This window comes from Coffea arabica, chromosome 8e (genome assembly GCF_036785885.1).
Source record: "Coffea arabica cultivar ET-39 chromosome 8e, Coffea Arabica ET-39 HiFi, whole genome shotgun sequence".
NCBI lineage: Eukaryota > Viridiplantae > Streptophyta > Magnoliopsida > Gentianales > Rubiaceae > Coffea > Coffea arabica.
In genome coordinates, this window is record NC_092324.1 from 40,769,492 (window position 1) to 40,841,580 (window position 72,089).

The following is a 72,089-nucleotide window of genomic DNA, read 5'->3' on the forward strand; positions in this document are numbered from 1 at the left end:
GGCGGCTTACTTCGTTTCTGTGGGCTTCTCACAGCCCTTTGCCCCGCATTCTTGATCTTCATGTTGAGGGACGTTCCCTCTACCTTTCTTTTGCTCTTATTATCTTATATTGGGGACAATGTCATGTATAGGTGTGGGGGAAGGGTATTTCTTATGGTAGCAAAAATTTATGGCCATTTCTAAATTTTTAATTTTGAGACAACTAAAATGCAGTTTAGGTTGGATGAAAATGCAGTTGAAATGCAAATATGAGTAGGGCAATGTTACTAGCATGAGTATGTTATTTTCTTGCAATTGATTTGAATGATGGATGTGCTAGATTTGACATAATTTCAACTATTTTGTGAGCTTTTGGGCTTTATGAGCAATTTAGTATGTTTTGCTCTATCTTCTTTTATTGAGTGATATCACACATAATTTGACATTTTAGAACTTGCTTTGTTATGCATGTTGAGACCACTCTTGAATTTGATGCATTAAAATGACGAGGGCAATTAGGTTTAACCCTTTTGACTTTCTAAATGTCTTCCCTAATTATGTTTACCCATAGTTAACCATGTTTGAGTCTCAATCCTTTTCTTTGTTTAATAGCCAAATTTGTTACCTTAAACCTTTTTCGTTTGGACCTTCTCATTTGAACCTTGTGTCAAAGGAATACATTAATATTCTTGCATGAAAATTTCAAGTGTGTTCCAAAAGTATGTTTATGGTTGGCAAGTGTGATAGTTATGTTGGTTCAAAAGAAAAAAAAATAGAAAGAAAAAAATACCAAAAAAAAGTGAGAGAAAAAAAAGGGAAAAAAATCTTGTTGTGAAGTGCACTTGTGTTGTTTTGTGGTAGTTGGGCTAATGCCTAAATTTCGTTTGCACTTGCCAAGTTTAGTGAAGTTATTGACACTCCTGGAAGCCAGCTATACATATGAATGAGAAAAGGAGTTTGACTTCATGCAGAGTATTATTGGTATTTCTTTTGATATATTTACACCTAAAATTTTTCCTTTAATCCAACCCATAACCCAAGCCCTGTTACAATCCTTATAAAGACCCTTTGATTTTTGCATTGAATTCATTTTAAGTGGTGGAAATATGATATATTAGCAAGCTTATGGTAATGTCATTTCGTAGAGTTGATTTGAGTGCTAAATGTCCTTTAAACATTTGAGTGCAGAGTGTATACACTATTATCCATGTGAGAGCTGTTGAATTTTGTGCATCCTGATTTTGATAAAATTGTTGAGAAAACATGATACTTGTGTTAGTATGCATTGTGCTATGCGTGTTTGTCATCTCGATTGTGATTCTTGGGTAGTGAATGCTTGAGGACAAGCATTGTTTAGGTGTAGAGGAATTTGTTAAGTGGCTAATTGTGCATATAATTGGTGAATATTTTTCCCTTTATTTTGTTAAAATATGGCGTTAATTGATATATTTCACTCATATTTGAATTTGGTGTTGTTTTAGGAATTGTTGGTGAGCATGAGGTAAAAGGCGCATTAAAAGTCGACTTTCCAGAAGACTTCTTGTTAAGCGTGCCCACGCTTTGTCAAATGCGAAGTGGTGCTTCTAAAGATCTATGTCCAGTAGACTCCAGTCTGTTAAGCGTGCCCACGCCTTATTTGACAAGGCAGTCAAGAGTTCATAGGACATGAGATCAATCTGTCAATTGATCAAGAAGCCGGTTGCATCCCATGGTTTTACACATTTGTCACGAGATTGGAGATCTTGAGGGGCTATGACTCAATGTAATTTATTTTGGAAACCAATTGATAGGTCTTGGTTGGTTAGTTTAGTTTAAATAGGAGTCCTAGTAGGAAAAAGGGATCCCATCCTTATTAATAGGGGAGAAAACGGACATGGGCTCTATCTCTGATTCTTTTTCCTTTTTCCCTCTTCGAAAACAAAAAAATAAGAAAACCATTACTTAGTCTAGATCGTGAATCCACCATGAGGAGCGGCTAATTTCTTTTCTAGTTGAAGGTTAATTGAAGCTTTGGTTCGACTATACTGTGAGATCTAATTTGATTTGTTTGCTTCATTTATTTATGAGTATTTATATATTCTCTGTTCATTCATGATTATGATTATTTTCTACAGTTAGATACCTAATCAATATTTAATTGTTGAAATAGTCTATTGCCATCTAAAATATCAAATCCGTAATTGTTTGATGGTTTTAGTTTTTGTGGTGAGTGATATAATTTGATTGTAAAAGAGACTTTCGAATTTATGTCACGGGAATATATAATCTAACTTAAATGAACCGAACTTGTGTGTTTGTTGGTTAGAATTGGTAGCTTCTCTATTTATTAATGCTGTCAATAGGTTATGTCGCGCCCCATTTTTTGAAAAAATGATAAAATTATGCGTTTTGATAAAAATGAATTTTTTATTAATGTTGATTGAAAATGAGTTCTTTATTTTTAGAAAATAAATAAAGAAAAATGGGTCTAAATGGGACTTAAAAGTGCAACGATTTTGATCCAAAAATAATAGTTTAAAAAATATTTTTAATAAAAAATAGGAGTTGCCACTTGGTATTGAGTTAAGGTGTACCAAGTCACCTAAAATGAATTTTTAAAGAAAAAGTAGAGAAAGAACCCTTTTTAAACGACTCCAAATCTACGAAAATCAAGAGAAAATGGGTCGGGAGTCACATTTAAAGAAAGGGAAGGTAAGGATAAAATCCAAGGCACCCTTTCAATCTAACCAAGGTTAGTTGCGTGATTTAGTCAAAAATTTTCTTGTTTTAACTTAAAAATTTATCACATTTGGATGTCACTATATGGATGCAAAATCTAAACCTAGAATGATATCGGGGGGTCGGAATATCTCTTCAAAACTTAATTTGTACAAATCACATTAATTGTGATGCCCAAGTTTACTTTTTGAAGAGGTCACGAATATGCAAAAATATGAGACTTGAAGGAAAGAAAAGAAAGTAATAATTATACAAATATACATGATCTAAAGGAATGCATCATAACGAGTACCGGGGGGGTTAAAATTCGTGACTCAATTTTCCCTTTAATAGAGGGAATACGAGCGTGCTAAGACTAGAGAGCCATACTCGTCCATATCTCATATTTGAAGGGGTATTTCCTATCTAGTCAAACAAATGATCTAACCTAATTCTAATTTTTTTAAAATGAAATGCAAGTCTAATGTCATGTCTCACATATAGGGATAAGGGATATATATAGGGAAAATATCATGCAAAAATGATGAGGATCCTAAAAAGTAGAAAATATGCATGGAATGTAGTGTTTTGTCATACAAATATGATCTAACGCGTGGATGGTCCCTAAGGGTCTAGTGTTGAACTAGCCCATATCTATAAGTTCTCACTAGCGTAGGACTAGTGAGAAATAGAAAAAGGGCCACAACTAGCGTTGGACTAGTGTGGTGACGTCATGCACTTATTATAATCAAGTAAATCATATAAAATATAATAAAACAAATAAACACATAAATCACATATAGCACATAGCACATAAACATGGTATCTAGATGCAAAGGCCCTAAGAAAGTGAATAGCACATAAACACACAAGCATGCAAAACACACAAAGCAAATAAAGCGAATGAAGACCTAACTATTACATTTGGGGCCCTAACTACAATCTAAAGGGGTAAAGAATGAAATAAAATAAAATAAAAACCTAACTATTACAATTTTGACATTTAATTGCCTTCCAAATAATTAAAAATTGAATTAAAATAAATATACAAAATCAAAACAATTAAAGTGGCTAAATAAATAAATGAAATAAAAACATTCAAAAGGCATGCAATTACGCACGTAAAGTCACATAGGGGCACATAGGATCAAATAAAATCAAAATAAAGAGTAGAATATACGTCCCTTGACGTAGTAGCTAATTGGGGTGTGGGTTTGCCCTATTTAACTCCAAAATTAATAAAAATCATCAAGGCACCAATTTAATTAACAAATAAATCATAAAAAAATGGAAATAAACATGCAATAAATCAATTGAAGCATTCAAATGGAATGTAATTCATAATTAAAGAGGAAAAGCAACTTCTATTTAAGAAATCAAATCTATCAGGGACCTAATTGCAAAAATTGATAAAGTTTTGGGGTTAAATTATAATTATCACAAAGATTTGGGGTCAAAATTTGATCATGGCCACCGCCATATACAAAATTCGTATTTTTCTCAAGTAGATATTTATTATTGCACAGGCTCGACACCTGTCAATTTTTGGCGCCGTTGCCGGAGACTGGTGTCTGATTAATTTGTTTCTTTTTGAGTTCATCTTGTTTTTTTTTATATATAGTTTATGACTACTAACATTCCGTATTTTGGTGATAAACTAGATTTTATTTCTAGAAGGGGTTATAAGACTCATGCTTTTTCTAATGATCAATTGGTTATTACAAATTGTGGAAGTTATTTTGCCCTAAATCATTCAACCGACATATACCCTGCATTTCAAAATGGGCTAAGTGTCCCAATCGATATTTTTGGAGATTTTTCGCCTCAATATCAAACGTGGTATGACCCTTATTCAAACGGGTATGATCAAGGATGGTAGGATAATTCCAATCTTAATTATGAACAAAGACCAATAAGTTTTCAATACCAAGAGTCTCAACAACCATCATCCATGTCAAGTATGTCTCTTGAAAAAATGATTGAATTACTAGCTACTAACACATATCATTTTCAACAGCACACACAAAGAATAATTAAAAGAATGGAAGATGGAATGCGTGAATTGGCATCTACAATGAACAAATTGATTTCTCCAATTTATAAAGAATTGCCGTCACAGACCAACGTCGATCTTAAAGAAGATGAGAGTGCAATTATCCGAACAAATGACATGAAATTGCAAGAGTTTCTAGAAGAAGAATCTAAAGATGCAGTTGAAAAGAGAATTGAAGTGCAAGAAATGGAACCCCAATATCAAATTATTCAAGTGAATTTGTTCAAATGAATGAATCCAGTGAACAATCTTCAAATACGGTGACATCTTCTCCATTCCTTAATCAACATTCTCCTGACTCTTATTCTTTAATTCCTGTTAGTGAGATTGATTTTATTATACCAGACGATTTTGAGTTTCATGACAGGAATAAGTTAAGAGTTGTGATGGCAAAATATCTCGAACCAGTAATACTCGTGATGGAGGAGTAAGTGAAGAATTAATATTTTTGTTTACTTGTTTGGTGCCATCTACTAGTCCATGGAAGACCGTACCTCGCGTGTTCAATGGTTACTTTATTTACGAGGGATATCAGGACTATATAGAAGATGAAACATTGAAACGAGTTACATGGTTTTATCCTCCGTGAATAAACATGGCAATGTCTAGCCAAAAACATTAAAGAAAGACACTTATTGGGAGGCAACCCAATCCATTTTTTTTAGTTATTTGTTAATTTGTTCTTTTATTATTGTTTATTATTTATTATGTGTTTCAATATGTTTCTCTTAGATTTTTCATATTTGGTGGCTAAAATTTTCGTTGTTGATGATTAGCAGGTATCCTACCAGTTAGGCGTGCCAACGCCAATTAGGCACACCTAAGGAAGGCAGTTTTCGTCTGCGGGCAGAAGACTTTTTAATAGTTAGACGTGCCTACGCCAAGTGGTCCTGCCTAAGGCATGAAATTTTTATCATTTTAGCAGAAAACTCAGCATTAGTTAGGCGTGCCCAAATCATGTGGTCACGCTTAAGAAACTTAATTTTCGAGGGTTGGTCAGAAGATTCGAGAGCAGTTAGACGTGCCCACGTCTAAGCAGCGGTTCAAAAAAAAAAATCCGACGGTGCCCTATTCTTTTTCTCTTTTTCTTTTTCTTTCTCTTCTCCCTCCCCTTTTCTTCCTTTCCTGTTGCTACTGCTATCTCTCCCTCTCTCCGCAGATGTAAGCGGCTACCAATCACCACTCGCATGCCATCGCCGTTGTTTGTGCAGTTTCTACTCGTCACCATCGCTACCATACCATGCCGCCGCCGCTAGCCACCACCCATGGCCATCTCCACTTCCGCTATCTGTTTGTATCTCCGATTTTGGTTTGGGGGCAATGAGGGTCTGCCATATTGGTTTCACACAACTATTTTCACCTATGTCATAGCTACTCGAGATCCTCCATTACGTGCTCAGGGAAGTTTCGTTGTTCCTTTTGTTTCGTATTCTATTTTTTATCTCTTACATTGGGGATAATATAAGATTTAAGTGTGGGGGGTAGCATATTGATAATATATTGAAAAAGTGCAAGTGTAGGTATTTTGTTGGAATTTTTTGTTTGACTTTATCAAATTTTGTCCAATTTTTGCCTATCTTTATGTATATTTGTGATTGTTCCTGATAAACGATGGTTTGATATCTCAAATTTTTCTATTGCTAAGATTTTACACTCTAAAGTGTTAAGTATGACATGGTTAAGTTTACGGGTATTTCTTTGGTGAATATTTGAGATTTTGTGACTTTTACACTTTTTGGTTAACTTTTCTAAATATTGTAAATATTTGTCTAGCATTTTTTGTGTAAATTGGTTTAACTATTAATCTTAGTTCTCCATATTTAAGAAATGAAGCGGACTTGTGTGATTTTTAATTTTAATTTTGTATTTATTTATGAATAGTATTCGATTATACTCTGCTAGTATCGTTACCTAGTAACCGGAGGTCTTCACCACAAGTGTTGATTTTTGCGTCAAAAAGTGATGATAGCTATAAGTATGTGGTTTTTAAGCGATGAGGGCTGAGTAATTGGGCTCTTTCATTTGACAAATGTCGGAGTTCGCATCAAAACGCTTAAATGGCTAAAGATTAAGCATTCCCCCTGAAAAAAACAATCAAGTGTAGGGATATTTTAGAAAACAAAAAAGTATATGCTAATGGTGAAAAATGTGGAAGTGTTTGAATGAATTGTTAGCCCGCTGATCCATGAATTTTAATGTTGAGATTTTGCTTAATAGTCGAGCTATTTGCTTATGGATGCTAGTTGAATATTGTATATTCTTAGATTAGTTAGTCATAAATTGAAAGATTTTTTGATCTTGAAAGCTAACTGGAGAGCTTTTTTTTTTTGAAAATTGCCACTAATATTTGACATATGTTTTAATTGTATCTTGGTAATAAAAGATTTAAATAATAGCCATTGTTTAAACTTGATTGTTTGATTTGTTGTTTCTCATGCTTGAGTACAAGCATGGTTTAGGTGTGGGGGAAATTGATAGATTACATTTTTATCATTAATTTTATGATTGTTTTCCTCCTTTATACTACCAAATATTGTATTAATTGATTGATTCAACTTATATTTGGTATTTTATGCCAATTGCTAGAAGGTGGCGCAAAAAAATAATAAAAGAGGTGATTTTTCAAGAGTTTTCCAATTCAAGATGAAATCTACATGGAGTATTGGATGAAAATTAGGAAACTACCACTTTTTATTAGATATTTTATTAGGGAACAATTAGCATTAGTTGGAGAAGTTTCCTTTTTCAATTTGAATTATATTTTTGGTTGGCCAATGGACGGCCGAAGTAGTAGACTTCAATTAGAAAACAAAGAGGAAGAAAAGGCTAGAATCCCACGCGATTACTACTTTGGAGGGAATAAGAAAAAGGAGACGGCCACTGGTCTCTTCTTTAGTTAGTCTTTAGAGAAAAACCAAAAGTTAGTGATAGGTTGCAATTTTGTCATTTATTTTATTATTAATTTCCCCTATTACCTGACTTGATATGGATTAATCATTAGATTCTACTCACTTTTCGTAATTTGCATTTATTTCAGGAAGTAGAACGAAAATACCATAACCAATGCCAATTTGACAGTCATCAGAAAAGAGTTCAAGTAGCAGGCATCTAGGGGTATTTTTGGAATATCAAGACATGACCCTCTCTAGTAATTTGCGGAAGACAGCATAAAAGAGGAAGAAGGAACGCAGGGCTGGGCGTTCTTTCCCTTGGGGGCTAGAGCCGCCGCACAGAGTCAGGCATTAGAATAGGCATTAGATAGGAATTAGGGGAGTAGAGGATTTGTCCTCCTGGAGCTTTTGTTCTTTGACTTTTCTTGTTAGCTTAGGAGTAGCTTTAATTCTTACGCATGTCAGGGTCAAAAGGGAAGAATTTTGACTCTTCCTTTCTTGCTTTCGTAGTAGCTTTCCTCCCTTGGTCAAGGACGATGGCCACGGCTTTCTCTTCAATTTTGCGTGGGATTTGTTCACCAAGAATGAACTAATTTTCTTTTTCTAGTCAAGAAACAATGGATGCTTTGGATCGTCTAAAATTGTGAGATCGATTTAATTTTACATTTCCTTTTATTTATTGGCATTCGCATATTCCTTGATTGCAGTACTTAGGATTATTTAATTAATTGATTGTCTTAGATCTGGATAATTAGTTAATTTGATAATCTATTGTCAATTGGGACGTTAAATCCGTAATTGTTTAATTGTCTCAAAATAGTGATAACTGGCATGATTGGATTTGTGTCAGGGGAATACGCGGGCTAACCTAAAATAACCCTGGTAGTGTGTTATTTGGTTAGATTAGGCCTCCTCTAATACGTAAGGCAATTGGGGAATTAAATCTTACGGGCGTACCTAAGATTATTTCTCAATTAGAGTAGTGATTAATGGGCGTACCTTAATCACCGATACAGTAAGGAGGGGTTGACGGTCATCGCTTGTTTGGCAGTTATAACCTATTTATTAGTAAATAATTGGAATCGCCTTTGTTTCAATGATCAATTAGGTGAACTATGGCTGAAGTTATTTCTTGGCTAGATCCTTAGTTATCACCCATTTGATTTTAGTAAATTGTTATTTAATTTCTAGTTGGCTATTTTATTTTTATTATTTTACTTTTAGTTGAATTGCTTAAATTGTCGCCCCTGATATAAAAACTGTGACGCCCCCACTTCTCCCAAGGGCGAACCCAAGGGTATCCGCGGAACGCCTGCCTAGCTCTCGCCAGGACTCGAGACAAATCAATTCAAACTTAACAATATATAACAATTTATACCAGTCTAATAAGGAAAAATCGCTTCCATAAACGAATATCCAAGTCTTGTACCACGTGTTCAAAATACATCCGTTATCCAATTCTTACGTCAGGATCCAAAAGATACATCAATTCCCAAATATATACAATAGCCAAAATGTCTAGTCAATTACAATTGAAACCCTAATACAAAAGTACATCCAAAGGGTTCCAACGAGTTTCACTCCATCCATTCCTGTTAAGGAAAACAAATCTATGGGGTGAGCGAAACGCTCGTGAGGCCAAGAAAACACACATGCAAGCACGTTGTCCAAATAACAATCCCAATATTCAAGTAATTTACAATTCGAGCGAGAAAAATAAACAGAAACAATTCAAGGATATAGGAGCTCTCAGGAGCTATTTTCCTCTTGCTTCGCCACGGCTCGATCCGATACCCCCTCGTGATGACACTCCGTTATCCTGGTGGGTATTTTATCCGTAGAAACTTCACTTATTACTTCCTCCGACCAACATTCCACCCTCTCGGATCCGAAACCAAACACGCACGAAAAAGGCGATACTCGTCGAGTATGCCACACGAGATCTCAAGAGATCAAGTTTTGATTTTTGAACACGCACGGAAAGGGCGATACTCCACGAGTATGCCGAACAAGATCTCAAAAGATCAAGTTGTGTTTTGTTACTCTCTTGGTTTATCAAACTTCTCGACCAAGCCCATGCCGGCTCGAGTTGTAAGATTGGTTAAGAGAATTGGGCGTCCCCATAAGTCGAGGAGGTTCACTCCACCCGACAACAAGACACGCACGACATACACGACATGCATGGCAACACGACACGCACACGAAAACGGGTATATTTTAGTCGACGAGATTCACTCAATCGACTTTGAAAACCAAGTTAATACAAGTAAAGTTCAAGTAAAGGAGAGCGAGTGCGATAAAGTACACACTCGTCTCATCAAGTGATATTCACGTATATAAGCAGGTAAATCAAGTAAACACGACAAGTCAGGCACTTGACACTCACCAATTCAAAAGTAATTGAGCGAGAAAATCTTTAGTTGTCCCCTCCGGGATTCTTTTCAAGACTCGCTTGAGCACCTGAAGCAATTAACAAGTATTTTTCACTCACAATCACGTATTAATCAAGAAAGGAGTTACGCTTATTTGGACTAGTCAATACCTCAAACCAAGAACCTTAGCCACTCAAAATAAAGGTTCAAAAGTGAGGTTTTATTAACACAAGAAAAACTGATTTCCTTCATGAAATCAAGATTAAAGCGATCAATTATCATCAAGAAGGAGTAACAAGTTTTCAAATTTTCATTTTCTAAGAAATCAGCAAATTTCAGCTTTGCGCGTCAAATTTAGAAATATCAGATCTTGCACTCAGTAGGTCCAAAATTATAAAACTTGGTACCGTTGGAAACCTCTTAGAAAGTACTAAAAGTTCTTAAAAGACACTTTTCCATGAATCTAAGTGGAAGGTATTCAAAAATGAGCTTGAAGGTACAGGTTCGGCGTACAAGGCAGAATTAAGTTGGATTTTGGCCAACTTTGGAAATTCGGCACGATTCACATGTTGCAAACCGGCCTCTGAAATTTACAGCTCAATTAGTGTTACAAGTGAGGTTTATAACAAAACAAGCGGATCAAGAATCGGAGTTTCGAGTACCGAGATACGGTAGCTCAAAGTTGAGGAAGATTCAAGACTGAAGAAGAATTTCCAGTTTTGAACCTCCAACACTAGCAATTTAATTCGGTATCGAAACGAACTTGAATTCATGCCAAAATTGGCAGTATTTTACTCCTATATGCAAGGTATTCCTCTATCAAATTTCAGGGAAAAATACCCTCGGGAAGGTAGTTAATTAGTCAACCAAAGTTCAGGAAAAATTCTAAGGCAATCTGCCTTGTGACTTTCATTTCACAATTTCAAATCGTTTAACCAAGAAAACTATCCGAACATGGTTCATTTGTGAAACAAAGGTCTAAGACACATCCATGATACCTTTGGTAAGTGATGAGCATCAAGAACTTCAATTAATAAAATCATTCCCAAGTTTTGCCCCAAATCAGTCCAAATACTACGTTTTTCCAAAACAGGGCAGTCCTCTTGTTTTAGTCACAACTCAATCAATTTAACTCGGAATGAGGCATGGTTTATGGCGTTAGAAAATACATTCACGGGACTAAAAGTTCACAGAAGGAAATGTTCTGAAATTCGGCAAGCAACCAGCTCAAAATTGAGCCTCAAGTTGCTGCCTCAACAAGCCATTCCAGCAAATCCGAGAGACAGGACAGCTAACTTAAAACGTTTGGTTCGGATTACTCACAAAGAATCAGAACGTGTATTTTATCTCAAATTAAAGCTAGGAATGTCTAGTTTCAAACGCCACTGACGGCACTTGATTTCGACACCCGAGGACAGAGTTATGGCCAAAATACGACCACTGGACAGTTTTACCCGAAAATAATTTTCCAGCATGCCTAGTTCATGAATAAATTCATTTGCCCATCCAATCGTTAATGTTTTCCAACGAAAATTTCTACACACATAATATAACATATACACATCAGGATCATGCCAATAAATCACCAAAAATGGGCCTTATCATGGTCGAACAAAACAGGGGCAGATTCGGCAATTTCTGGTCATGACCTCTACTTGAGTTCCCAACAATAACACTCCATAATTTCATCATTATAACCATTAAACTACCATTAAATCCAACATTGATCCTCAAATCAGCAACAACAACCCAAGTGTGGGAATACAAAGAGCCCACTATCACATTTTACATCCATATCAAGCTAACCAAATGCATGCATGAACTTAACAAGGTAAGATAGCTTCCAAACTTCAAGTTTCCAAGAGTGGATCATCACTTACTTTGGGTTGATGTTCAGCAGAATTTTCGGCCCTCTATTACCCCAGAAAAACCGTGATTTCCAGCCCTTGTTTGCAGCTCAAAATGCTCCTCAAGTGTCAAGCTAGGTGTGGTGCAAGTTTGGTTGAATTTGGAGATGATTTGGGGTGGTTTTGAGTGAGATTAGTGAGCATAAATTTTGAAGCAATGGAGTTAGAGAGAGGAGGGTGTTTGGTCGGCTATGAGGAGAGAGAAGATGGAGAGAAATCTGATTTCCTTTAGCTTCCAAGAGAAGGTGAAATAAGTGGTGGAAATTCACCCAAAAGTCAACTCTCGTTAGGGGCCGTTTGGTGCGATTGCGGCGCGATTTTCTCGCGCGTTTGGTTCACTAATGCACTAAACCTCCAATGCATATATATTCATGTAAATATTATTCACTCTTAATTGTCCCGAAATAAGGGTCTAAAGTCCCTCAAATAAAGTCGCGCGTGTGAAAACGCGTACCGTCAATTTTAACGATATAACGCGAAACTTCCGAGAAATTCTTATAACGATTGTACTACTAACTATCACTTGAGTATTTATTCATAAGATTACCTATTTTAGGACCATAGTACAAGGCTTCAATATTCCAAGCTTATTGTGCTACTACGCGGATAAAATCTCCAAGTACTATTCACTATTTTTACTAAACGTACTCCAGGAAATTAATTTTCAGAACGAGTCACTTTAAAAATATAACGAAGTTATATTTCCATGTATTTAGGTCTAATAAGGCTAGAAAATATTCCTCGTGGCAAAAATCCAATTAAATAGTTTATTAAGCCATTAATTAGGCATAAAATAATAGTTTTTACGAGTCCTCACAAAAACACCCCTTTGTCACTGTGAATTTGAAAAAAAATAATTACTCCCAGTCCCTGTGGATTTGACCTTACTCACCACTATCTACAAAAATTAACTTTAGTTGAGCAGGTATTTATTATTGCACAGGCTGATAACCTGTCAGTTAGCTATCGATTCCCGCGGATCTCCCTTGAGAATTTGTAGCTAAATCTCCGTTTTCTAGTTGGAGGTCAATTTGAGGACTCGGTTCCACACATCAGTGAGATCGAATTATTTTACTTATTTCTTTTATTCATTAGTATTTGTACGTTTTCTAGTTTTACTTCTTATGATTGTTATGTTATTTGAATGTCAAGGGCCCGATATTGGAATTAATCTAATAATCTACAGTCAGATTAGTTGATTGAATCCGTAATTGTTCAATTGATTAATACCAGTGGCGACTAGCGTGATTGGTTTCATGTTAGGTAACAGGTGCCGAGCCTGTGCAATAATAATAATAAAACCTAACTACCACCTAAAACAGTTAATAATCAATTCTAGTACTGGAGTAGGGACCCTAGGTGTACAATGGGTTACTTGATTCACCCTATTCCCGAAGAGTTTGCTTAATCCGATATACCAGAATTAATTATCTGACTAAATTTACTAACTAGTAGACAATGGCAAGCAGGGTCGTCTCCTCAGGGATTGGGGAGAAATTTGTTTCCTTTCGAATCAAGATAAATGGGGGGGGGGTTCTAGGATTAAATGCTAATGAACTAAATAAATCGAATGCGAAAAATAATTAATTGACAGAAATACTTGAGAGAACTCTAGCCAAGGGTATATTTCAGAAATAGTTCATGCAGTGATCATTGATTCACATAAAATTTCAGCATTTATTAATAGATTGGTTATAGTTGTCATATACGCGATAAATAACCAGTTTTTCCTTATTTTTTCGATAGTCAAGGTACGACCATTAACTATTTCTCTAACCCGAAAATAATTCTAAGTATGACTGTAGAATTTAATTTCTAGATTGCATTAAGGTTTATAAAAGCCTAATCCTAATTAACAAACACGCTACGAGGGTCTGTTTAAGTTAGATCGTACGTTCTCCTGACATAAATCTAATTATGCCAGTTGCTATCGGGACAGAGGTAATCGATCAATTACGGATCCAACTACCCCTAATTAGCAAAATAACCTATGTGAATAATTAAATATTGTGCACTATTCAATCATACACAAAAGGTATAACAATTGAAAGCAGAAAACATATAAATACCAATAAATGGAGGAAGCAATTAAAATAATTTAGATTTCACAGTATTTGCCGAACCAAATCTTCAGTTGTCCCCTTGACTAGAATTAGAGAGTTAGTTCTCCATTAATGGAGAACAAGCCATCCGTAGAGAATTGGAAAAAATTGCCAAAATAGCTCTGTCAATTTCGGCCAACCGCGGAAGAAAAGAACGAGGAATTTTTGTTGCTTTCAATTGTTTCCAACCCAAGGCACACGAGAGAGTCTAATGCTCTCTTCAATTTGGTCAAACAAAAGTAAAACGCAAAAACCCACAAGTCCACAATTGCGACTCCTCCCGTTGGTTTCTTCCTAATTGTTTACAAAGCACCACCAAAGTCAAAGACAAGCATTAGGAAAAGTACCCTCTCCTTTTCACGTTGGTAGCCATACAAAAAGGCAAAAAGGAATTCCTCCCTTTTTTCGGGCAGGCCCCACCAAAGAGAGGAACGTAAATCTCATCCTAGTTTTTCTCCTACAAAGTTGGCAACTGACTACCAAAAATTTCATAATTAACAAATCCTATTACAGATAACTCTCTTCAGCTTGGGAATGACCCCACTGCTTTCCAAAGTTGTAGTTCGCTGCCTCGCTCAATATTCTGGAGCTTCCCACGTGCGACCTAGTACAGCTTTTTGGGTTGGGGTTAGGCGTGGGCATGCCTAAATGTCAAGAAGTCCTCTGGAATTTGATTTTCAGTACTTTTCAGCATTACTTCCAGCAATTAACACAAACCACCAAACCTGAGTAGAATCCATCCAATAGAGCGACATTTAGTTCCAACAACTATGAAATAGTAGTGAAATAACCCACTAAAATGCACCCTATCAATCTCCCCCACACCTAAACTATGCTTGCCCTCAAGCATAATTAACTCAGAAGTGCAATTAAGATACCAAGTAATTCACAGCAGTTCATACCAATAATGGTATTCCAAATTCCACAATAACTGCATCGAAATCAGAATATACCAAATTGACACTTCTTACATTGATTATGCACTCATTCACTCCAAAGTGTGTAGGATATGGACATAGGATGGCTCTCAAATCAATACAATGAAATGACATCACTATAGGCTTGCTCATATATTATATCTCCACTACTTAACTATGAATCAAATGCACCAATCAAAGGGACTTTGCAAGGTTGAAATGGGGCTCAGGTGAATGGGTGGAATAAAAAGGATTTTAAGGGTGTAAAAATATTAAAGAAAATGCCCAGAAATTCATTGCACATGTTCTTGCACATTTGAACCTTCAAGACATCTCAACAACCCAACAAGTGAAGTAATAGTCGGGACTCGTCACAAATACTTTGATTTCAGCTTCTTTTCTTTCTTTTTTCTTTTTTTTTCATATATTTTCCTTCTCTTTTTGTCTTTTTTCTTTTTTTTTATTTTTTTTCTTGAATACCGACACCCTAGAAATCAACTTCAATTGTCATATTTGCATTTCTGATTCACCGCCTTTCAAATAACACCCCCAAACTCTCATGCAATAAGATCAAAGCATTTCTTCAACACACGATTCAAAGAGAAAGTCTAAAAAGAGAATTGTCGGCTAACAATTAGGGTATTAAACAAAGAAAAAGGGTTAAAGGCTCAATTTGACTCACTAAAAGTAAATAAAACGAAGGTGAATTTTTAAGCAAGTCAAACTAGTTCCTTCCTAGGTGCCCTTATCATTTTAATGCATCAAATTCAATTAAATGTGGTCTTGACATGCATAACCGAGCAAATTCTAGAATGACAAACCATGTGCAATAACCACTCAACAAACGAAAATTTAAGCCCAAAAATCACACAAGTGGTCAAAATTATGTCAAGTTCAGCATATTCATCAATCAATTCATCATCAAGAAAAGTAGAACACCTCGTGGCACGAACTTACTACTACTACTCATATCTCAATTGCATTTATCACTATTTAAAGAAAAGAACTACTAGGGTAAAGAAAATGCAAATCAAACAACTAAAAACACAACTAAAAGCATAGTTAACCCTCCCTCACACCTAAACCTTACATTGCCTCCAATGTAAGAAAATAAAGAGCTAAAACAGAGGTACAGGGGCAACGACACTTCCCTAAACACGGAGGAGGGTAGAAAGAGACGAAGACTCGGGAGGAAAGGGTGGGCGGAAACCCGCGTGGTGGAAGTACTGAGCCAAATTCTGCGTCATTCCGGCCACTTGGCGCTCTATCCGCTTCAATCTAGAATCCATGTGATGCAGTTGGAAACGAAAGACTGAAGACTGGCTGTCAGTAGAAGACGTCAGCGGAGACGCAGAAGGGGAAGGTCCGGAGGCATCCGTAGAAAGACCGCCAACCTCCGAGGTGGCATGTTTGGAAGCTGTACGCCTAGAAGGAACATGGATCGATCCTGGGGGAGCGAATTGGAAGGTACCATTTACTTGTTACACTAGACCCATCTTTTCCAAACAAACTAAATCAAGAGGTTCCATAGTACATGCCAAAATGCTGATTATGATTAGTCAAATCCAGAACCCCAAGATTTATAGTCAATTGAGTGATAAAAGACCCCAGGATTAACGGCTTATTTTTCTTATTCAAGATAGTTTGGAGGTGAGAAGTAAACCAACAACCCAAATTGATCTTAATCTGAGCAACCATATACCAAATAAAAAAGAACTCAGGTTTGGTCAAAATACCCGAACTATCTTTTCTACCAGAGAAACTAACCGGTGCAAATAGCGATAGGCGGGGTTCTTAAGAAAAGATGCCTTAGACTGGATAGGATCATTTTGTCGGTCAATTGACAATTCTTTCCAATAGCAAGTGTTATGGGAGAAAAATGGCTCTGTGTATTCACAAGAACTTGCCATATATTCCTCACTTTGGGAATACGGAATGTCAATGAAACCGAGGGCCAAATTAAATTCAGTGATAGATTGTGTGAACTCCCTACCCATCAATCTAAAACGCACCACCCCAAGAGTAGTAACGGAGAATTCATCAAGGATATTAAATTCAAAAATAGCATAGAACTCCCACATTAGCTCAGTAAAGGCAGATAAAATAATAGCAACATAACGGGTCCAACCTATAACGGCTAACTACCTAGCGACCACATCCCTAATATTCAGGAGATCAAGTGTAGGGTCGTGGATATATTTATAAGGAATTATTTTCCTTGTGCAAGCAGCGGCATACCATTCCCTATCGGCAGCCTTGGTAAAGGTCAAATGGCCACTAAAATAGGTCGGAGAGAAGATGTGAACCTCCCTATTCCGCCCAAGGCGGGTCCGAGAGCCTCCTGAAACAGTCGCTTGGAAGACCCACTCAAAGGCCTAGTAGGCTGTGGGGTGCAGGTGGAAGGTCTATTCTTACTTTTATTTTTTGGTTTGGCCATTTGATATCAGTGAACAGGGCAAGGTCAGGGTACAAGTTCTCAAAGTGAGTCAACTGGCAGCCAACTAAGCAAAGGGTCCCCCAATCTCAGCTCCAAACACTAACAATTAAGGAAATAGACAATAAACTCACCCAAAAACCAATTAAATAGGCAAATGCAGCAAAACTTTCCCCAACACCACGGGTTTAACCCAAAATTCAGCAAATAGTCAATAGCAGCCACAGACAAAATCTCAGCACCCAAATTAAGTACAAATTGTCTGTTATCAGTTAGAAAATCAAAATATTTGGCCGTAGCTACAAATTTAAAATCTGTCCTTAGCTAATTAAAACTAGAAATCTGGCCTCAGCTAATTAAAAACTAGAAATCTGGCCTCAACTAATTAAAAACTAGAAATTTGGCCTCAACTAAAAGTGACAGAAAATCAAAGAAAGAAAGCACCTGAGGGGGGAGCAGGCAGTGGGTACGGTGGAAGAAGCAGAGGCGACAACGGAGGAGGCCGTGCGCGTGGCGGCCACGCGTAGAGGGCTGGGTAGACACGCGCTGGCCGAGCTTGCTGGTGGTCAAGCGCGGTGGGAAGAGTTGGCGAGCGTGGAGGTCGCGCGTTGGCTGGAGTTGGACTCGGGCGCTGGTTGCGCACACTGGGCTAAAACGTGTTGAGGCTCGCACGCTATGCTGAAGCGCGCTCGTGCACGCTGGGGTCTGGGGCTGCGGGCTTGGTTGGCAGCTGGCTGACGCGGCGGCGTGCAGAGAAAACGAGTGAGCGGCGGCGACGGGCTGACGTGCGGTGGCGGCCAAGGAGAAAAGAAAGAAGAAGAAGGGAAAGAAAGAAAAGGAAGAAGAAGCAAGAAAAAGAAAAGAAAGAAGAAGAAGAAAAGTAGGGCAACCGTGGCGCTTTTCCCCCCCCCTTTTTTTTTAAGTGAGGGCAATTTCGTTTTTTCACGCCTTTTTTCTTTTTCTTTTTTTTTTGTTTTAAACAAAGAACCCCTGTATTAGGCGTGGGCAAGCCTAACTGCCTACTAGTCTTCTGACCATCTGTCAAAATTTTGATCCTTAAGCGTGACCACCTGACGTGGGCACGTCTAACTGCTATAAAGTCTTCTAACAGTCAATTCAGAACTTCATTCCTTAGACGTGATCACCTAGCGTGAGCACATCTAACTACCGGAATCCTGCCACAAAGCAACACACCACTAAATGACACTAACACTTAACAAAAACTCAAAAAATACAAGAAAACTAAAACAAATAGTCTTGGGTTGCCTCCCAAGTAACGACTTTCTTTAACGTCTTTGGCTAGACTCGGCCGGAACTCTCAAAATGGATAAATTGGATTCTCCAGTTGTATGAATTCGACTTCCTCAACGGAGAATTCCTTATAGTAAGGTTTGAGATGATGGTCATTTATCACGAACTTCTTCTCCATCTTTAAACTTTGGATCTCCACTACACCATAATAAAAAACATTAGAAACGACAAATGGACCAATCCAACGAGAACGTAACTTATCGGAGAAAAGTTTAAGTTTCGAGTGATAAAAGAGCACTTTTTGCCCCATTACAAAGGACTTTCTTAAGACTTGTTGATTATGAAAAATTTTGCTCTTCTCCTTATAAATCATGGCATTCTTGTAGGCCTCATTTCTAATCTCTTCCAGCTCCTATAGCTACAATTTTCTATGGAGTCTCGCTTCTTCCAGATCCATATTGCACTACTTCATTGCTCAGAATGCCCTATGCTCGAACTCCACTGGAAGATGACAAGCCTTACCGAAAACTGGTCTATACAGGGACATCCCAATCAGCGTCTTGTATGCGGTGCGGTATGCCCATAGTGCATCTTCCACTTTCAAGTTTCAATAGTGCATAGTGCATATCTCTACCACATGCATGTCTCTACCATAGTGCGGTATGCCGAGCCTGTGCAATAATAATAAAACCTAACTACCACCTAAAGCAGTTAATAATCAATTCTAGTACTGGAGCAGGGACCCTAGGTGTGCAATGGGTTACTTAATTCACCCTGTTCCTGAAGAGTTTGTTTAATCCAATATATCAGAATTAATTATCTGACTAAATTCACTAACTAGTAGACAGTGGCAAGCAGGGTCGTCTCCTCAGGGACTGGGGAGAAATTTGTTTCCTTTCGAGTCAAGATAAATGGGGGGTTCTAGGATTAAATGCTAATGAACTAAATAAATCGAATGCGAAAAATAATTAATTGACAGAAATACTTGAGAGAACTCTAGCCAAGGGTACACTTCAGAAATGGTTCATGCACTGATCATCAATTCACATAAAATTTTAGCATTTATTAATAGATTGGTTATAGCTGTCATACACGCGATAAACAACCAGTTTTTCCTTACTTTTTCGATAGTCAAGGTACGACCGTTAACTATTTCTCTAATCCGAAAATAATCCTAGGTACGATCGTAGGATTTAATTTCTAGATTGCATGAAGGTTTAGAAAAGCCCAATTCTAATTAATAAACACGCTACGAGAGTTTGTTTAAACTAGATCGTACGTTCTCCTGACATAAACCCAATTATGTCAGTTGCTACCGGGACAGAGGTAATCGACCAATTACGGATCCAACTACCCCTAATTAGCAAAATAGGCTATGTGAATAATTAAATATTGCACACTATTCAATCATTCACAAAAGTTATAATAATTGAAAGTAGAAAACATATATATAACCAATATATGGAGGAAGCAATTAAAATAATTTAGATCTCACAATATTTGCCGAACCAAATCTTCAGTTGTCCTCTTGACTAGAATTGGAGAGTTAGTTTTCCATTAACGGAGAACAAGCCATGCGTAGAGAATTGAGAAAAATTGCCAAATTGGCTCTCTCAATTTTGGTCAACCGCGGAAGAAAAGAACGAGGAATTTTTGTTGCTTTCAATTGTTTCCAACCCAAGGCATACGAGAGAGTCTAATGCTCTCTTCAATTTGGTCAAACAAAAGTAAAAAGCAAAAACCCATAAGTCCACAATTGCGGCTCCTCTCATTGGTTTCTTCCTAATTGTTTACAAAGCACCACCAAAGTCAAAGACAAGCCTTAGGAAAAGTACCCCTCTTCTTTTCACGTTGGTAGCCACACAAAAAGGCAAAAAGGAATTCCTCCCTTTTTTCAGCCAGGCCCTACCAGAGAGAGGAACGTAAATCTCATCCTAGTTTTTCTCCTACAAAGTTGGTAACCGATTACCAAAAATTTCCTAATTAACAAATCCTATTACAGATAACTCTCTTCAGCTTGGGAGTGACCCCACTGCTTTCCAAAGTTGTAGTTCGCTGCCTCGCTCAATATTCTGGAGCTTCCCACGTGCGACCAAGTACGGGTTTTTGGGGTGGGGTTAGGCGTGGGCACGCCTAAATGTCAAGAAGTCCTTTGGAATTTGATTTTCAGCACTTTTCAGCATTACTTCCTGCAATTAACACAAACCACCAAACCTTAGTAGAATCCATCTAATAGAGCGACATTTAGTCCCAAGAACTATGAAATAGCAATGAAATAACCTACTAAAATGCACCCTATCATTAGAGAAAATTATGATCTAATTTAAATGAACTCTCGTAACGTGTTTGTTGGTTAGGATTGGATTTTTCTAATTCTTATTGCAATCGAGAAATTAGATCCTATGGTCCTACCTAAGGTTATTTTTTGGTTAGGGAAGTAGTTAATGGTCGTACCTTGACTATCGAAAAAGTAAGGAAAGACTAGTTGTTTATCGCGTGTATGACAACTATAACCAATCTATTAATGAGTAATTGAATTATCTTTGCATCGATGATTAGTTGAATGGACCGTGTCTGAAAGTTGCACCTTTGACTAGAGTCGTATTGGTTATTGATTAATTCCTATTTATTTCTATTAGTTGTTTCATTAGTTAGTTAATTAGTTATTTTATATTCTCCAAAAAATCCCCATACTTCGGATTCTGGAAGAAACAAATTATTCCCAATCCCTATGGATTCGACTTTGCTCACCGCTATATACAAAATTTGTATTTTTCTAGAGTAGATATTTATTATTGCACAGGTTTGACACCTGTCACGTGGACCCACTCTTCTTTAACATCCAAACTAGATTTTTAGACCTCTGCTAACCCTTGGCTCCATCTCATACCAACCGGTCTTCCTGCCAAACCTATGGTGCACTTGGTCCAATACTAGCCAAAATTCTTAGCACCTTGGTCCACCACCAATGAGAGAATTTTTACCGATCCAACTTTGAGAAGAATCCACTTGCCCCTGAGTAGCCCAGTCTCGAGACCTGAAACTCTGATACCAATTGTTAGGATCCAAGCGCAGAACACACAACTATTAAGATATCAAGTACACAACAATTTAATGATTAACAAATCATAAGTATGAAAGATAAACGACACACAAAATTTAACATGGTTCGGCTCCACCATTGAGCCTACGTTCACGAAGAGAGAACTCGCTCTTTATTATGAGAGGAAAACCCTATACAAGAATATAACTTGACCCCAAACCCAACTCTTGTATACCATCTCTCATCTCCCAAAAATCCTCTCTCACTACCTATGTATAAGATTACATGTCATCTCTTGTGTGTCTCTTGTATAGTATGTCAATCCACCTATTTGTAGATAACATTATTTGGCCAAAATTCAAATAACAATAGGAAATCAATTCTAATTCCTAGACCTGTATAGAATATGAAATAACTTCTAATTCTATACTAAATAGGATATTTCTTGACTATTATTTCAAGTAACTAAAATCAATTAGAAAACTAGTTACTTCTACACAGAAGAAGAAATCTACCTAAAAGAAATTAAGCCAATTTCCTAACAAAATCTTTGAAGAAAACTACTGTAAAAATTCCGGCTATAGAAGTCTTTTTATATTTTTTGGGCTTTCTCTTATCAATTGTGTTACATACAATTTGTAAAGTTTTAGAAAATTTGTTTTGGATTTGATAGTGCAAAAGTGAGAGCTAGATTTTCCCTCTTCTTTTTAATCTTTATTAATCTACATGAGACTTTTCGATGGTATTGTTTTGTCTGCAGCATATCCTTTTGTTTCCTTTCGTTTTTAGAAAACCATACAATGTCCTCTAGATCAGTTAGTCGGCTTGATAATTTGTTTGACTTGACTTTCCAAAGAATTTGCTGGTACTGTTTCAGTTGTCAAATTATCTTTGACATCACACTGGCAGATCATAGTGCAGACTTTTGTCGTTCGTCCAAGTTGATGGCTTGCATTGCTGACAACTGAGTGCTCCAAATCAATCGGATAGGGTTTACTAAAACTAAGTACAACGAACAGCTAAAGCAGCCCCTAATGAGTAACTACTAGGGTGATGGATCTATATATATGTAATTGAATTCCTCTGGCTGATCATCCATATGATTATAGTAAAAACACTTAGTTGAGCTCAATCATCCCCTATTTACCCCACCAACATGGCCTCCCTCAAACTGCTGAAGTTGTCCGGCAATTGGCAGACTTTCTTGAAAACATTTGGGCTGATCGTATGACAACGTTTACTCTTGATAAGCAGGTTATGCTTCCTTCATATTTCTATAAGTTCATAATTGACCTCATATTTTTTTTCCAACAATGTTATTTCTTCTATACCATTCATTTTTCTAGATTGTAAATAACTTGTCTCACATCTGTTTGCTGAATATTTTCTTTTTTTTAGCCTCCCACTCCTCTTCACACCCTTTTCGCCCCTAACTATCAATCATAGAATTCAAACTCTGAATCTGACAAGAAAAAATACTCTAATAATTCTCCATCGACCATTGATCTGACCCCAATGATCACATATCTATTTGCTGGGGAGGATCATCCTCCATCCTCTATATTTCCCGTTGTTAATGCAAACATGGTTGTGCCTTAATAAATTCTTTATTTTCCATTGAGAACAAAAAGAAGATTTTATTGTTTTTGGAGAGTATGAGACAAAATTAGCAACACTTTTAGATCCAGACTAGTGGGTTATTTAGATGAGCTTCTAATTCTCAATTTAAGTGGTTCAACTTTTTTTTTTGTTGATTTTAAAATTAATCATCTAAATAACATAGAGTTTCAGAAAAGAAAACAGAATATCTAAGTGGACAACCGATTCAACTGTATGGGTTTTACCCATTTTGACCTTTAAGTCCTTTTCATTTTTCCGTATGTTAATGTAAAACTTTTACCTGGAGTCATGCGACATTTCCTTTCCTATTAGGCTTTTATGACGACCTTACATATCATTCATCCCCTATTATTTTCCCTATGACATCAATGCGTATCGTTACAGATACTCGATTAATTTGCAGGCAGAAGGATTTTTTATTAGTGTTTTAGGGTACGAGGTATGTCTTTGCCTGTTTAATGTCTAAGAATTCTTGTTTTTCAAGGAAAATTAACAAGATTAATTTGACAATATCATTGAAGAAATATTTTTGAGATGCATTTAGGGATATGAAATGTACACCAAAGAGATTGAAGTTTTGAAGGTAGAAGTGATGAGCATGCTTCTGGCAACAGGAACAACCATGATGCAAAAATTGGATTTCATTGACAAAATAGAACGACTCGGTATCTCGTATCACTTTGAGGATGAGATTCAAAATCAACTAGAACAGCTTTTCAATCTATCTACCAACTTGGGAAGGCATCTAGAATATGATTTATCTACTGCAGCACTTCAGTTTCGACTTTTCAGGCAATATGGTTTTAATATCTCTTGTGGTATACAATTTGCTTACTAAATTCACTGATTCAAAAGTGCGTACAAACACTAGCATGTGATTTCTCTGACATACTGATAAGTGACTAATTTACGTAATAATTGTATGATATTTTATATTATTTTTAGTCACTTTAGTTATATTATTGGTAGAATATGAATCATTTTGGCTATAATTGGTGAAAAATGCTTTTAAGTGATTAAATGAGGTTTTTATCATTTTTTACTTGGATTTTGTGTATTTTGACAGTTTTGACACATTTTCGTATTTCGGCTATAACTTGAGCTACAATGATCGGATTAAGATGATTCTTGAACCAATTTGAAGATAAGAGATAGATCTACAACTTTGGTGAAGACATCTAAATCCAGTTTGAAGGTTTTCCAGGTCAAAATGCCGAATTACAATAGCAAATTTCTACTGGTCGAAACTGGAACAGGGCAATGAGCAGGTAAGGGTATTTCGGTCATTTCGCAGCCTACACAGATCCAAATGAGATGATTCTTGATGCATTGGAAAGCTAACTCAAAGGGCTACAAGTTTTATGTTTTGGTCAAGAGCTAAATCAGCTTTTATCATCAAGCAAAGTTCAGTGGAAGTTGATGCAAAATCGGAGCAGAGCTGGAAATTGAACCAGAAGTGACCAAATGGTCACTGTAGCAATCCGGCAGGAATTTGGCCGGATTTGTGGCCGGATTTCTGGCTTGATTGTGGTCAGAAAAGGCTGCTTTGTACGCGTAAAACTCAATTTCACCTCCACCAACTCACATAGGATGCTATACATGTGAGAAACATTCCCAGCTGTAAAAGGGAGATGTAATCCTCATTTCTTGACCACCTTTCATCATTAAATAGCCAAATGCATTGAAAGAAGAGATTGGAGTCCATAGCAGAAAAATGGAGAGTGAGCTACGGGAGAAAGCTTGAAGCTGCAGAAATGTACCTCTTTCATCTCCCTAGTGTTAGTTTAGCTTAGTATAGAGTAGTGTAGCTTTTCCATTCTTGTTTATTATCTAGATTAGGATGAAGAAGGCAAGGAAGAAAGCTCATGTGACAAGGGTTGTATTCCTTCCAAACTCTTTATCTTTTGTATTTGATTCCAAGTTTAGTTAATATACAAGTTCTGGATTTTGTGTTCATTATGTGTTTCTAAAGTTTATACCTTGGGTTTGGTTGAACTTTCTATGATTGATAGTGTTAATTGTTTGGTTATTTGATTGCTACGATTTGAGCAAGTTATTTAGCACTTTGGCTCTTTAAATCATGATTAATCTGGTACCATTAATTGTGATTATCTAAGGTGTTGTTTCTGCAATGGAAATTGAGATTTAACACTAGTTCAAGAAGTGCTAAACATAGGAAGTACACTCACGAAAGTAGAGGTGCATCTATGTGGTTTTTAGTGATTTATTTCATGTAATTTCATTGAAGAAATGAACTTGTAGCTAATTTCATAACCATGAGAATAGGTATGGATTAGTTATAAGTATAATTGATTCACTACGAAAGTAGGATTCAAATGCATAACGAAATTACACCATAATTAGCCTAGATGTAGTACTCAATGATGCAAATATAGCATTTACATGAGTAGTTAGGGATACCACAACCTAAGGAGCTTTCATTTGTTATTTTGTATAATTTCAGTAGGTTAAATTTGTTATAATTCATTGATAGTCTAAATAATAGAGAAGCTTTAGTAATACCGGTAATTGTTCACTCTTCCCTGTGGGATCGACCCGATATATACCCTAAACTACTAGTTGATCTGTATACTTGCAGTGAACGGGTGTAATTCGATATTTTTTAGCTTGCACGTATGTAAAATACCCGTCACATACCATTGCCTAAATAATTTCCAAGTAGGAATTTTCAACCAATTCGTTGATCCTAATGGTAAGTTCAAGGACTCCTTATACAGCGACTTAAGAGGTCTCCTAAATCTATATGAAGCTGCTCAGGTCAAAGCACAGCAAGACAAAATTTTAGAAGAAGTTCTTGCTTTCACAACCACCTACTTGACACCTGAAATTCCCCATATGGGTTCTAATATTCTTGCAAAATGACAGGTGTCGGGCCTGTGCAATAATAAAAACCTGCTCAACTAAAGTTAATTTCTGTAGGTAGTGGTAAGCAGGGTCAAATTCACAGGGATTGGGTGTAACTGTTTCTTTTCAAATTCACAGTAACAAAGGGGGTGTTTTTGTGCAGAAGGTGACAATCAAAGAAATTCAAATAAAATCTAAGAAGCTACTAAAAATTAAATAACAAATTACTAAAATCAAATGGGTGATAATTAAGGATCTAGTCAAGAAATAAATTCAGTAATGGTTCACCTCACTGATCATAGATGCACAAGTAATTTCAATTATTTATTAATAAATAGGTTATAACTGCCAAACAAACGATGACAGTCAACCCCTCCTTACTGTGTCAGTGATTTAGGTACGCCCGTAAGATTTAATTCCCCAATTGCCTTACGTATTAGAGGAGCCCTATTCTAACCAAATAACACAATACCAGGGTTATTTTAGGTTAGCCAGTGTATTCCCCTGACACAAACCCAATCATGCCAGTTATCATTATTTTGAGATAATTAAACAATTACGGATTTAACGTCCCAATTGACAATAGATTATCAAATTAACTAATTATCCGGATTCAAGACAATCAATTAATTGAACAACCATAAGCACTATAACCATGAAATATGCGAATACCAATAAATAAAAGGAAAAAATAAAATTAATTCGATCTCATAATTCTTAGACGAACCAAAGCATCCATTGTTCCTTAACTAGAGCGAAAAAATTAGTTCATATTTGGTGCGAAAAACCCACGCAAAATTGAAATAACAGCTGCGGCCATTGTTCTTGCTCGCGCGAATTCTATTCGGCCGAAGGAATAAAGAAAAATGAGGGACTACGGAAAGTGATTCAATCTCCTAATTGCGCCTGACTTGCCAAAAGAAAAAGCTACTATAAAGCTAACAAGGAAAAGTCAACCAAAAACCACCCAAAGGTGGTACTAATTCTAATTCCTATCTCATTCTCCAGATGTGCGGCGGCCCCCAAGAAAAGAAAACCTCTGCCGTGCTCTCTTCTTTTGAAATTATCAAAATGGACAAAAATCTTTCTTTGCCAATAATGTCCCTGGGATAAGCTCTATTATTTGGACTCTTTTCTTGTTAAATTGACACTTATTATCATATTTTCGGTCTACTCTCTAAAATAAATACAAATTACGAAAAGTGAGTAGAATCTAATAATTAATTCACATCGAATTAGGTAATAGAGGAAATTAATAATAAAATAAATGATAAAATTACAACCTATCACAAAACAAGTGAAACATGCCCTTGAGCAGCCATTCCATAAGGGCATACCAAGATATGAGGCTTATTGTTACATCTCCATGTACGAGGAAGATGAATGTAATAACAAACTACTATTACGGCTCGCCAAATTGGATTATCACTTGTCGCAGATGCTGAATAAACAAGACCTTTGTGAGATATTAAGGTGCTTCCTTGGACGCACCATCTTCCTAACGAACAGAGTTTGTTATGAATATTACCTGCAAAAGTTTATTTAATTAAGTGCTTGGTGCAATTTTAGGTTCATTTAACAGAAATTTTTTTTTTCTAAAGCAACAAAAAAAATTTTCTAAAGTAATTTTTCTCTTTATTGCTAAAAATGGCTGGTAATATGAGATTTTTATATTAGTATTGTCCTTCTAAATTGTGTGGAGCCCTAATTCATATCTAATTAACTACACCCTTAGAATTACCGAATTATTGTCAACACAAACTACCAAAAGAAATACGAATTTTCAATTTCTGTCATAAGTATCATTCAAAATGTCTCTTTATATTCCCATATTTTTATAGAAAGCTTCAATAATGGATATATAATGTTTCTTCTTCTTCTTTTTTTCTTCATTCATGACGATGTAGGTGGGGAAAGGAACTGGACATCCTATCAAAAGTTCCATATGCAAGGGACAGATTTGTGGAATGCTACTTTTGGGATGTTGGAACCATTTATGAACCTCGGCACTCTTTTGCTCGAATGACTTTGGCAAAAGCAATAGCCATTGCTGGAATAATTGACAATACCTATGATGCTTATGGCACTCTTGATGAACTCAAAATATTAACGGAAGCTGTGGAAAGGTATGCATATAGCCATGCCTCCTAAGTTGCATATTGTCTTAAGGTTTTGCCCAAACTTGCATGCCTGATAAATGTTGTAATCACACTTAGAAAAGGAAAAGAAAAAAGAGAAAAAGGACTACGAACTCAAAAAGGAAAAGTAGAATCACTTAATTGTAAATTTTCTCTAGCACGATAATGCATGTTAATGTGCATTAACAAAGGAATTTTGCTTTGCTTGCAGATGGGATGGAAATGGAATTGAGCAGCTCTCAGACTACTTGAAGACTTCTTATATGATACTTTTGAATTTTAATAAGGAGCTTGAGGAAGATTTATCAAAAAAACAAAGTACCTGTGTGTTTGACAAGTATATGGAAGAAGTATGGCACCACGTTGCTAATGAACTATATTTCTTGTAGTTTTAGATGAAATTTTTGTAAGTTGAATCCTTGATGCAGTACTGACCAATATTTCCATGCATTCATTGGTTTAACTCAGTGGAAACAATACGTGAGGACTAATTTTCCTCAGTCAAAGTGATTTCTTGCAAGTGAATTGCCATCTTTTGCTGATTATTTGAGCAATGGTCTGATCACAACGGCATATTATCCTCTAGCATCTGCAGCTTTCATGGGCATGGATAGTGCCACAAAGGATGTTATGGACTGGATGCCAACTCATCCTAAACTCTTTGTTGCTTTAGGAAAACATACCCGATTGCTTAATGATGTCGGCAGTTACAAGGTTTGAATATGTTTTGGCATTTAGTTTGCATGCAAGAATTGGCAAAACCCTCAATTAGAGGTCTTAGATTTTAATCCCCTATTCCTTCTTTGCTTCTTAAATTCCACTCCTCTCTTATTAGAAAAAATTTAAAAAAAATCCTAAATTCGCTCCTGTACTATTAAGTCGTGATTACACCTGTTTTAATTCTATGTCTTGTTAGTTTTGTGCAAAACTACATGTAAGATTTTAGAAATGTACATGTTATGCGCAATTTAACCTAGTATCAAAGGTCATGATTCCACTTGTTTAATGCATTAGGACTTGTCAATTTTGTGAACTACATCTTAGTACCTTGTTGTACACTTAGTGGGGTTCTAGATTTCTCACATCGTTTTGGGTATATGTTCTAGAAATTCACATTTTCAGTATGGTTCAAAAGTTTAATCTATTTAAACTCTTCACGTTTGAAGTTTGAGAGAGAAACGGGCAGTGGCATGGCGATTGAATGCTACATGAAGGACTATAATGTATTCGAGGAAGAGGCAATGAAGAAGTTTGAAGACATGGCTGTGGATGCTTGGAAGGATATAAATGAGCAATGCTTGAGACTTACTACCTTTCCAAGAAAAATTCTCAAAGTGATTCTCAATCTAGCAAGATTATGCGAAGTTGTTTACAAGCAGCGTGGAGATGGATTCACTAATCAACGAAGAATTGAAGCCCATATAAAGGCAATACTTGTGGATTCCATATCTCTTTGAGGAGGATGACAATGGTTGTGTTTTATGTTATCACTGAATTGGCCCCTGTCAATGCAGCATGAGTTGTCATTAAGCATAATGATCATGCACATAATTGTATTAATTGTGGTGTTAAATACAAGTTACTGAGTCAATGGTGAGTAGTAAACTAGCAAGTTTAATTAAGCTATGAGAAAAGGGTATCGAATCCCCTTGCTTGTTTCTCACCTACTTTTACCCACCTACAAGTCCCAAAAAACACGTATAAATTGAATAACGTGTGCAAGACTGGAGTTTCCAACATAAGTGTACACTTGTTACAAGTTCCAACTTTTCAACATTTACTAACGCTTCAAAGTTTGGATTAGATGAAAGAGTATGAATCATGTCCATTCTTGTATGTATTTAAGTTTGCAATTGCTTGGAAGGATTATATCTAAGTTGTACATTAATTCCTCTCAGCCATTCTTTTTTGTCCCCCTTCTCTCAGCACTTCTATTTCATAAGTTGTTTAGTTTTCTTTAAAAAAAAAACTTACATTAACATTGCTTTATTCCAAAATTGAACATTTTCTTCAGTCCATGAATGGAATTATCAGCTGCCATTGGTACTCACAGCATCATGCGACTATCTTTAAGTTTCTTTGAAATCCTTGGCCCAACTTGTTTGGTGACATGTGCCTTTCCAATGAAAGGTTTTCGAGGACAGCAGCTATTAATATATATTGCATCTTTTACTAGTCTACAATTCTCTCTTCAATCCATGTCTGGAATTTATTGTGAAATCTTCTTGTGATTATCAGATCAATCCTACAATTACTTACACTTAATTCATGTGATTTTTTTTTTTGGATTTTGGACGTACTCAAATGTCAGCAATATACTGAATAATCCAGCACATAAAAAGGACACAGAAAATTGTCACGTTACACTACCATAAAGTTATTGTGACTTATTACAGCAAAGTCTTTTGTTCTTTTAATAGCTTATTGGGGGTATAGATTTTATCAAGTGATGGTATTCAGTATTTTGCTGCAATTGTCATATTACTTCCGATTGTGACTATTTCCTGTTTTTGGTTGTTACTAAAAGTTGTTTTTGCTCAAAAATAAGTTACTACTAGCTGTAGAGTTTTTTAAAAAGAATTGGAGAGTAGTTGGGGAGGATGTTGTTAGAACGTTAAAATTTTGCTTTCAGAAGTCTAACATGTACTACCCTATGAACTCTACTACTATTTCATTGATCCCAAAATCGAGTAATGCTATACAAATGAAGGGTTTCAGGCCCATCTCAGCTGTAATGTTCTCTCTATAAGGCTTTCTCTGCCATATTGACCAGCAGATTGAAGAAAGTAATGATTAGCCTTGTGGCAAACCAGCAAAGTGCTTTTGTACAAGGTAGACGACTGGCAGATAATGTCTTATTGATGCATAGGGAAGGTGGAAGGTGGAAAACCTAGAGCATAGTTAGAGGATACCATAAGGAAGGTGGAAAGCCTAGAGCTGTGCTCAAACTAGATATAATGAAGGCATATGATTCTTTGAATTGGAAATTTTTATTTGGCACATTGGAGGTTCTGGAATTTCCAGATCAGTTCATCAATTGGATAAAAGTATGTGTAACAACAGCACTATCCTCAGTGAATCCAAATGGCTCTCTGGCGGGGTATTTCAAGAGTGGAAGGGGATTGAGACAAGGCGATCCCGTGTCTCCTTATCTTGTTTTACTTTGTATGGAAATGTTTTCAGCAACTTTTGCATGGAACATAGAAACTCTGGGGTTTGACTTTCATCCTAGATGTCAAGAGCTGCAGCTTTCTCATTTTGTTTTTGCTGATGATTTATTTTTTATATCTGCAGCTACAGCCGAATCATTTGATACAATGAAGAAAACAGTGGATGAGTTTGGTGCTATGTCCGGGTTGCTACATAACCTGCAAAAATGTCGGGTTTATACAGCTGGTTTGAATGGGTAGGAAGCTGCAACTATGTGTAATATAATGGGTATGCTGAGAGGAATATTGCCTCTATAGTACTTGGGCCTTCCATTAATCAGCTCTAGACTATCCTATAATGACTATTAGCCAATCTTTATTAAGCTGGAGCAGAAAATCAATAGTTGAGCTATGGTGGCCGTTAACAGTTGATAAAAGCAGTGCTATTTGGAATATATTTGCATTGGAGCAGTGTTTTCATCTTGCGAAAAGCAGTGACCAAAAAGATAAACAGACTATCGGCTTCATTTCGTTGGGCACGAGAGCTAAAACAGATGTATGTAGCAAAAGTAAATTGGAGTGCAGTGTGTACACCCAAACAGAAAGGTGGTTTGGGCCTGTATAATACTGAGCTATGGAATAGATGCCTGATTATGAAGTTAATATGGAACATCAGCAGTAAAAGGGACACTTATGGTAGAGTGGGTGCATAGCATCCTTTTAAAGAACCAGTCTTTATGGGCTGCAAAGATTCCAAATGTTACCTCTTGGGTTTGGAGGAAGATCTTACAAACTAGAGGCTTGGCTCAACCTTTCATCAGGCACATTGTGGGGAATGGAAATAATATCAGTTTCTGGTTCGATACATGGCATCCCCTTGGGCCATTGTATAAAAGATTTACGGGCAACTTACTATACAGCTTTGGATGCAAACCACATGCTCTTGTATCAGAAATTATAGTGGATGGGAGGTGGAGATGGCCTGTAGGCAGGAAAGCAACAGCAGAAGTTAAGAGGTTCAAGGAAGCTACACCAGAGTGCCTTGTTCCTTTGACAATGTTTGAGGATCAAGTTGTGTGGAATGGGAGTTCTTCTAGAGTTTTCAATGCAAAAAATGCCGTGAAGAAGTCTCGTGGATCAAGAGAGGAAGTAACTTGGGCAAAACTAGTTTAGAGAAAGGATTTATCCCAAGATATGCATTTATTTTATGGCTGCTATGTAAGAAAAAGCTCTCTATGTTGGATAGATTACAAAAATAAAATGTCTCTTTATCATCAAATCTGTGTGTGCTTTGTAAAAGGGAGGAAAAAAACATAAACCATCTATTTTTAATTGTTGTATGACGAGACCAATATGGACAAAAGTGCAGAACATGTGTCTGGTGTTCAGAGGAACTTACTCTTGGGATGAGGAAATTACCTGGTTAGCATCTCATTGGAGATCCAATTCCTTTACAGACCACCTGAGAAGACTAGTTTTGGCTGCAACTGTCTACCACATCTGGAGATTTAGAAATGAAGTGATATTTCAGTCAAAGCCGTTTGTATGTTCACAACTACTAAAGTCTATTTTTGCATTTCATGATTTTGGCTACTGCAAATTCAAAATTTTCGCATTGATTCCATGACTATTATAAGATTGCATATGTGCTAGAGATAAAAATTGAACTGCTTCGATTGTTTTATAGGCCAATACTAACCAATAGATGTTGGTGCAAGTGGAAGGAATTCACATCTCTTAATCATGAGATTTCGAATTCAAACATATGAGAATGGAAAAAACAATATTGGAAGATTTTCCTCCACAAGGGGCCGCACTAGACTCAAATATGATTACTCACAAGCCTTAAAATGGATGCGATACCTGTGGTTTATTAAAATATGGTTTATTAAAAAAAAAAAGGCCAATACTCATTAGTATTGAAATTGTTTAAATTAGAATATTTTGAATTCCTTGAGAGTTCAGTAATTATCGCTCTCCTCACCGTTTCGTCAACGGTTTTGGATGCTGAAATTTTTCAAAAATAATTTTAGTATAAAAAATCAATTTGAGCATGTTTTATTTTGGTAATCTACTGATATTTTATGTGAGAGGTGATCTCATGCCTAAAAGATTGTGTGTGGTGCTTTTATGAGAAACTTTGCTATAATTAACTGTCTTGATGACCCTTGGTTAAGGTTTTATGAGTTGATGGGATGTTTGTTCCTCACTCAGAGTTAAGGTTGAAACTTATTGAACGTCTTGACCCTCTTAGTGATGATGACCAAGAACAAGGAGAGAGGAATTGGGGCTTTCTGGGGGAGAGAGACAGACCTCTTGACCCAACGCCTCATCAAGAAAGCTAAAAAATAATAATAATGAATAAAAAACAAATAAGCCACAGTGCATACTGAGGGAGAAGAATCTGTCTCTGTCTATTTCGTTGCAAAGTTCAACACGTTTGGTTGATTATGCCAAATTCAGCACATGAGCTCCTCGTGACCACCCTCCACCCAATCACACATTGCCACATCAGCAAAACAACCACTCATTTTAACACTTACGTTCGCTCGTTTACTAGATATGCAGATAACATTTAGAATGGATATCCAGAATTACAAACAAAATTTAGAGGTCCTTAAACCCATTGGGCTATTGTATTAACATTAAGGGTCTGTTTAGTTGGAAGTAAAATGTTTTCCTTGGGAAAATATTTTCCGTGGAAGTAATTTTCCATGAAAATCATTTTCCTTTCATCATTTTCAGGTGTTTGGTTAGGTTATTGAAAATATTTTCTTACTTCATTTTTCTGGTGTTTGTTTAACTTTTGAAATATTTTCACTTTTATCTCTATCTTTACTTTCTACACATTATAACTACATACTTCTTCCCATACAAAATAAGAAAATTTATCTCATTGTTTAACTTTAAAAAATCTTGGAGAAATGTATATATGAATAAAAAATATCTCCTTAAACAATAAACAAATTGCTGGCCATTTAGTGTCAAATATCAATCACATGCAATGCTTATTGTGACATATATCTTGCACTCTCACTGCTGAAAGTTTTTCTAGAAAAGAATGTCTCTATTATACATAATTAATTACTAGCATAGGATGAGCAGGATGAGGTTTTTTTTTTTATTTTGAATATACTAGGGGGAGGGTTGGGTGGTACGGGGGAGGGAGTGTAAGGAAGAAGTCTTGGGTTCGAGTCCTCCTGTTTACACTAAAAAAAAAAAAGAACATACTACAAGATGTTTTCAGTAAGTTTGGAACATACTACAGGCGGGATGCATGCATTTCGGAAAACAACTTCAGTAAGTTTGGAAGGGAAGTTGTTTTCCATAAGATGAGTGAAAATATTTTACATAGGAAAATGTTTTCAGTAACTTTTGTGCAACCAAACACGGGAAATTAGGAAAATATTTTCCTGGAAAACATTTTCACCCGAAACAAACGGACCCTAAACTATATTCAATCGATCTGTTGTGAAAATTGAATGAAGCTCCAGTCATTGATACATGTGTGTGCATGCTTCAATTATGAAAATGAAAAATTTTTATTCTACTATATCTAACATGCTTGAATTGGAGGCTGAGAACTGGGATACTTGCAGATTTGTATCGGTTATTCTTCCCATATCACCATATTGTTTTTGCAGAGGAAACCTGTAATTTTGTGTGCGACCAAAACTTTGAATCTTAGGGTTGGTAGGTGGATATATATTGAAACATAGTCCTTGTACTTTCAGTTATTGATGTTGCTTGCCAGCCATAGTTAAATAAATTTCTTTTCAATTTAAATTATGCATTATGCATTATGGAATGGGGTAAGTTATTCCTTTACTAGATATGTTTAGAATTTGCTTTTGATGGTTTACACTGTGGATCGTTGACAGACTGTAGTTGGCCGTGTATAATGCCTTACATATTTGAGGTAAAACGTATCACTTGACATTTTACTTCTGCAAATTTAGGTTGTAATATTTAGTGCTATCAAATATTTAGGTCATCATCTGCTGTGGTTAGTTATGAAGTTGGGTTTGTGCAGATACGCATACTCGTTCTTGATTAATCTGATAAACAGAAATTTGTGACTCGTCGTGTTTTGTTTCTTATAGGAGATGATTTTCTGCTAATGACCATTTCAAAATTATTAATGCATCTTGGTTATTGGTGAATTTTTTCGTAAGGATGATAGAATAGAGTATTGGCTCTAAAAGTTTAATTGCAATTTAGTACTTGACCTTTTAGTAGGAGTTATTATGTATATAATTAAATTTGAAGGCACAAAAATAGAATCAAATAAACTTGTGAGACAAATTTAGGGTTTATTTAAATCGATCATCAACCCTATCGACTCAACTTATTCTTTACCCGATTAAGAGAGAATTAAGAGTGAAATTGCCAATAAAAATCTTGGGCACATGTTAGTATGCATAAATTATGCGTGCCTTATCATGTGGTCGCATAATATCACATTCATTACGTCCTTGATCATGAAGTTTCTTTCCCAACGAATTAGGAATATGAGAATAAATGGTCCAGCCAAACACTCTGAAATGGCCAATAAATGGTCGTTTACTACTCTAAATTTCTTCAGGGTTGTTCTAAGAACACTTCTTGTATAGCACCTACTCGACTAAGAGAGAAATTTCTAATGAATATCTTGGGTACATGTTAGCATGCATAAATTATATGTACCTTATCATGTGGATGTATAATACTCCCTCCGTCCCAATTATTTATTTATGTTTGGAGAATTCAACTTTTTAAGAATAGTAGTTTAATTGTGATGTTTGTGCTTCTTTTTTTAATTTTACCCCCAAAATTTAAAATTTAAATTTGAATGGTAATATACATATGATTAGAAAGAAAAATTATATTGAAAAGAATGACTAAAAAGTATTTTGACTTTTCCAACATGACAAATATTTTAAAATATATCAAAATCGAAAGTATGACACTTTCAATGGGACGGAAGGAGTATCAAATTCATGACATCCTTGATCATGAAGTTTCTTTTTCAACGAGTTAGGAATATGAGAATTAGTGGTCCAGCCAAATATGATGTAATTTTATAAGATTTAGGGTGGGCAAGTACGATGTATTTCAAATACTTCTCAAATTTTCTAGGATTGTTTTGTGATTTTACCATAGTTGAGAGTGAGTCTGCCACATGGCGTGATTTTGGTTCTAAGCAGTAGACTCGGGTGTCGTATTTCTTTCTGATGTAGCCGCAGCCCATGGTTTTTGAGAGTAACAGTAGAAGACTCCAAAAGTTGCCCATGTTTTTAACTCCAAAAGTTGTCGCTTCTGAGCTACTGTGAGAATTAGATTTATTTATATTAAATTTTTATTTCTGTAAGAAAATGTCAGAAAAAAAACAGTAGAAGACTATTGTAGACTTTTGAGCTAATGTGAGGATTAGATTTATTTACGTTAAATTCTTACTCCTGTAAAAAAGTGTCAGAAAAAAAACAGTTGAAGACTAATTGATTGATTGAGCTTTGCAACTTTATATCAATTTCTCTTGAGCTTTCCTGTGGATATTGATTGATTTGATCCAACTGAATGTAGCAGTCTTCTGTAGAAATCAGAAGGCACACCTCAGCTAAGAAACCGAGAGATCCATAAAGGGTATGCAACACAAAGAAACGTTTTAAATGAAAAGTTCACGTCACAAATTCAGTTTTCTGGGCAGTCCGCATTTTGAGGCATTTGACAGTAATCCTTCGGTTGTCAAATCACTTTGACTTTAAACTAACTAGCACACACTGAATCACAGAGAACCAAGGTTGGCACAGACTTTGACACGTTATTGTGATACACATGTGTCACTGTCCATTTTGTCGTAAATTTGATAAGGTGCTTCTCAAATTCTACATAACTGCTGTTGAGAGAAAAGATCAGGCACGTAGCCATAAGAGTCATCAAAATGGAGGTGACATAATTAAGATACTGCACTAGTAGTACCAAATACATGCACTAGATACAAATAAATGTAACGAATATCATCTCTGTTTTGTATCCTTGAATCACCAAATCCTCATCTTTAGGCGTGTCTAATATATAATTTGACCTGCAGATGGAAGCCAGCCAAAATACACGTTTAAAAAGAAGGAAACAGATAATAATGATTAAAAGAACGCAAGGAAACATGTTTAAGAAGAAAATGAACTCGGACTAGTAACTATAGCATAGCTAATAAAATATGGGATGGGTATAGATATCATACGCAGATATATTATACGATTTTTTTTTCACAAGTACAGTTAAAAGTTCAGTGTGAAAATATGTACTTCGCAAAATTATACGTATAAATCCGTATGTGAATAGTATGAACATATTTAAAAGTTGCAAAACTAAATTATGAATAAATTTACTATACTTTCAACTACATTTCTACCAATTTTAAACTTATTTTTGTCTATCAAACCCAAAGAAGCAATAATCAATAGAAATTAATTTGTACAGACAAAGAAGATTTCGTCGGGAGATATCTTATCCTTGCAGTTGTTTGGTCCCATCGTCAATTTGGAAATTTTAGTTTCTTACTTTTTTTTATGTATAAATGAATCCACATATATTTTAGTTTGTTCAAATCTTTTCTTCGGAAATTTTAATTTTTTGGTAAGTAGGCATATTTGGTCCTTAATATTTGGGGTTGAATTAAATTTGTCAGCGACACTTTGATCAAAGTATATGTACCCTAAGACATTGATTTTGATTTAATTAATCCTGAATATTTGGATCTTAACATATGTAAAGTATGTAGTTCTGGCCAAATTAGCCTCTAATATTGCATAATATATTAATAAAATTTATTAATATGGCATACAAAAAAATCATGAGATTATAAAAACTATAGAAAAAATTGTAAACAACATAAAAATATAAAACAAATTTAAAGTATTCAGTTGTAACTACAAAAAGACTAGATGACTAATCATACCAAGTAATAACAAAATAAATCACATGTTGCACATGTGCTCCATCTATTTATTTTGCATTTCTTTCATAAAATAATTTTAAAAGCAATTTAATTTTACATGTTTGTTCAAAATTTTTTGTACTATTTTTAGGGAGGAGATGATCTAGTTATGAAGCACTCATTTCACGTGTTGTAAAATTTATTGCGCTTTATTTGTAAAGTTGAAAAATATATTATTTAATGATCTACAAACATTTACACGAGAGGGCCGCATTTCGGGAAATTCATAAAAGAATTAGAGAAAGTTACAAATGATGTGGAGAGTCGTACAAATATATTATAAAAGGATTTGTTTTCTTATTCATGTGGTATCTTTTTTTTTTTTTTTTATGTTGACCATTAATTTTAACAGAAAAATTAATAGTGGCATTTTAACCTCAATTCTGAAAGGGTTATCTATAAGTTTACAAATCATAGGAGACGTATGTAGTAAAGTACCAAATCACAGAAGGATTAAAGTTATTTATCCTTTTTTTGTTATTGATTTTTGGTTCTCACTATTACTTTTATCGTCATGCATTCCTTTTTAGAAGAAGAAGAAAATATATGATGTGAGCAAAATTTTCTACTTGGCTCCTAGTGACTACTTGGGCGGTTGGAGGATCTATAAATACGTACTCTGGCTAATCATCAAAGTGGTCACAGCATACAACACTTAATTGATCATAGGCCTACCCTATTTTCCCCCAAGAATATGGCGTCGACTCAGGCTTCTTTCCACTCAAACAGCCTGCAAGAGACTGTCCGCCCGTTAGCAGCCTTTCCGGAAAACATTTGGTCTGATCGTATCGCTCCATTTACTCCCGATAAAGAGGTTATACTTACCTTCAGCTCCTATAACCTCATGTTTTTGTTCATATAATATTTATTCCTTTTATAAGTTGGAACCATATTCTTATCCGCTCCCACAAGTTCACGATCCTTTGTAATATCCGCTATCAATTCTGGCATGATTGCTATCCCTTGATTAATTCCATAGCCTCCTATCAAGAGGGGGGAAAATACAAAAAGATTAGTTACTATTTTTCGTAGAACTAGACGTTTGATTTATCATATTTGTTTTGCTGTTTCTTAGTCATACTTGGTTTGTTCTTACCCCGACTTCATATAGGATTCATCCCCTAATTTTTTTTTTTGCCCGTAACACTGTTGCATTTCCTTAGATTTCAGGGTCTGGTTTCTCCTGTTTAGTTTCTAATTGTTCCATTTCCCTGCAATATCAAAGCGATCAATTTGACAATATGACTAAAGAAATATTTTTCTGATGCTTTTAGGAACATGAAATGTATGAAAGAGAGATTGAAATGTTGAAGGCAGAAGTGGCGAGCATGCTTTTGGCAACCGGAAAGACTATGATGGAGAGATTCGACTTTATAGACAAAATAGAACGACTTGGTGTCTCGCATCACTTTGATATCGAGATTGAAAACCAACTACAAGAATTCTTTAATGTGTATACCAACTTTGGGGAGTATTCAGCTAATGATTTATCTAGTGCAGCGCTTCAATTCCGACTTTTTAGGCAGCATGATTTCAATATCTCTTGTGGTACGCAGCTTACATACTAGATTTGCTAAGTTTTAGTGTGGACTCACCTATTAGTAAACCTTAACACCTAATTTTTCTAACATATTATTTCCAAATAATTTCCAAACAGGCATCTTTGACCAATTCATTGATGCTAAGGGTAAGTTCAAGGAATCCTTATGCAATGACACAAGGGGTTTGTTGAGTCTATACGAAGCTAGTCATGTTAGAACACATGGAGACGAAATTTTAGAAGAAGCTCTTGCTTTCACAACCACTCATCTGACATCTGGAGGACCCCATTTGGATTCTACTCTTGCAAAACAAGTGAAATATGCCCTTGAGCAGCCGTTGCATAAGGGCATCCCTAGATATGAGGCTTGGCATTACATCTCCATCTATGGGGAAGATGAATCTAACAACAAATTATTGCTGAGGCTTGCCAAGTTCGATTACCACTTGCTGCAGATGTCATATAAACAAGAGCTTTGTGAGATAATAAGGTACACCGAGACACTAGTTCCCCAAAGGTAGATCTAAGATTTCATTATCAATATTAACTGCGGAAGTTTATATTTTACAGTACAGTTTTACGTGCAGCTTTAGGTTCACTTGGAGCTTAGTAGGATCTATAATATCCACAGTATTTTAAATCACCAAAAAAATTTCTTTCATAGGTTGGGTTAGTAACATAAAAATATTATATTACTACTCTCTTTCTAAATTGAGTAGAGCCCTACAAGTTTTTAGAATCTTATGAAACATAACCTATACTAAAAGTTAGCCAATGTAACTGTTACTCGTTTGCAATTTTATCTAAAGTATTATAGCAAATACCTTCGTATATGACTATATTTTTCTAGCAGAAAGTTTCATGAATGATTGTTTAATTTTTTTATTTTTTATTTTTTTGACAAATGGCAACGATGTATAGTTGGGGAAAGGGATTGGAGAGTGTATCAAAATTTCCATATGCAAGGGACAGATTTGTGGAATGCTACTTCTGGGCTGTTGGAACCTTGTATGAGCCTCAGCACTCTCTTGCTCGAATGACTTTTGCGAAAGTAGCAGCCCTTATTACAATGATTGATGACATCTATGATGCTTATGGCACTCTTGATGAACTTCAAATTCTCACAGACTCTGCAGAAAGGTAGTGTTCTATGTTAGTCATCTTACACAAGTGAAGCAATCATCTTCGAAAAAATAATTGAGTAATATACTAAAAAGCTTTGTCTTACTGTGAGCCAGTAGATGATAAAGGGACCATTATCCAAAAAGTTTCTCTAGCTTGATGTTGCCTGTTAACAGTGAGGTGCAGTGATATAGGAAATTTTGCTTTGCTTGCAGGTGGGATAGCAGTGGAGCAGATCAACTCTCAGACTACATCAGAGCTTCCTACACCGCACTTCTGAAATTTAATAAGGAGGTTGGGGAAAAATTAGCTAAAAAGCAAAGAACCTATGCATTCGATAAGTATATAGAAGAAGTACGGTACCATGTTGTAACTAATTTTAAGGACCGCGTTAATATTCCAATTGTTCTGGCTACCAACACGTGGAGTACTAATCCATATTTCCTGCTTTCATTTGTCCTAATCAGTGGAAACAATACATGACGACCAACTTGTGTCAGTCAAGGTGGTTTCTCAGGAAAGAATTGCCATCTTTTGCTGATTACATTAGCAATGGTGCGATCACAATCGGAGTCTATCTTACAGCATCGGCAGCTTTCTTGGACATGGATAATGCTTCAGAGGATGTTATCAACTGGATGTCAACCATGCCAAAACTTATGTTTGCTTGCTCCACACATGCCCGATTGATTAATGATTTTGGCGGTCACAAGGTCAGACTTTGTTATGGCATTTAATTGGTTATAAACATTAGATTAAGACAACTCACAGAATTCCCAAATAAGATTAAGTTATAGTCGTTCACGTGCTTCGTTAGTTTTGTTCAAAAATTCTAACAGAATATGCAGATTTTTTTTTGGAGCAAAATAAATCCTTTTTTCATTGATAGATCAGCCAAGGGAGCTTTACAGAAGAGGAAACCATCCACAATCTGCATTAGACTACACTATTTCTATATACTCTACTGTCAAATTTTGAAAGAAAGGACAAAAAAAACAATTACAATCAACCTTGATCTAATCCCCACTCAAGAATCAACTCCCAATTCTCTCTGGTGCAAGAATCTTGTTCCAAGAGGCAACAGCCATCTGCATTGCATTGACCACAGTAGCTACTACACCCACACTAAGAAGGCCTCACTTGCTGAAATAAACTCTTGTTTCCAGTCTGCCATAGAAAGTAGACAGCCATAGAGAAAGCCAGCCTCTTGACTTTATGAGCAACTGATTCAATCCTATAATTCTTACATCGGCAGTGCAACTTCTCATTCCAATTCTTACACGATCACTGCAACACCACAGAATATGCACATTGATCGAGACTTCTATCTGCTTTGGGCAGTTGACCTAGTATGATGCCATGATTAAACTTGTTCTTAGATCTTGTTCATTTCTGTGCAAACACTGCACAGAATTTGCATATGCAATCAGTCTCGGATGCTTTTCCTGAACATAATGAAATACCGCTTAGTTCATTTGGCTAGTTATTGCTTTAGTATGGTTAATACCCTTTCGTACTTTACGTGAATAATTCGGAATTAAACAAAACTTTTTCGCTACAATTTATTAGAGTTTTCATGTTTTCTGTTTGAACTCTTCGTATTTGAAGTTCGACAAAGAAAGGGGCAGTGGCACAGCGCTTGAATGCTACATGAAGGACTATAATGTATCAGAGGAAGAGGCAGCCAAGAAGATTCGAGAGATGTGCGAGGATATTTGGAAGGTTATGAACGAGGAATGCTTGAGGCCTACTCCCATTCCTAGGGATATTCTCAAAATGCTTCTCAATATCGCACGAGTAGGTGAAACGACTAACAAGCACCGTATAGATGGATTCACTCAGCCGCATGCCATTGAAGAATTTATAAGGGCAATGCTGGTGGATTTCATGTCTGTTTGAGGATGGCAGTGGTTCAAGCAATATCAGTTGTGAAGTGTGTTTTTCTATTTTGCCCACACCAGTATTTAATTATGGCTAGTTTGGAATTACGTGCAATGCACATTGGTATCTCTCTCTCTTTTTTTTTTTGTTTCTTTTAGACTTTTAATAACGTGTTTGTTTTGACAAATTACAAAGCTGAATGAAGAATCATTCTTCTTTTTATATGTTTTTGTACACACACATATATGTATATCGAGAAGATGTATTGAGTACTTTTTATAAACTACAAGAGGGTTAATAAATACTTAACTAAGGCCCTATTTGATAATCCAATTCAGTATTTAAATTTAATGAGTTCAGATCTTAACATATTCAGACCATTTGATAATAAAAAATTGAACATCTGAATTAATTAAGTGGCATTGAATTTTTTAGACAAAACTTGTTCTCAAAATTAAGTAATAAGTTATTCACTTATCACTGAAAGTGATATGCTTTTAAATGTATTAGATTTAATACTTAATAATTCAATAACTTAATGATTTCAGATTTCAATTTTATCAAATGCACCCTAATATAAACAAAATGCATTCCTGTAAAGCTCAGAAGGCACATTTTCAATAAGAAATAGAGGAAACCAAAAAAAAAAAAACAGCATATTCAAGGCAATAAACTTTTTAAGTTCAAAAAAATCAGAAATTGCAGTGAGCACGGAGTTTTTTGGTTTTTCCTTTTTCCTATGGCTTTTCAAATTTTCATTTTGGGTTGCTTGTAACAGTCTTCGAGAAAGGATGAGAATGGTAGAAAAAAGGTTTCTGGAGGCGTGATATTGTAATCCTCCAGTATTGTGATCTTGTGCGGGCTTGCCAACTTTGCGGGCTTTTCTTTTGGATTGAGCCTTCTAGACTTTTTTTTTTTTTTTTTTGGAATACGAGTCTTCTCTACTTTAAAAACAGTGAATTCTAGTAAGGGGTGCACTTGATATCCTGGGCATGACATTCCTGAATTAAGAAAAATAAAATAATAATAATAATAATAATAATAATAATAATAATAAAAGAATGCAAGAAATTGTTAACCAAATTTGAGGACACTAATCTAAACTATGTCCCCAGGTAGCTTTGACAAAGACCAGGGATAAGATAGTCCAATTGTGCTAACTGTTAGCTCAATGAGTTGTTTGGATCCGTTCGGAGGTCGCAATTAATGAAAGGTTTTAAACACGGATCGGATTAGCAAGTTCAACCGGTCAAACTGAGAACCTAACAATGGTTTGAGCCACCTACTCAAACCAGGGAGCATTTGACTAAAAAATCGGTTTTAAACCAGAAACCTTGGGTTTTTTTTAAAATTTTTTTCTAATGCACACTTTTTTTCCTTTTTTTTACTTTTTGTTGGGGAAGGGGTACCAGTACAGGCACAAAATATCAGAATTAACCCAAGATAAATTTCTCTTTCTCCAAATACCAGTTAAAATAGGAACAAACCAAATAACCAAGTAATAATACCAGCAGTGATAATAAAATGCAAGAAAAATAAAAGGCACAGGACACCAAGATTTTTACGTGGAAAATCCAATTGGAAAAAACCACGGGACCTAGTCCAGTCAAAAATCTTCACTATCACAATAATGGGAGTACACAGGTCTACCCGAAATATTCGGATGACAATAATATCGCCAGTATCAACCAAACAAAATTGCTACAAAATCACCCCCAAAAACTACAACTTTCAAAGAAGTGAGTTTGAAAAGGTGTTACCAAACGAAGAGAAAACCCGAAATCTGAATCAGTAGATGAGTAGAGCTTGATGAGAGGATCCCGTATATAAAATTTCGTCTCAATCGGATTTCAAATCACCCTCCAATCAAGACCTTAAAATTTCTCTCTCTCCAACTATTTCTCTCTCTTCGTGTCTCTCAAAAAATGGCGGCTGGCTCTTTTTCGGATACGGGGCAGGAGCGGTCATCACGCCGACCGCTCCTGAACGGTCTCCTCTCAAGGTCCAACAAATGGACCACAATAAGCCACGTCAGAAAGGCTTCAGTTGAGGAGAAACGGGAAAAACAAAAAGAAAAAGAGTTGACGGACCGTTTCATGAAGCTTTGGTCCGTTACCGCCCAAATGAATCCTCAAACCGAAAAGCTAAGTCGCACTCCCTCCAAAATAATTACCCATATTCATTAATGCAAAATTCTACAAAACAGAGCAAGAAAGAAAAGTAAAGGGAAAATAACATTGCAGAATTATACAAGGGATAGCAAGAAGTAGTAGAAATAGAGTGGCTGCGAAGGAAAATCACGGCGAGGAGAAGCAATAAGTAGTGATAGAAGGAGAGAGTTTAGGATTGGTACTCAAATATCAAAAGACTTGAGAAGGTGAACGGGAATTATGGAGTACAAGGTTGGGAGATCCGGAGAAAAGATAAAGCAGAAGAAACACAGGTAAGAAAACATCAATAGTATCAGATAAATTGTGGATCAATTTGACTTGTAGTTATCTTTTGCTGTATACATCGTTGTGGATCAAAAGACTTGTAGTTATCTTTTGCAGTTTTGGTTGATGTAATTGTTTAATACAGTGGAAAATAGATAATACACCGGAACCTTCGGTTGCACATAATAGATATTATAATTACCAACACGAGGAAAGAAAGGTATTGAAAATTTTGCACACCAAGTACTTGTAAAATTGCGTGTATGGGTTGGGGATTGTTATGGTTATTGTGCATGAAGTTGGTATAGATTTTGTTACATAACAGTAGCTGAGTGGAGATTAAACATGATATGAGCTTCTAAGATGGTACATACTATTGAGGGAGACATACAAAGTGAAGTGATTGGGAGTGCAACCACCTTTCGAAGGCAAATGTCAAAGAACCTGTCGAAGAAGGTCAATCTACGGTGCAACCACCTTTGATTGGGAGTGCATCGATGTCACAGCTGCATGACCCAGAAACACCACATAGATTGCGGTCATATGGTCGAAAGAGGAAATGTTGGTACTGCTGTATTATTCATAAGGTTGTAATTCAAGTAACATGATTGTAAAAGGTAGACACATACGTTAACTGTGTTTATACCATAATGATGATACCTATATGGAACATAATTTCATTTCTTAGTCATGATCGAAAACTTGTAGGGAGGGATGTCATAACACACCAATTTGTTTGCTGCATAAAGTACGAACTAGACAAACTTCAGTTAAATCGATAATAATCACGTGTGATTTCATTTAAAACTGTTTGAATAATAGCAACAGTGTGTATGAAGATGGTTACAAATTAGTGCTCGTTTTTTTACAGTGTGTTTGAAGAGTGTTACATGATAGTTATTGGGAAGTTACAGTGTGTTTGAAGAGTGTTACAAAATAGTTATTGGAAAGTTACAGTGTTTGAAAATTAATACAAAACTGTTTAAAGACTGTTAGTTACAGTGTGTTTGAAATTATGTTACAAAATAGTTATTGAAAAGTTACACTGTATTTGAAAAGTGTTACAAAACTGTTTGAAAACTGTTAGTTATATAGTGTATTTGAAGAGTGTTACAAAATAGTTATTGAAAAGTTACGGTGTGTTTGAAGAATGTTATAAAATAGTTATTGTAGTGTTACAGTGTTTGAAAATTAATACAAAATTGTTATTATTACTGTTAGTTATAGTGTGTTTAAAGAGTGTTACAAAATAGTTATTGGTAAGTTACAATGTGTTTGAAGACTGTTACAAAATAGTTAATGGAATGTTAAAGTGTGTTCCAAAATTAATACAGTGATGTTTGAAGACTGTTAGTTACAATGTGTTTGAAAACTGTTACAAATTGATTTACAATTTGTTACACAACGATAGATATGAAATCATATGAAATGCATGTTCTTCGCTTTTTAGGAGGCCTTGACATTGAGATAAAGTACAAGTCTACACGTGCAACAAAGAAGAGCACCATTCTGCAATCAGCCGAGTACATTTTACCAGCACATGTGACAGTAAGCCTGTATGATAAAAATGTAGCTGCATACGAGATTGTAACATCGGAGCCTTGTAACATAATCACCTTGCTACTTCCAAATATTATGTTTATTGAGTTTAACGAGATTGTATGATTACCTTAATACACGAACTTCATATTTCATAGTGAAACAACAACAACTCACTATGATGGTTAACACCAAAGTGCAAATCTAGTTACAATTCGTGCGTTCTTACTTACAGTTTTGTTTGTTCTTAGTTACAACAATGAAAATTAATTAAGTGTCTGAGACAACCCTAACTGCAAATTACTAGAGCATTGGATGAAAAGAACATACGAATGGCTGACAGATGTTGAAAGATTGGATCATAAACTGACCAAGGGCATAAAATGTTACAATGCAAAATGTTGGGCCACCCAACAAATAAAAGAAGGTAAAGTGCAAAATTATTTAGAGCGTTACTGTGTATGCAGTTTGTTTGAAACTTATCCTCAATAATGTGTAATTCTGTATGCACATGACAGTTACATGTTGGTGTACAGGTCTTTTCAGGATAAAAATTGCCAAAAATTGTGCTAAAATCTGTAACTGATTTGCAACACGACGTAACACGAAGCAAGATTCTCGGTACTACAAATTTCACGCTTTGTACATAAGTATTTTGATCCGACATGGTTTATGCGCTACATGTGAGTATACAGATTCCATTCCCGTGATGTACTAGTTAGCCTCATATGCATTTAGGTCTGATCTTTTACCATATTAGAGGGTATTGTGGACTATAAAAGACCCCCTTTGTAGGTGTATATTCCTTACACAGACAAGATCCAGTTTGTTCGCCCCTCTTTCATTTTTACTCGCATTATTATTCAATTTCACACTTTCAATTTCTCTTCATAGTAAAGTGGCAATGGATCCATGTACTCAATTCATTTTTTGTTATCTTCAACCTCCCTACAACAGGGATTACAGTCTCATCAATACAGTGTTCAGTTTTAAACCAAATCTTGGGAGCCAATTAAACGCATCCAGGTTTGCTTGATGTTCGGGAAGATCTCGCTATTTTAATGAGATGTTCGAGAAGGTCTCGTTACATGCAATGTTTTGGGATTCGAAACGATCATCTCTATATTCTCATTAGACACTTAATAAAGTATCTAAAAAATTTAATGTGTCGGGGGGGGGAATTATTATTTGTGCCAAGAGCAATTGCACAAATAAGAGAAGAGGAAAGGTTCATCAGACGTTAACTAGTTGTAGTATCACTAGTTGTAACATCGGGGAATATCATTAGTTATAAAATTACTAGTTGTAATATTACTAGTTTTAACTAGAGAAGACGAAAAGCTGCCGATTGCCAATTCATTAGTTGTAATAAATTGTAACAGACACCTAATTCGTTGTAATGCAATCTATACATCTTGTTATGACTATTTGTTGTATTTTAAATATTAGTTACCCCACTTTCAAATTAGTTGTCCCAACGAAGTATCATGTTCTTCTGCGAAACGGTTACTTGGCATGTGGTCGTGTGGAACCAATCCGAAACTCCAATTGTAACTTCATTTCCGTACTAAAGGAGTAATACCTATTGAAGTGCCTGTAATACTATCTGTAATATTCATCGTTAACACAATTGTAAATCACATGTCTAAGTTTTAACATAGACAAATATAACAAGGTGCCTGTACAAGCACATCACTAAGTTGTAACAGTTTATTAACTTCTTGTAACGTACATATACGACATTCCCTGGTAGGCACGACATGGCTACATTTAGTAAATGTTCGTCCATAAATACAGCAAATCTAGTGTTAGACACCTTCATGTTTGAAAAATCTGGTGCTAGACACCTAATGTTTTAAGTAGTTTTAGAGTTACAGTCAACAAGCATAATTCATTGAGAGATTGTACATTAAAATAAGCTTACAATACGAAACCAATCAAAACTGAGCAATATCTTCTCTGGACAAATACGAACGTCAGTAAATAAGGTGAACTTGGGGGACGGAAAGCAACGAATTCAATTGTTTGGAACAACCAATTATTTTGTATTCATAAAAATTATAGATACACATCATTCATCAACCTGCAACTGAGAGGAGTTGACGTCAATAGTTAGTCGCAATCTCTGGGTGTTATTTCTTTCCTAAAATGCGTAACGATGACAAATCAGCCAATACAGTTAATGGAACATACGGTTAATGATATACGCTTGTCACCTGGGGTGATGGTGAAAATACATGATATGCATCATGATCACAGTGTGTTGAAATTGCCGCACACTTCGCCTACATTGTACAATATAATTATTCAACTGTCAACAACTCATTAGTAATGCCTATATTGCTCAGTTACAATACTAAATTGGACTAGACATTATAACAAAAATGATATTTCAGACCATTAAAATATCTCTGACGGAGTTATGGTTAGAAAATATAAAAAATTTAGGGTGCATTCATTCTATAGAGATACTTCCATGAGGCCCCTGATTAGCCAATCGGTGGACTTTCGAATAATACAAAATAATATGCCATTAAAGTATTATATGTTAACTACAAAATATGCATGCTTCGACAGTGTTCAGATACCCACCATTACAATTAAAGAAAAAATAGCTCTACGATACGAAAAAAGAATTTTATTTTATCTACTAAATGTATGTATACCATTGGACTTTTCTTGATTTTGGAGCAACAGCGTTTGGAGAGCCATTCACTGACTGGGTCATTGAATGCATCTACGAGTTTTGTGTGGACCAAATAATTGTATAAAACAGACAAAAAGGGAATATCAGAAGGGATGTTAGTTGTAACAAAATCATCACACAATGTAACATCATCATAACTAATTGTGCTGTAAGAAACATCCAAATAAAAGTTAAAGTCATGCCTATTTTATACTAACCGAAACTGAGTCAGTTGATGAACGGTATCCAATAAACATGTGTTCATAAAATGAAACCGATGTCGGCTCCGATTCTGAGACTTGTATTATTGACACGACAATAATGTTATTTTATAGTGAATGGTACTTATGGATTAGTTAACTGTATAACGATAACATTGTTGTAGCATAAATATTAACATCCCGTGTATATCCTACATTACTCATCCAAAACCTGCCTCCTTTCCCATTAGCTCGTGGCTCTGTTTTAATGAAAACCCAGCATCCTCACTTATTTCAACTTGGAATTCTTGAGTCTCACTCACTTTTCTTTGTGATGGCATCATATGCGAACATTGAGCAATGTGCAGCTCATGGTTATATTCTAAGACAGGGTAATGCACATGGTACTTCATTGTCCCTCTAAGCAACACGATAACTATTTTAGCTCTACACCCTGTTTTCGTCGGCGCTCGTGTCCTTTTTGGCATCACATCACCTTCATATTTGCACTTCACACCTTTCTTGCAGCAACTATATCTCCTAAACGTGATCACGTCGTCTTTGTCTTTATTCAGATAATCTTTACGTACACTAGAACTCATTTTAAAGGCATATTTATTGTAAAACTTGTAGTCATCCTTTTCACTGTTGAACTCCATTCCTAACTCAAGAATCCTATTTTCTGTCAACTTGCTGCAATCCATTACTTTTGCTCCTACCAATTATGCATCAAACACCATAATTTGTAACATTTCATGAATTGTATGTACATAAATGACAAGATAAATATATATTACCATTCAGAGTGTGTTATAAATCACATATTACTCGTATACCAAATCCTATTATTATACTTGTCAATACGATTAATGAATCACATCACCTTACTTTTACTCTAAAACAACGACATTATCTATGTACTAATAGAACTCCATGTATACTAAGTTATACGGATTGTAATGTATTGGTCACACGATGTAAGTCTATTTTAACTGTATGTACATCCACTCTACTGATTATATTTAGGTTCTAAGTTCTTTAGTTTACTAGATCTTATGTCATTCGTTAATGATAACCGCCTAAGCCAACTGTGCATTTTCTACTATTTCTACATTTTGAGGACCAAACAAACATTTTCTACTCATTGTAATATATTTCTTACATCATGTAATTAACTTACAACACCAGGTATATTCTTTTATTATTTACATATATGTCTTTTCCTCTGCTTCACCTCAATCAACTCTACGCCTCCATTTTATACATACTACATGGTCAGGAGAGAGACAAACTAATATTGCATGATGAGTATGGACCAACTACATATTACTCATTTAACACACTATATTCAGTCACGTTACCTTGGTCTTAACCATATGCTTTATGTTTCACCGAATTCGGAGAGCGCAGTTGCTTCTGCTATTAAGTTGCACGACAAAATCTAGATTCGTGAGATGATGAATTTCCTCTGTTTGCTTCTACCTTGCCGCTTTCCTTACACACATTCAAAATGGATACAACACTCTCATACCCAACTTCAAAATGCATACAACACTCTCACTGCACTGTTTGCTTTCTTCCATATTCACTCAACATCATACCCCAGCTCTCTCCACCCACTTTTCTGTCAATTGCTACCTTCAGCAAGACGCCTCCTCTCTTCCCTCAGTTTTGTTTTGTGCGGCTCTCTACATTTCTGTTTGTTTTCTTCCTTATTCACTCAACACCATACCCTGGCTCGCTCCACCCATTTTTCTGTCAATTTGCTACCTTCAGCAGGACTCCTCGTCTCTTCCCTTAGTTATGTTTTGTGCGGCTCTCCACTTTTCTGTTTGCTTTCTTCCTTATTCACTCAACACCATACCTCAGCTCTCTCCACCCACTTTTCTGTCAATTGCTACTTTCAGTAGGACGCCTCCTCTCTTCCCTCGATTTTGTTTTGTGCGGCTGATTCAAATTTTTAACTTGATTTTCAAAATTGAAACTCTTCCGTTTGGTCCGTCATGTTCCCGTTTTGGCTAAACATTTTTTTTTGAAACGGCATCGTTTTTGGAACCTGTTGAAGGCTTCCTGACGTGGAATATTTCTCACCTCACATTTGGGTTTTGTGAGGAGACCGTTCAGGAGCGGTCGGCCTGATGACCGCTCCTGCCCCGTATCCCTCTTTTTCTCTCACGCAAGGACCGAAGCAATTGATTCCTCGTGCGGCTGCTCTGTGTATTTAAGCATGAGAAGCCCTCAAGCTTTTGCATAAGTGGGCTGGCCCACACCCAACACTTTTTAGGATTTTCTTAATTTCTCTTGACTTTTGTTTGATACTTAAAACTTTTAACGTATTTGTTTTTTTTTAATCTTTCGGTAGTTTAGACAAATATAAACGCTCTCATGAATTTATTTTTAAGTTATTACAATCTTATTTTCTATATTTTGTCAAATAGGTCTTATGAATTTAGTTATAAACTCATCACTTTTCCTTTCAAGTTTAAAAATGCCATAAAAAATATTTTATAGTTATTTCTTTTGTTGTTTAATTACATGTATAAATTAAAATATATTTATGACGTCATCTAGTTATCTAAATTTTAAATCCCTATATAATTAGTTAAACTTATTAACATCTAATCCTTGAAATCGGTCAAGTTGCTGCCTGACCCGAGTTTCAAAATAGTGATGCAATCACTTAGAAAGGACAATGCAACGAGGTGGGATGGGCAAGCCATCAGTCATCACTAATTCATTATCGATTTATATATCATAAATACCTAGAACGAAAATTAACATAACTTCAATTGTTTGGATTTTAAATTTTGATATGCCTAGAGTAAATATTAACATAATTCCATTACAGATCTAATTTTAATTTGGATTTGCTTGTCTCATTTTTTTTTCCTTTTTAGAAATTAACATTTATGTAACTTCATTCTAAATCCAATTCTACTTCATAAGTTGTTTTGCTTTATTCTTCTTCTTTTTAACTAACATTAACATTACTTTATTTTGAATCCAATTATTTCCACATAGAAATTGGCAATTTTCTTCCTTCCGTGATTGTGGAAGTGGGCAAACTTTGGAAATCTGAGTGAAAAGTCTTTTCTTATCATAACAAAAGGAAGAGAATAGATAAAACCTCGCATGGCATATGAGGCATTGGTTATGTTTTGGTGGAAATGGAGATAGGAATTGGTAACCTTGCTAGACAACATTCTAACCTCGCAATGGGGAAGTCCTATGCATCATCTATTACCTGGCATTTGCTCTTTGTTTTACTATCCTTGTGTGATAAATTAATTAATATACATAGAATATCACTAAGATAACTTCAATTTAAATGTAATTTTATTTTGGGTTTTCTTGTTGGGAATTATTTTCATTTTAGAAATTACAGTTAAGTTAGCTTCCTTCCAAACCTAATTCGATGTCATAAGTTGGTTAGTTTCTTTTTCGTTTATAGAAGTTAACATTAACATACATTCCAAATTCAATTATGTCTACTATAGAAACAAAAAGTGCTCTTCAGACTTCTTCTATTTCCGGATGTGGAATTATGGCTAGTAAGGATTTTAGAGCTGTAGTAATGTTAAAAAGAAAAAAGTTTGGGGAAATATTCTGTATTTCACACACTAGTTACAATGATATATGCCCTATATGTAGACTTACAACATAATAAGATGTAATGAACCTAGACAAAAATAAAAATGATAACTAACGTATTCTATCCTCATCAATGGTAACTAACCTATTTTATCATTATCATATCGCTAATTGATATATAATTTAAAATTCAAAATACATACCTGTAACTCACTCCAACACTCCCCTCAAGTTGGTGCATAGAGATCATATATGCCCAACTTATCAAGTGAGTTGTAGAAGTTCTTAATTGGCAAAGTTTTGATGCATATATCAACTAGTTGATTTTTAGATTTCATAAATGGAAACCATATCACTTTATTTTCAAGATTTTATTTAATGAAGTATCGATCAACCTCCACATGTTTAGTTTGGTCATGCTGAATTGGATTTTGAGAAATATCAACGGCTATTTTATTATCAAAAAATAAATCCATCTCAGAAATTGGAGCACAACCAATATTGGTAAGCAACTTCTTAAGCTAAAAAAGTTCACACACCCCTTTGACCATTTCTTTGAACTCAGCTTTTGCACTGGAGAGAGCAACCACCTTCTGTTTCTTGCTTCTTCACATAACTAAATTGCTACTGATAAGTGTCAAATTTGCATGATTTTAGTGTGTTTTTTTGCTTAGTTTTTGGTGTGTTTTAGTCATTTTTATATCTAAATAATTAGGTTTCTAGTGATTTTTACATTTTGTGATTAAAGATTGCATTTCTATGGATTTAAGTGTTGAAATCTTCATGTTTTTATAAGTTTTAATAACTAAATCATCAAATGGAGTGAAGTGAGAAGATATATGCATGATTGTTGATGATTTGAAGTGATTTCAAGTGAACATGAAATACAAAATGTTCAAAGTATGAAATGCAATTATGAAACAATGAAGAAAAGATCGGCTGCTTTGACATGTTCTGGTATTTCAGCTATAACTTGAGCTACACACATTAGATTAAGTTGATCCTTAAAGAATTTTGAAGCTAAGACCTAAAGGCTACATTTCTTATGAGCACATCGAATTTTCATAGACAAAAAGCTAAAATACAGAGGTATACTTCTGCTGCCAAAATCTGGAAATGACTACTGATCAGTCAAGGGTATTTTAGTCATTTTTAGTTTTCGGTGTTTTTTTTTTTTGACAAATGATAACATTTTTATAGATATTAACACTTGATAGTACAAGGGCTAATTACAAAAAGGGGTAACTACCCCCATATCTTTTCTAGCTAATGCTGAAAGCCAAGCTGGGAATGAACTTTCCTATTCAAAATTTCTAGTTGCCTTGACTACAAATTGCGCCAACTCATGGCTGCAACTATTAGCAGTTCTGGGGACAAAAGAGAAATTGCAACTTTCAAATCTTTTCTTCAGGACATCAATGTCTTCCAGGAGAGTTTGGAGTCTACCTTCCTGGACATTGTCCGTATTGATGAGGCTCACAACGTACTTGCAGTCAGATTGGACTTCTATGTTTGTCCATCCTGCACCTTGAGCCATTTCCAGCGCACTTCTGATTGCTAGAGTTTCCTCTGTGGCTGCATCCCCTTTCCTCCTGTCAGTGATTCCTTTCACTTTCACTATCACCCCACGCCAGTTCCTTGCAATGATCCCCAAACCTGATCTGACCATTTTAGCTGAAATTGCTGCGTCTATGTTCATCATCATTGTTCCTTCCTTGGGAGGCTCCCACTGCTGCTGGACCTATCGTTCCATTTCAGGAGCTGAAGTTGTTCTTGTGTCCGATTCATTTGCTGCATCGTAATCTATCCATTCCTGCTGTGCCTTGTCAATTATTTCTTTTGCATCCACTACCTCACACTAGAATGTTAACTTGTTTCTCGCTTTCTAGATCTGCCATAAAAGGTTCACCGTAAGCCTGATCCTATCTACTCCTTGTGTTTCCTTTGCTACTTGCATCACAGCTTCCCACCATCTCCATAATTTACCTTGTAGTGCAACTAAGCCTTCCCACCTTACGGGAGCTAACTTCCATACCACTTTAGCTTTTGGGTAGAAGAAGAAAATGTGCTTGATTGTTTCCGTTTCCTCCCCACAGCAGTAACATATCTTGTTACTGGTTCCAAGTCTCTTGTATAGAGCTTCATTTGTGGCCATTCCATTTTGCAGACATCTCCATAAGAAATGTTTCAGTTTCATCTTCACATTTAAACCCCACAATCTTTTCCATACTGTATGCTTTCTAACTTCCCAGCTAATTTCCGGATCAGGTGCAAGTCTTTGATTCCCTTTTTCACTTTGCTCCTTCGCAACAGCATAACCAGATTTCACAGTGTAAATCCCAGACTTGCTATAATTCCAAAATAACCTGTCTTTTCTATCATATAAGCTAAGGGGGATATTAGTAATGAGATTCACATCAGTTTCATTAAACCAGTGCTGCAAGAGATCATTCTTCCACTTTCCCCCTTCTATTAGCTCATGAACAAGCTCGAGCTGACATCCTATTGGTTTAACTGTAGTTACTCTTCCATCAGCCAACCCAGGTATCCATCTGTCATGTCAAATCTTCACTGACCTTCCATCTCCCACTCTCTTCCATAGCCCCTATTGAAGTAGTTCTCCCCCTTTATGCATCATTACAAGAAAAAAGGTCATTAGTGACAACATTTCCTAGTGATGAGAAAAAGTCGTCACAAAATGAGGTTGTTTAGTCACGACATTGAAGGTTGTCACAATTGACTCAAAGCAGCTAAGTTTTCAGTGACTACCCTTAATTGTCGTCACAAAACTACTTCGCGCCATGGGACTTGGAAGGCGCGAGTTTTGCGATAGTGACAACTTGATAAAAGTTGTCAGTAATTCTACCACTTTCTTTGACAACTTTTCATTGTTGTCACTGTTTATATTTATTGACGACCAATTTTTGTCAATAAAACTATAGCATAATTAGTGACAACATAGTATCATCACTAACTTGAACATCTCCAATGCATTTATTTAATTGTGAGCCTCAATATTAATTAATTTTTTTTTTAAATTTGATGATTTATTAAACTAGTCATAGTTACTCAAATAATAATAGGTTTTTAATTGGAAAAAATTAATGAAAGTTTCTAGTTAGAACAACTATATAAACTATTACAACTTGAGAAAGAGTACATTTACCAGTTCTTTGAATTTAGCAAAAAATTTTCATCCATTATAATTTTTTAATAAATATGTTAAGAAGTAGTGATTAGAAATACATTAGTAAATTTAAATAAAAATTGAAGCTAAAAATTGACTTGAATTGTCTTGATTGACCAGTACCAGAAATTTGTTCAAACTAAAAATGAAAAAAAGTGGCGCGGAACCACTCTTGCTCCCCACATCCAGATGGCTTCAGTACTCTTCACACTCTCAATCCCTTAGTCAACTCCTTTATTCTCAACCACATTTTTTCATTTTCCAGAACCCTAGCAGCAACGGAGGCAGCAGTCGCCGTCATCAAAGATGCAGATATTCATGAAAACCTTGACGAGGAAGACCATCACCCTTGAGATGGAGTCTTCTGACACCATCGATAATGTCAAGGCCAAAATCCAGGATAAGGAGGGCATCCCCCCAGACCAGCAGTGCCTCATCTTCACCGACAAGTAGCTGGAGGACGGCTGCACCCTAGCTGATTACAACATTCAGAAGGAGTCCACCCTCCACCTCATCCTCTGCCTCCGTGGTGGCGCCAAAAAGCGCAAGAAGAAGACCTACACCAAGCCCAAGAAAATGAAGCACAAGAAGAAGAAAGTCAAGCTTGCCGTCCTCCAGTTCTACAGGGTCAATGCTTAGGTAGGTCCTCTCATGTCTCTACTTGTTTCCCTAATTTTTCCCCAATTAATTTGCCTAAATTTTTTCCCCAAGTATTTTTTTGCAAAATTTTTTGGTGGCTAGTTTGAGTCATGGATTTAATCATCTCTTTTTGCAAAATTTTGCAAAATTTGCCGTAATTTTATTTTTTGCAAAATTTTTTTGGTGAAGGAATTCAATGTGGGGGATGAAGAATTCGGAGACATTCATGAGCATGACTGTTTGGCTTCCCGTGGAAAACAAAGTTATATCCTTAGCTTTTACAGTTGTGTTTGATCTCAACGTGCTTGGCTACCATTGAAAAACAAGGTTGTGTCCTTTGGATAATTGAAGAATTTAGCTTACCTAATTTCATTCTGCGATTTTGAAGTGTTCTTTGGGAATAGTATCTTCCCGATTGCTGTTTACCCTTTAGGGTCCTCTCCATCTATTTTGCATCCCTTGGACAGATATACATATGTCTAATTGCATACAGTATGAATGCTTGAAACAAAAGATAGGATCTTTGTGCATAATTTATGATCCTTTAAAGGAAAACCAAGAGAAGATGGATTAGTCCTTAGTCTTGTAATCGTCTCAAGAGGCATGTGGCAAGTATAAAGAGGCAGGCCAATCTCTGAAGACTTAAGTTCAACTTCCCTGATGATTAATTAGCTTTTTTAATTTTTTTCTGAAAAAAAAAATTGAATAGATTTTATGTAGTGGCTGATACCCTCCTGATGCATCATATTTGATGGATATATCTCTTTCCATTCCTTAGCAATAAGCTAGTCTTTCCCTTCTAGTCTAAACTAGACGTTTTGGTGCTGCTGTCTGATCTATACTTTTGTTGGGCTTCTGGTTTGTTGATGTTTTATTGCATAATCAGTTCACTATTTCAGCATTTTTCTCCATTACTGACCAACAGAAAGTCCTTAACTTTCTTTTTCCTTTTTTGCTTTTTGGTGTGAGTTTCACTGACCCGCTTGCTTTCTTTCTCCTGTCTATTACTGTTTTAATATGTGAACGAGTATCCGTATCTGTATATACTTTTCTTATGGATGGGATAATTTATAAGGTTTAGTTGGATCTAATGTTTGGCTGTTGTTTGCAGAAGTGGTACCTAAGTGATACTTAGGATGAAGATATACTTGTGAGTATAAACATTTACTGCATGATTGTATAGAAGAATTCTATAGTTTTTTAGCCTTGACTTTGTTAAGCTAGTTCAAAAATATCAATTCAAAAATATCAGGTGGTGATGGACAGAAGTTATATTGATCCTTTTCAGGAACATATTGAGAAGCTAATTGCGGTGGATAAGAAGGATGATCTTTTAGATTTTATAAGAAGCCAAGTTGATAAACTTATTGAGGACTTTAATAGAAATGGCTCTTGACTGGCATACTCTATCCTCTATAAGTGTGTACATTCTAGTGCACTTAATTGTGCAGCAGCACTATTGGAAGAGGAGACTGATCTGACCCAATATTTTAAATTGCCTGGACCCAAGAACAGTCCCTTTAATTGTGCAGTAGCACTATTGGAAGAGGAGACTGATCTGACCCAATATTTTAAATTGCCTGGACCCAAGAACAGTCACTTTACAAGTTGATTTTTAGACTTATTGGACAGGGAATGGTAAGAATTCTTATAATCCTTATCCCAAAATACACATTTTGGAATTAGTTTGATTGATCATTGATGTGCATGACTTTACGAGTGACATGTGCTTATTTTGATTTCCTTTGTGTCAGCATGGGCCAATAGAAACCATGAAGTTGCTCATGCGTGAGATATCTTCCTCAGAGATGATGTGTGTGATCTAGAGCTCATGGAAGGTAACAAGTTGGTTGAGTGCAGAGAAATGCAGAATTTAATCATGACTACTGATGTTGCTTGAAATTTTTTTGAGGACTGGACATCATATTGCATGGGAGGCAAGTGAAGCAAGTTATTTTGTATGTATCTCTGACATCCAATCCACTTTGTTAGTTTATTTAGGTAATTACCTTTTTATACTCACGTGTTCTTTTGATTGGGGAAGGAGATAACCCTTCTGCCACAAATGAGTAAAAGCTTTTTTAGTGATAGCATCTGGATGTATCTCTCTCTGAAACTGATCAATTCCTATATCAATAGATATATATATATTTCCACCATTCATGTGTTGTTGCACATTTTGCCACCATTAATCTGTTGTTCTGTTTTGGACATAATTTACTCTCTTCATTTATTTTCAGAACTAGTGAATTTGGGCTGATTTTCATTTTGAGTTTGAATGAGAAAATTTGTTTTCATATTTTCTCTAAGTTACTTTAAGTATCCAAAAATGACTGTGAGAATTACATACTTGTTATCATGTTTCTTCAGTATAATCCAAAGTTCTATGTTTTGTCAAGTATATTAGCCAACAGAATTTTTTTTTCAGATTCAATATTAAATGTATGTCTCAAAGAAAAGTTACTTAGATATTCCTATCAATTGACTTTCTTCTTGATTAATGTGCATGTTAGATTGAGCAGGCCTCTGACTAACGAAATGCTTTGAAAACTAGCCTTCAAATCAGTGAACCTAAAATAACCAATATTTTTAACTTTAAACTTTAGATAGCTTCAAATATTTTGCAAGAGTTGATCAACATTCATAATGATGCAAAAGTCATATAAGCAATCCAAGATCAAGTCGGAGATGATAAGGCTATCTTTATTGAGCGAACAGTAGTAAAATCCATTTGTTTATTTTTTCCCTTAATTTCCAATACTTTAAAACACCCTAGTAAAAATCAGATGTATTGGTCAGTTCCAAAGAATTAGTGATAATTATTGAGGGTGCTATGGTCAGTAATGTTGGGTTTGTTCTCTTTGATATTTACTTGAAAAAAGTTTGCAAAACTTTCGGAAGTTACTGAATTTATACGGTTGAATTAGTACAATCACATTTTTATATCTATACCTAGTTGTTTGTCGGAAGTTCTAAGTGCTTTATCTCTTACTTTGCTCTTATTTAGTCACTATCTAGATGATACTTAAAAGAAATGATTTAGCTTATTTTCTTGCAAATTCTTTCTCTTTCTTGTCTCAAGTTTTTCTTATCACCTACTAATAATTGAAGTACTTCACTGCAGATATGTTGCTTATTATAGACTTTTGGAAGATCAGCAGCAAGAGTTGTTAATTGACTCAAGAACTACAGAGAAAATCTTATGCTCAAGAAATGTTTCGACAATACATTTTTTTTGGGACTTGGATTTGTTTTGCAAAACTGCATTGACTTATATGTGAAATTTAGGCCAAATACCACTTATCAAACTATTTGTATGGTGTTATTGAACTTGATTATGATATTCGAATGCTTAAAATGATATTTTGGCATTTCATAATGTAATGGATGCCTTCATTTGTTAATAGTAAAGCATTGTCATTTTTTTTTTCATTTTTAAGATATAGTTTAGCAGGAAAATCATCAAATTTCATTGTGGTAAAGTATTGTCACTGAATTAGATTTCTCCATTGACAACCACCTATTGTTATGAAATTTAAAAGTGTTTAGTGACAACAGAAGTTGTCAGTAATTAGTTTATACTAGTTGACACTATGGATTAGTTTTAGTGATGACATTACTTTGTACATCATTGACAAGATATTATGTCACCACTAAAATTACAACAATTACTGACGACACCAGTTGTCGCAGAACAGTATCATTCACTGACGACTTTTAAGGTTGTCACTGTATAGTATTACCGACGGACCTTCAGTGACGATTCTGTGATGACTAGAAAGTTGTCAATAAAACTTATCAGTGACAACTTTTTCTTTTTTTGTGACGAAAATGGCTTGTCACTAAAAACCAATTTTCTTGTAGTGATACTTTTCCAGCACCAAGAAGCATTGTTAGGTGGCTGTTGTCCTAACCAGCCCTCCTCTTTCATGTACTTAGCCTTCAGGACTTTGCTTACTAACAAATTTGGATTGATAATAATTCTCCAAATTTGTTTTGCAAGCAGAGCCATATTGGAGGCTTCCAGGTCTCTAGAACCCATCCCCCCTTTCCCTTTGACCTCTGAAAGTTTGCTCCATCTCACCCAATGTACCTTCTTTTCAAATTCCCCCCACCCCACCAGTACCTTGTAATTCTAGCACTAATGGCCTTACACAAACCTTTGGGTAATTTAAAGCAGGACATAATGTATGAAGGCATGGCCATGATTACTGATTTGATCAACACCTCTTTACCCCCTTGGCTAAGCAACTTTTGTTTCCAGCCTTGAAGTTTACTACTAATGTTACTCATCAAATACCCAAAGACCTAGTTTTTAGCTCTCCCAATGGTTATCGGAAGGCCTAGATATTTACCACTATGAGCCTCCCTCATGTTATCCAACACTTCACTAATTTCCCCTCTAAGCCTCATGGGAGTATTTCTAGTAAAGAACATGGCAGATTTGTCAAAATTTACTACCTGTCCCATGGCTTTGCCATACATCTAGATTATCTCCTTGACCTTCTGAGCTTCTTGTTTGCTAGCTTTACAACACAAAAGGGAGTCATCTGCAAAAAATAAATGTGAAACCATGGGGCCGTCTTTGCAGATTTTTATACCAGTTATGTCTTTATTATCCACAGCTTTCTTGAGAAGATTTGAGAGCCCTTCAGTGCATATGATAAACAAATAAGGAGATAGAGGATCTCCTTGTCTAATACCTCTGGAAGGATTGACACAGCCTACCTTTTGTCCATTTAAATTAAAGGAGTAAGAAATAGTGGAAACACAAGTCATAATCCAGTGAACAAATGTAGGACAAAAACCCATGTGCATCATAATTCTACCAAGAAATTTTCACTTCACTCTATCATAGGCTTTAGACATATCAAGCTTAATGTTCATGAAGCCTACTTTGCCAAATCTCTTGCTTTTCAGGAAATGTAGAAGTTCATGAGCAATGATAACATTGTCTAGAATTTGTCTACCTGGAACAAAAGCAGATTGGGATGGGCTAATGCAGTGTTTAAGAACTTTTTTCAGTCTATTAGCCAAAAGCTTTGAAATGGTTTTGTACAAAACATTGCATAGACTACTAGGTTTGAAATTTGTTAACATCACGGGGTTATCAACCTTGGGGATTAGGGAAATGATGGTTTCATTTATAGACTTAAGGAGATTACCTGTATGAAAAAAACTAGTAATGGCATTGACCATGTCACTTTTTATAATACTCCAGTATGTTTGAAAAAAACACAGGGACATACCGTCAACTCCAGGAGCTTTGTTAGGAAACATAGAAAAAATGGCTTGTTTGATTTCCAACTCTTCCACAAGTTTAATCAACTGAGCGTTCATGAGATTGGAAATAGTGCGCGGTATGACTTGTAGCACATCATCAAATTCTGTTGGATTATTGGATGTGAAGAGCTCCTTGTAGTGCTTACACAATTCTTCATCAATTTCCTGATCACTCCTACACCACTCCCCATCATTCTTTTGGAGGATGCTGATCCTGTTTCGTTTCCTTTTGGCCATGACACTTTGGTGAAAATACGCAGTATTTTTGTCCCCTTCCTTGAGCCATCTATTTCTTGATTTCTGGCTCCAGTATAGCTCCTCCTCCTTATAGGCTTTGCTTAACTGAAGCTTCAAAGCTGTAATGACTCCCTTATTGCAGATCTCATCCGCCTCTCTAGCTGCCTTCAATTTCTCCTTAGTCTCCTGAATTTTTGCCTCCGCATTACCTTTGGCTGTCCTGTTCCAATCAATCAATGCCAGTCTACACTCCTTAATTTTCCTCACTACTTTAAACATTCGGTGTTTCAAATGATGTGATTCTTGATGGTAATCTAACTTGAACGGCCACATGAAGAGTCCTAATTGTCTTGTTTTTATATTACTCTATCATTAGGATTTTATGCATATTTTATCCTTTAAAGTGCTACTTAAGTTATATTTTGTGATGGGACCAGTTGAAAAGCACTTGGAGTGAAAATGATGCAAAAGGAGTTCAATTTGGAAAGAGAATGCTAAGTTCACCAACGTAACAACTAATGGGCACTATAACGAGGGCCAAACATGAGGCCCGTTCAAACTCGAAATTAATTTTAGCACAAGTTGAAGATTTGGCAATGGTGGGCACCCAACTTCAAACCCGACTTAGGACCCGGTATTGTCTGGACATACATTTTCTCAGTTTTAACCCATCTATCTAGTTACAACTTAAAACCCCCATCTCCTACCATTATAAATAGAGGGTTTTGGTCAATTCTAAAGGCCAAAGAAGAAGAATGGTCTGAGGCCACTATTTTTTTAAATTTAGCATTCGTAAGAGTAGATCAGAATAAGTAGAACTAGAATTTGGTTATGAACAACTCTGTTTCTCTTTTGAGGGCAGTACTCAGCTGATTCTCTATTCAAGCCAAGGATTGAAATCTTCATTCCAACGATTCTGAAACAAGGTTTGATTTTTTCAATCTTTAATTTGCTATCCATGATTCCTTAATTTCTATTCTATGTTGATACAAGTATAGTAGAATAAGTGCCCAGTTATTCTCTCTGCATATATTCCTCATGCCAAAATACTAATTTTGATCCGTAATTATCTTGTATTGGTATTCTATGTGGCATTTGGTTGTCCCCTTTTGTAAGGCTAGCATTTGGTTGTCCCCTTTTGTAAAACTTTAGGAGTAATCATGGTATTGATTAAATAACAGCGTGTGTCACAGATTATTGTCATCTTTGGCTGATTCTTAGTTATTAATGTTGTTCTTAGGTTAATTTGGGATTGCCTTGATCACTTCTCGCGAGTGTCAAAAATTAATTACTAGAAACCCAACACTTGTAGTAGTGGGAGTCCAAGTCGAACCCACAAGGAACAGTTGAAACTCCTGATTTTTTTTATTAAAATAATGAAAAGTAAATTGAGAAAATTGAAACTCTAAATAAACTAAATAATAATAAAAAAAAAAGATAAAATTAATAAATAAGTATCCAAACCAAGGACATGAAGATCTTTATTTTGATTAATCATCAACTCCTAAAGATTCAACCTTTAATCAACTATACCTAAGTTACCCTGGACGCCGGTAGAAAGTCGTAGATTCTCAAAATTCAACAATCAAAATTACGCACTCAAATTGTATTCTTGTTATCAGACAATTTAGGTATTGATGCAATCCCAAATTAAACCTAATAATAGCATTAATAACCAAGAATCAACCAAAGATGACAATAACCTCTGATGCACGTAATTATTTAATCAACACCATGACTCCTCCTAAGGTTTCACAAAAGGGGACAACCAATTGCTAACCTTATTTGTCACATAGAAATACTAATACAAGACAATTATGAATCAATATTAGTATTTTGGCTCGAAGAATACATGCAGAAAGAATAATTAATCACTTACTCTACCATAAATGTATCAATATAGAATAGAAATTTAGGAATCATACATACAAATTAAAGATTGAAAAGATCAAACCCGATTTCACAGTCATGGAATAAATACTTCAATCCTTAACTTGAGTAGAAAATTAGCTAGATGCTGTCCTCGAGAGAGAAACAAAATTGTGCATAGCCAAATTCTAGTTCTACTTATTCTAATCTACTCTTAAGAATATAGAATATGAGAAAGTAGCGGCCTTAGGCCATTCTTCTTCTTCGGCTACCTTCTAGAATCTATTAAATTCCTTTATTTATAGTGCTAAGAAGTAGGGTTTTCAATTATAATTAGATAGTTGCATTAAAATAGAGAAAACACATGTTCAGCCAATGCCAGGTCTTAAAATGGGTTGCAAGATAGGCACTCATCATCGCTTAACTTGTTAATTTGATTAAAATCAGTTTAAGCTAGAACGAGCCTTGTATTTGGCCCCATTATTGCACCCATTGGCTGCTGCCTTTATGAACTTATCTTTCTCTTTCCAAATTGAACTCCTCTGGCATTATTTTTCACTCCAAGTGCTTTTCAACCTATCCAATCACAAAACATACATTAAGTGGCACTTTAAAAGATAAAATATGCATAAACTCATAGTGATGGAAGAACATAAAAATATGATAATTAGGACACATCATGCGCCAATACTTAGATTGTTTAATAACAAGAATACCATTTGAGTGCGTCATTCTGATTGTTGAATTCGAAAAATCTGCAAGTTATTACTAGCTTCCAGTGTAACTTAGGCCTAATAGTTAATTAAGGGTTAAATCTTTAGGAACTGATCATCAATCAGATTAAATATCTTTATGTCCTTGGTTTCGCTCATTGTTTATTAATTTTATCTTTTATTTTTATTATTATTGTTTTAGTTCTACTTATAGTTTCAATTATCTCAATTTACTTTTTATTAATTTAATAAAGAAAATCAAGAGTTTCAACTGTTTCCCATGGGTTCGAACTAGACTCCCACTACTACAAGTTTTGGGTTTCTAGTAATCAATTTTTTACACTCATCACAAGCGATCATTATAACTTTCATATTTTGTGCAAGTGCCATTTCAACTTTTATCATCAAAAAATTTGTAGCTTAAATTGGTAAAAAAACAGAGCAAGTTTCAAGTTTCATCAGAAAAGTGCAAATCTGCAAGATAGGACAAAATGCATACCAAGACATGGACTCCACCCTCATTTTCATATTTTGTTGTGCATGTTGCAGGGCAACTTGGAGCTTGTTCACACATCCTTCTTGACCCCTTTTTTTTTATCAAATTTTGGTGGGAACTGATAAGGGTTAATATTGTGATTATTTTTGTGGATGTTTCATATTGTTTTTGAGTGAAATGGCGAAGTGTTATTGTTTTTAGAGCTTATTTTGCATTGAAGTTGTGCATTAGGTGGATAATAGGAAATGTTTGTGATTGTGCCATTTTACTCACAAATTCTTGATGTTTTTGTAAGGTGAATGATCAAGTCTCAATATGGAGCTAATTGGGGAGTATTAAAGAATTTAAGGAGACTCGAAGCATGATTGGAAAAGGATGCGGGACGCAAAAGGAAAATAGTGAAGCATTAAATGTGGAAGATCAAGAGCAATCCGGTTATGGATTGAGATGAGCTGGACCAGATTATTTGACCAGATTGACTATAGAAGCTTTAGTAAAAAATAGAGCACATAATCAAGTCAAGCTGGAAGTACAATCTGTCCCCAGATTGTCAACCAAATTCATGGTGACTGACAGGTATCGAATCTGCACAATAATAAAATGCCTACTCAAAAAATTTTAAATTTGCGTATAGCAGTGAGTAGGATCGTCTCCACAAGGATTGAAAAAACTTTTATTTCTTTTAGAGTAAGAATTACTGGGGGATTTTGAACGAGTGATAGTGAGACAATTGTGTGTTTTATTTGATGGTATTTGCTCGTAATTTTGGCCACTTATTATGCAAAGTAATGGGTTTCTGCTCATAATTGGTATTTGTGTCAGTTGCAGGCGATTGGTATCAAAAGTGGTGAAAAGAGGCGAATTTCCAGAAAACTATTCATTCCAGAGTGTGTCGACGCCAGAAACCGCAGAGTGACATCCAAAAAAACGGACCGCGGGGCTTATCCCTGGACGCTTGCCACTATTCTTGGGAGGTGTTTTGAAGTTGCGTTGGATTAGGAGAAATCTTCAGAGGATATTTTGGCAACAAATCAAGGAGAAATATAAGGGAAGATATCCCTTATAGATAAAGATATGTGATTGGCAAAACAAGTGGGGACGGCGGACAACTTTAAGTAGGGTAGCAAGAGACTAGCAGTTATCCATCTTTTCTTCCCTTCTAAACGTGAGTTAGAGATTAGCGGCTGTATTCTTTACTTTTTCATCAACTAAAGTACATTAAAGCCTGGGATTGCATTATCATTATGAGGCAAGGTTAGGTTCCTTTATCTAGTTGAGGAATAATCAAGACCTGATGTACGGACAATTGTGAGATCTTTTTAATTATTCTGCGCTATTTTAAATTCTGCGTTAGTTGGTATTTAATTAATCTTTGTTTTAATGGGCTATTATTGTTTGGATTTATTTGATTAATGTGGCCAGTTGTTCAATTGTCTGAATCGTATTCTGCCAATTAGGACGATGGCGCGTATCACTTGATTGTCTTAAAATTTGTGGCAAACGGCACAATTTAATTGCCTCGCAAGTAATTTAATCTGTGTCGTATGAATAGTTAATCTAATTTAAATGAACTCGCATGTGTGTTTGTTAGCTAGAATTGGATCTCTCTAATTCCTAAAGTTGTGAATAGATTAAATCCTACGAGCGTCTCTGGGGTTATCTATTTTACAAGGGAGTAGTTTAAGAGCGTCTCTGGACTACCATATAACTAAGGAGAGATTGGTAGTTTGACGGTTGCTGAATTGCTAAAACCAATTTACTTACGAACGGGTGAATTAATCCAGGTATCTATGATCAATTGTGTGAGCCGATGCCGAAATTATTTCCTTGATTAGGTTGGGTCAATTAATTGTTTATTATATCCTTTAGCTGCTGCACTATTTGTGAAGTGGAAATTCAGTACCCTTACATCTTTAATTTGGTCTTTATATCTCCTTTCCTAAACCCCCCCCCCCAAATTATCTGTGTAATAAATTTGCTAGTTTTCTGAGGAAACGACTCTACTAACCACTATACTCATTTAGTTTTGAGAGTAGGTATTGATATAAATTTTATTTTTGGTAGTTTGACAGCCACCAAATTTTAGCGCCATTACCGGGGACCTGGTGTTTGAAGTGATTTATTACACAAGCTTTGTTTAGACTATATTTTATGTCTTGATCTTCCCGTACAAGAAGACTCAAATTTGACCCAGAGATCGAGAAAATGGCAAGAAGGCTGACGAAGGAAACTAAGTTCCAAGAGCACCAAGCTTTAGCGGCACTACCCTCCGGACTTGAATAAAATTCTAACTTGAGTGATTCATCGATTGAATTGGAAACAGACTTGACTGGACCGAACGAAACAATAGCAGCCTGAAGAACTTTGAGGGAACTTGCAACCCCGAATGTTAATCAACAGCCTCTGTGCATTACGTATCCTGACATTGAGGAGGCTTTTGAATTAAAATTTGGATTGATTTACTTATTACCTACTTTTCGTGGTGTTGCAGGTGAGTACCCACACAAACATTTGAATGAATTCTATGTAGTGTGCTCAACCATGAAACCTCAGGGTGTTACGGAAAAACAAATCAAGCTGCGTGCTTTTCCTTTTTTCTTAGCAGACAAGGCTAAGGTCTGGTTGTTTTACATGCTATCGGGGTCTATTACTACTTGGGAAGGACTGAAACGGCAGTTCCATGAGAAGTTTTTCCCAATCTCCAGGGCCGCCAACATCAGAAAGGAAATATGTGGAGTTAGATAGGTCAATGGAGAAATTCTCTATGAATACTGGGAGCGATTCAAATAGCTGTGTGCCAGCTGCCCGCACCATCAGATCCTTAACCAACTATTGATCCAGTATTTTTACGAGAGACTGCTACCCATGGATAGAAACATGGTCGATGCAGCGAGTGGCGGTACTTTAGTAAATAAGACAACAGATGAAGCCAAACGGCTGATTTTGAACATGGCTGAGAACTCCCAATAGTTTGGAGTCAGATCTAAGGGAGTAACTAGAAGGGTCAATAAGGTAAATCATTCGGACCTCGGAAATTGATTAACGGAGCTTACTATCTTGGTTCGTCAAACGGCTATGGGACAAGTACAGGCAGCTAAAGCATGTGAAATATGTGCTGCTCCTGAGCACGTGACCGATATGTACCTGACCTTTCAAGAAGACCCTTACGAGCAAGCCAGTGCCATGGGAGGTCTACCTGGACCACCCCAAAGGAAAAATGACCCGTATGCATCCACATATAACCCAGGATGGGGGAACCACCCCAATTTCAGCTATGCTCCAAAACCCTTGGGTTTTCAACAACCATTCTAGCAGAGACCACTAGTTCAGTAACCATCCGCGTCTGATTCAGGGATGACCTTTGAAGATATGGTCAAATCACTAGCAAATACCACGTGTCAAATGCAGCAAGACTCGCAGAGATTTCAACAAGAGACTCGCTCCAACATTCGAAATTTGGAGGTGCAAATGTCACAACTGGCATATTCAATGAGTAGCTTGAGAATGGTAAAGGGAAACTACCATCTCAGGTAATTCCCAATCCAAAGAAGAATGCCAGTGCAATGCTTCTACGAAGTGGCAAGGAGGTGCAGTCCCCAAAATCGGATGCAGCAGGAGTGAAAGACGAACAAGTGTATGGGGAGCTTGAGAAGGAAAAGGTAAGCACCCCGCCAGATGTTCCTAAAATCATTGAAATTAACCCATCGTTTCCTGGCAGGTTGGCTAAAGCCAAGAAAGAGGAGTCAGAGAAGGAGATTTTGGACACCTTTTGAAAAGCGGAAATCAACATCCCTTTGCTTGATGCAATTCGGCAATTACCAAAATATATAAAGTTTCTGAAGGGATTCTGCACTAACCGGCACAAGTTGAATGTTCAAGACAAAATAAAGGTCGATGAAAATGTATCAGCAGTCCTTCAAAGGAAGTTACCGCAAAAATGCAAGGATCTAGGTATGTTCACGATACCATGCATCATAGGGCAGAAGAGAATAGAAAGAGGCATGCTTGACCTAGGGGCATCTATTAATATTATGCCTTTGACAATATTCAAGGCCTTAAACTTAGGACCTCTAAAAGACACAAGGGTAATAATTTAATTAGCAGATAGGTCAAATGTTTACCCTGAGGGTGTAGTTGAAGACGTCATGGTGAAAGTTAATGAGTTTATCTTTCCTACGGATTTCTATATTGTTGACATGAATGATGATAACTCCATTAATTCAGCTGTACTTCTTCTGGGTAGACCATTCATAAGTACTGTCAGAACAAAAATAGATGTGCATGAAGGAACCCTGTCAGCAGAATTTGACGAGGAGACAGTTACTTTTAACATTTTTTATGCAATGAAATACCCGAATAATATTGAGTCAGTTAATTATGTTGATATCACTAATTCCATTGTGCAAGATCATTTTGACTAGAATCTTATGGAGGACAAGCTGGATTTCGTGTTACAACAGAGTAAGACGAATACGAAAGTGGAAAGCGTGAATGAGGAGGAGACTAGCGAAGCAATTATGTCGGTACATTCACTTCCGGAACCTCCTGACAGGTTAGTCCACTCATATTTACCATTGCCTACTTCTAATGAGAGAATTCTGCCCTCTGTTGGACAGGCACCGGAGTTGGAATTGAAAGAATTGCCAAAGCATTTAAATTATGCTTACCTGGGAGATCATGACACTCTGTCGGTCATCATTGCAAGTGATCTGACAGCAGTACAAGAAGAAAAACTTTTACGAGTTTTGCGGGAGCTTAAACCGGCAATTGGATGGATGTTGGCAGATATAAAGGTATAAATCCATCCATTTACATGCACCATATTCTACTTGAGCCAACCGGTAAGGAAATGTCAAAGGAAACTTAACCCAGCCATGAAAGAAGTGGTAATGAAGGAGATTCTCAAGCTATTGGAGTTAGGAATTATTTTTCCTATCTTCGGTAATGAGTGGGTAAGTCTAGTGCGTGTCATCCCTAAAAAGACCGGAATTACACTTGTGCAGAATGAAAGGAATGAGTTGGTGCCAATGAAACTCCAAAATGGGTGAAGAATGTGTATTGACTTCAGGAAGTTGAATGCACCCACAAGAAAAGATCAGTTCCCATTACCGTTCATCGATGAGATGCTCGAGAGGATGGCAGGTAAGTGTTTCTTTTGCTTTTTTGATGGCTACTTTGGGTATTATCAAATTATTTTTGCCCAAGAGGACCAGCACAAAACCACTTTCACTTACCCGTTTGGCACTTTTGCTTACTGCCGTATGCCTTTTGGGTTGTATAATACCCCTGAAACGTTTCAAAGATGCATGATGAGTATTTTTTCTGACATGATTGAAAACTATATTGAAATATTCATGGATAATTTCACTGTTTATGGTGATTCTTTCGATCAATACTTGTAGCATTTAACAAAAGTTTTGCAGCAGTGCATTGAAACAAATTTGGTCCTTAATTATGAAAAATGTCATTTTATGGTTAAGAAGGGTATAGTTTTTAGCCATGTTATTTCGTCTAGGGGTATCGAAATCGATAAAGCAAAGGTTGGTTTGATTACTAGTTTGCCTTACCCCACTAATGTCATGGAGATTCATAGTTTTCTTGGTCACGCAGGTTTCTACAAACGATTCATCAAGGATTTCTCGCGAATTGCACAGCCATTGTCTCGACTACTTCAAAAGGAGGCACCATTTGATTTTGGAGATGCTTGCAAAGTGTCCTTTGATACACTAAAAAGCATGTTGACCACGGCACCAATCATTCAACTTTCGGATTGGAATTTGTCTTTTGAACTGATGAGTGATGCTAGTCAGTATGAAATAGGAGCTGTGCTCGGTCAGAGAAGTGGGAAATGTAGACATGTCATTTATTATGCGTCAAAAACATTGTCGTCGGCTCAATGTAACTACACCACCACCGAGAAGGAACTTTTAGCGATTGTTTTTGCTTTTGAGAAGTTTCAATCGTATTTGTTGGGATCGAAAGTAATAGATTTCTCTGATCATGTAGCCTTGAAATACCTTTTGGCAAAGAAGGAGTCCAAACCAAGACTTATTCATTGGATACTACTACTGCAAGAATATAACTGGGAAATCAAAAATCGAAAAGGGGCGGATAATTCAGTAGCAAACCATTTGAACTGATTGATTCGAGAAGAAGAGCGAGTGCCCATATCCGAAATATTTCCAGACTAACACTTGTTTCAACTTAGAGGTGAGGAACCTTGGTATGTTGATATTGTTAACTTTCTGGTCAGTCACAAATTTTCAAGTGGTATGAG

General features: G+C 35.9%; 5 protein-coding genes, 1 long non-coding RNA gene and 1 other non-coding gene across 8 annotated transcripts; 3 read left to right on the forward strand and 4 right to left on the reverse strand.

Annotated features, from left to right (window-relative positions):
• Positions 1-8,967: 8,967 nt before the first annotated feature.
• On the reverse strand, positions 8,968-12,035 carry LOC140012588 (uncharacterized). Its single transcript, XR_011819765.1, has 2 exons — positions 11,873-12,035; positions 8,968-9,212 (listed from the first exon to the last, which is right to left on the reverse strand). It is a non-coding gene; the product is annotated as an uncharacterized lncRNA (long non-coding RNA).
• Positions 12,036-23,819: 11,784 nt separating this feature from the next.
• LOC113704773 (vetispiradiene synthase 2-like) lies at positions 23,820-29,726 on the forward strand. The gene is made up of 5 exons (XM_027226646.2): positions 23,820-24,058; positions 28,039-28,257; positions 28,481-28,587; positions 28,856-28,983; positions 29,436-29,726. The coding sequence occupies exons 1-5, from the start codon at positions 23,820-23,822 to the stop codon at positions 29,724-29,726; spliced, it is 984 nt and encodes a 327-aa protein (XP_027082447.2).
• A 2,385-nt stretch (positions 29,727-32,111) lies between these two features.
• Positions 32,112-32,591, forward strand: LOC113704774 (uncharacterized). Its single transcript, XM_027226648.1, has one exon. It carries the CDS (start codon positions 32,112-32,114, stop codon positions 32,589-32,591), a length of 480 nt encoding a protein of 159 aa, XP_027082449.1.
• Positions 32,592-39,042: 6,451 nt separating this feature from the next.
• Positions 39,043-43,159, forward strand: LOC113703448 (vetispiradiene synthase 1-like). Of its 2 annotated transcripts, none has more exons than XM_072062101.1 (7): positions 39,043-39,208; positions 39,669-39,942; positions 40,052-40,424; positions 40,856-41,074; positions 41,272-41,410; positions 41,524-41,769; positions 42,665-43,159. In XM_072062101.1, the coding sequence occupies exons 1-7, from the start codon at positions 39,089-39,091 to the stop codon at positions 42,953-42,955; spliced, it is 1,662 nt and encodes a 553-aa protein (XP_071918202.1). In that variant the 5' UTR covers positions 39,043-39,088; the 3' UTR covers positions 42,956-43,159. The 2 variants fall into 2 exon arrangements, with proteins under 2 accessions (XP_071918202.1, XP_071918203.1); XM_072062102.1 differs by having other exon boundaries at positions 41,272-41,350.
• A 5,823-nt stretch (positions 43,160-48,982) lies between these two features.
• Positions 48,983-50,501, reverse strand: LOC140012783 (uncharacterized). The gene is made up of 3 exons (XM_072061086.1): positions 50,121-50,501; positions 49,128-49,196; positions 48,983-49,054 (listed from the first exon to the last, which is right to left on the reverse strand). The coding sequence occupies exons 1-3, from the start codon at positions 50,499-50,501 to the stop codon at positions 48,983-48,985; spliced, it is 522 nt and encodes a 173-aa protein (XP_071917187.1).
• Positions 50,502-54,688: 4,187 nt separating this feature from the next.
• LOC113704775 (uncharacterized) lies at positions 54,689-55,988 on the reverse strand. The gene is made up of 3 exons (XM_072061087.1): positions 55,965-55,988; positions 55,298-55,882; positions 54,689-55,129 (listed from the first exon to the last, which is right to left on the reverse strand). Exons 1-3 carry the CDS (start codon positions 55,986-55,988, stop codon positions 54,689-54,691), a joined length of 1,050 nt encoding a protein of 349 aa, XP_071917188.1.
• A 12,536-nt stretch (positions 55,989-68,524) lies between these two features.
• Positions 68,525-68,631, reverse strand: LOC113705106 (small nucleolar RNA R71). Its single transcript, XR_003451754.1, has one exon. It is a non-coding gene; the product is annotated as a small nucleolar RNA R71 (small nucleolar RNA).
• Positions 68,632-72,089: the final 3,458 nt, after the last annotated feature.

Bases quoted from the DNA above. Each gene is read 5' to 3' on its own strand.
- LOC113704773 (XM_027226646.2), top strand. From the start codon at position 23,820: ATGTACACCAAAGAGATTGAAGTTTTGAAGGTAGAAGTGATGAGCATG. The intron at 28,588-28,855 runs GTACCTGTGTGT...ATTATCCTCTAG, and splicing joins AGATTTATCAAAAAAACAAA to CATCTGCAGCTTTCATGGGC. The intron at 28,984-29,435 runs GTTTGAATATGT...TCACGTTTGAAG, and splicing joins ATGATGTCGGCAGTTACAAG to TTTGAGAGAGAAACGGGCAG.
- LOC113704775 (XM_072061087.1), bottom strand. From the start codon at position 55,988: ATGGAAGAGAGTGGGAGATGGAAG. The intron at 55,883-55,964 runs GTCAGTGAAGAT...ATAGGATGTCAG, and splicing joins AAGAGAGTGGGAGATGGAAG to CTCGAGCTTGTTCATGAGCT. The intron at 55,130-55,297 runs GTGAACCTTTTA...ATGGAACGATAG, and splicing joins TAGATAGGATCAGGCTTACG to GTCCAGCAGCAGTGGGAGCC.
- LOC113703448 (XM_072062101.1), top strand. From the start codon at position 39,089: ATGGCGTCGACTCAGGCTTCTTTCCACTCAAACAGCCTGCAAGAGACT. The intron at 40,425-40,855 runs GTACACCGAGAC...AACGATGTATAG, and splicing joins GAGCTTTGTGAGATAATAAG to TTGGGGAAAGGGATTGGAGA. The intron at 41,075-41,271 runs GTAGTGTTCTAT...CTTTGCTTGCAG, and splicing joins CTCACAGACTCTGCAGAAAG to GTGGGATAGCAGTGGAGCAG.
- LOC113704774 (XM_027226648.1), top strand. From the start codon at position 32,112: ATGGTAGAGTGGGTGCATAGCATCCTTTTAAAGAACCAGTCTTTATGG.
- LOC140012783 (XM_072061086.1), bottom strand. From the start codon at position 50,501: ATGGATTGCAGCAAGTTGACAGAAAATAGGATTCTTGAGTTAGGAATG. The intron at 49,197-50,120 runs GTGAGTGAGACT...TGTACAATGTAG, and splicing joins TGATGCCATCACAAAGAAAA to GCGAAGTGTGCGGCAATTTC. The intron at 49,055-49,127 runs GTGACAAGCGTA...TACGCATTTTAG, and splicing joins TATTTTCACCATCACCCCAG to GAAAGAAATAACACCCAGAG.